The sequence below is a fragment of the Bufo bufo genome, chromosome 6 (genome assembly GCF_905171765.1).
Source record: "Bufo bufo chromosome 6, aBufBuf1.1, whole genome shotgun sequence".
In the NCBI taxonomy this organism is placed as follows: domain Eukaryota; kingdom Metazoa; phylum Chordata; class Amphibia; order Anura; family Bufonidae; genus Bufo; species Bufo bufo.
The window spans coordinates 235,502,100-235,574,188 of NC_053394.1; the positions used below are offsets into that span (position 1 = coordinate 235,502,100).

General features: G+C 44.2%; 1 protein-coding gene across 1 annotated transcript; it reads left to right on the plus strand.

The window, feature by feature from the left end:
• Positions 1 to 2,159: 2,159 nt before the first annotated feature.
• GLUD1 (glutamate dehydrogenase 1) lies at positions 2,160 to 33,603 on the plus strand. The gene is made up of 13 exons (XM_040438688.1): positions 2,160 to 2,666; positions 6,668 to 6,748; positions 11,812 to 11,867; positions 11,954 to 12,017; positions 15,016 to 15,110; positions 22,596 to 22,775; positions 22,964 to 23,101; positions 26,421 to 26,558; positions 26,640 to 26,720; positions 28,092 to 28,215; positions 28,303 to 28,394; positions 31,409 to 31,471; positions 32,441 to 33,603. Exons 1-13 carry the CDS (start codon positions 2,279 to 2,281, stop codon positions 32,558 to 32,560), a joined length of 1,620 nt encoding a protein of 539 aa, XP_040294622.1. The 5' UTR covers positions 2,160 to 2,278; the 3' UTR covers positions 32,561 to 33,603.
• The last annotated feature ends 38,486 nt before the right edge of the window (positions 33,604 to 72,089 follow it).

A 72,089-nucleotide genomic window follows, 5' to 3' on the forward strand; every position in this document is an offset into this window, starting at 1 on the left:
GGATTTTGGTGCAGATTCCACATCCAAAAACATTTGCAAATCATCTCTATTGATTTAAATGGGAAAAAGGCTTGTTAATTTAGGGTACTTTCACACTTGCGTTGTTTGATTCCGGCAGGCAGTTCCGTTGCCTGAACCACCTGCCGGATCGGGCAAACTGTATGCAAACGCATGTCATTTTTCCTGACTGATCAGGCCTTTTTCAGACTGATCAGGATCCTGATCAGTCAGAAAAATGCCTGATCAGTCAGAAAAATGCATTGCAATACCGGATCCGTTTTTCCGGTGTCATTAGGCAAAACGGATCAGGTAATTTTTTTCTTTCTCATTTTTAAAGGTCTGCGCATGCGCAGACCGGAAGGACGGATCTGGCACTAATACATTCCTATGGAAAGTCTAATACACTAATACATTCAGGCAAGTCTTTTTCGCCAGAGATAAAACCGTAGCATGCTACGGTTTTCTCTTTTGCCTGATCAGTCAAAACTACTGAACTGAAGACATCCTGAACGGATTGCTCTACATTCAGAATGCATGGGGATATGCCTGATCAGTTCTTTTCCGGTATAGAGCCCCTGTGACGGAACTCTATGCCGGAAAAGAAAAACGCTAATGTGAAAGTAGCCTTAGGGCTCTTTCACACCTGCGTTATTGTCTTCCGGCATAGAGTTCCGTCGTCGGGGCTCTATGCCGGAAGAATCCTGATCAAGATTATCCTAATGCATTCTGAATGGAGAGTAATCCGTTCAGGATGCATCAGGATGTCTTCAGTTCCGGTACGGAACGTTTGTTGGCCGGAGAAAATACCGCAGCATGCTGCGCTTTTTGCTCCGGCCAAAAATCCGGAACACTTGCCGCAAGGCCGGATCCGGAATTAATGCCCATTGGAAGGCATTGATCCGGATCCGGCCTTAAAGAGGACCTTTCATCTGAATCAAGTAAGTAAACTGAATATACAGACATGTAGAGCGGCGCCCAGGGATCCCCCTGCACTTACTGTTATCCCCGGGCGCCGCTCCGTTCTCCTGTTATAGGCTCCGGTAAAGTCACAGTTAGGCTCCACCCATTTGAACCTGCAATCTCTTTCTCCTATGTTGTAGCGCTGGCCAATCGCAGCGCTCAGCTCATAGCATGGCTAAGAGCTGAGCGCTGCGATTGGCCAGCGCTACAGCATAGGAGAAGGAGACCGCGGCAGGCTCAAATGGGTGGAGCCTAACTGTGACTTTACCGGAGCCTATAACAGGAGAACGGAGCGGCGCCCGGGGATAACAGTAAGTGCAGGGGGATCCCTGGGCGCCGCTCTACATGTCTGTATATTCAGTTTACTTACTTGATTCAGATGAAAGGTCCTCTTTAAGCGTCGTTTCGGCGCATTGCCGGAGCCGACATTTAGCTTTTTCAGAGTGGTTACCATGGCTGCCGGGACGCTAAAGTCCTGGCAGCCATGGTAAAGTGTAGTGGGGAGCAGCATACTTACCGTCCGTGCGGCTCCCGGGGCGCTCCAGAGTGACGTCAGGGCGCCCCAAGCGCATGGATCACGTGATCGCATGGATCACGTGATCCATGCGCATGGGGCACTCTGACGTCATTCTGGAGCGCCCCGGGAGCCGCACGGACTAAGTATACCGCTCCCCACTCCTACTATGGCAACCAGGACTTTAATAGCGTCCTGGGTGCCATAGTAACACTGAAAGCATTTGGAAGACGGTTCCGTCTTCAAATGCTTTCAGTACACTTGCGTTTTTCCGGATCCGGCAGGCACCTCCGGCAACGGAAGTGCATGCCGGATCCCAACAACTCAAGTGTGAAAGAGGCCTTACACAGCCTTGTCAGACTAGAAACCACATGAAAAAACAGGGGAATCCTGAAGCAGATTCCGCATGTTTTTTGTTTTTTAACACACAAATATGTGTGAACTCAAGAAAGGAAGAAGCTGGCAGAAAGGACTGTGCTCTGCTCAGGTACTAAAATGGTGGCGGTAGAAAGCTACAGAGAACTATTGCTGTGAGGAGACATGAGGCAGTTGCTCAGCAGCACATACATGTGTCTCTGTCACGGGTCGCCCTTTGCTTCCGGCTTGTAGCGGCGCTGGAAAACAAGCAGCTCGTGAGCGCGCTTTTCCCGCCTTCCGCGTTCGTCTGCGGCCGTGACCGCGCATGTCTGTAGTGACCGTTCTCCACACGCCCCTCGGCGCCGCGCTCGGGGTGTCCCTTATATAGGCGGCTGCTCGGCGCTGCAGTTCCCACCCCAGCTCCTGTCCTGTGCCAGCTCCGCAGCCATGTATCGCTATCTAGGGGAACTCGTGTCCCGAAGCAGCGGGGTCCTGGCTACCGCAGCCGACACCGCTCTGCCGGCCGCCGCTACCCCTCTCCTCCGCCGCTACAGCCAGGCCGTGGACCAGGAGGACGACCCCAACTTCTTCAAGATGGTGGAGGGGTTCTTCGACCGGGGCGCCGGCATTGTGGAGGACAAGCTGGTGGAGGACTTGCGCACCCGGGAGACGGAGGAGCAGAAGCGGAAGCGGGTGAAGGGCATCCTGCGGATCATCAAGCCCTGCAACCACGTCCTGAGCGTCAGCTTCCCCATCAAGAGGGATAACGGGGACTGGGAGGTGGTGGAGGGCTACAGGGCCCAGCACAGCCAGCACCGCACGCCCTGCAAGGGAGGTGAGTGTGGCGGGCGGCGCAGCTGCTGCAGTCTTCTTATTCCACCCCCTGTCAGTCCTATTACCGGCCACAATTCCTCAGCTGTCCCTATGATAACACTTCCGGAGATGCTCTCACATGGCAGTCACCTTGGTGTTGCCTTTGTTTGAAGGGTCTCGTCTTTGCCCCTGGGCTATTCATTGATGGCTGCTCTCCTGGGGTGGGGGGTATTTCTCTTTTGCTGAGGTTTGGCTACCAATGGGATTATTTCGGACAGATCACATGACTGACCTGCAGGGTGTATATCAATCAATGAGAGACAGCTGGTGTATTGTGTCGGGGGCATAGCCTGTAGGTTGGGAAGCGATAGTCATTGGTATAGATGGCAGACGTCAACGTGGCTCTAAATGTCACTACTGTTGAGCGAACTTGTGTTTTTAAGTTCGGCGTCTAAAGTTCGGAATTTAGAATCCATAACGCGATTCTTCGATAACCTGAACTTAAAACACTAAATGTCACCAAAAGGTTATCTACCAGATAGTATCTAATCAGTTTTTATTTCCTGATTGCAGATTATTTTAGGGTACTTTCACGCTAGCGTTTTTCTTTTCCGGCACTGAGTTCCGTCCTAGGGGCTCTATACTGGAAAAGAACTGATCAGGCATATCCCCATGCATTTTGAATGGAGAGCAATACATTCAGGATGTCTTCAGTTCAGTCACTGTACTGTTTTTGGATGGAGGGAAAATACCGCAGCGTGCTGCAGTATTTTCTCTGTCCAAAATTCTGGAACACTCGCTTAATGCATTGAAATGCATTAATGCCGGATCCGGCCCTAAGTGTTCTGGAAAAACGCATCCGGTTTTGCGGTCTACACATGTGCAGACCTTTTAAAAATGTGAAAAAAGATAAATACTGGATCAGTTTTTCTGGATGACACGGATCCAGTATTGCAATACATGTGAGACTGATCTGCATCCAGATTGATGGAACTGCCTGCCAGAATCCAGCGACGCTAGTATCAAAGTACCCTTATTCTGTTTCTGTTGTCCTATCTTTTTGTGAAACGGACGGAGTGCGGACCCTATTCAAGTAAATGGGGTCGTGGTCCGCATGCGACTGCCACACGGTTGGTGCCCGTGCATTCGTGTGCAAGAGGCCTTAGGGCGATGATCTATCACTAAAGTGTAAATCAACTTGCTTATCAAACCAGTATTGCCTCTTTCTTAAAAGGTTGTCCGATTGTAATATAAAAAATACAAATTACAGGCAGCAGTGCGTTAAATAAAGACACCTCCTGTCCAGCGCAGGAGTAATGGGGACCCATTCTTGGTCATGAGACTGTTGCAGCCGCATGTCACAAGCGGTGAAGAGACGATGGAATAATGGTGGCGGTATGGATAGGAGCAAAGGTGACTGGTTAATGAGGCTCTAGACTTCTAATAGTAAAACTCCAGATGTTGCTCCTGTGTCCTGTTCACATCTCGGCAGATTCCAAGAAAATAAGCCAACATGCCAACAACACCTTTTTGTAGCCGTTTTGCCTTGGTGTAGTTCCAGCCCAAGACTTTTGGGGTCTAGCAATGGTCCGCCTTGGGTGTCCACACCTCCTCTGGTTGCCATATGAGCCCTGTTCTTGTGACTACTGGAAGGACCCCCAGCCATCACACTTATCCTGTGGGTTCTGAAGCAGCGCAATGGGCCAGTGAATTCAGAGGCGCATGTGACCTGTCTGGAAATCCACAGGCCAGGGTCAGTGCTGGAATGGAGCGATGGCCAACAGGTGTTTATTTAGGTATAGCTTTAAAAAATCACGGAAAACAATGCACTAACACAATAGATGCAAACGTAATATACTGACTAAGGCTATTTTCACACTGGCGTTTGTGTGATCCGGCAGGCAGTTCCGTCGTTGGAGCTGCCTGCCGGATCTGCCGATCAGTGTGACAACTGACAGCATTTGCAGACGGATCCGGGTGCGGCTCCATCTACAAATGCATTGCAAGAACGGTTCCGTCTCTCTGCTTGTCATGTGGATGGATGGATCCGTCTTGCAGTCTTTTTTTACAGTTTTTCCGACCTGCACATGCGCAGACCAGAAGGACGGATCCGTCCTTCAGTTGTTTTGCAACTAAATACAAGTCAATGGGAATTTTCGGCACTAAATACAAGTCAATGGGAATTAATGCCGGATCCGGCATTCTGGCGACTAATCGGGCATTTTGGCCGGACATAATACCGCAGCAATGTCCGGCCAAAACTCCTGACAGTGACTGAACGGAAGGCAAACTGAACGGATTTCTATCCATTCAGAATGCATTGGGATATGCCTGATCAGTTCTTTTCCGGCATAGAGCCCTTTTTACGGAACGCAATGCCGGAAAAGAATAATTCTAATGTGAAAGTACCCTAAGCCCTCACTCTGAGATGATAAAATCTGACACTTTCAGCCAATATATTTTGATGAAAATACATCTGTGCCCGCCTACCTGCGCCAAGGTAGTCTTAGTCAGGCACGACCTACTCTAAACTTATCTATGCCGTTGGGCATCTATATTCAGGAGAGCAGACTCTTGCCCAAACTTAAAATGGGCATTCTGCTGCATAAGAACTTGTAAGTCCTTTTTAAAGTGGTTGTGCAGTGACATAATGGTGATATATTCAGGACAGGCCATTAGTATCAGATGGTGAGGGTCGGTTTCCTAACACCCTTGCCAATTCTGTATAAAAATGTCAGTCATAATAGTGTCCTCCATATATACCCCCTGCAGTATAATATCTTCCCTTCTACCTGTAGATACACAGCCCTCCCCTATTACTGGATGCTACATGGGGCTTTCTGCAGTAATCGGATAGCAGTGTCCTCTGCCCATCTGTGCCGGCGGATGGGGCTGAATGCTGCCCGTTCCTGCCCCGGCTCCATATATCCCATCTTCCCTTCTACCTGTAGATGCACAGCCCTCCCTTATTACTGGATGCTACATGGGGCTTTCTGCAGTAATCGGATAGCAGTGTCCTCTGCCCATCTCTGTGCCGGCGGATGGGGCTGAATGCTGCCCGTTCCTGCCCTGGCTCCATATATTGTGCTGACGTTTGTGGGCTGAAGGCATACAGGGCTTTATGAATTGCGTTGCTAGTTGCCATGTTGAATCTGTTACTGCTTTAAGTGCTGTTTAATGGCAGGAAAGCTCGGTTTGCATTCCCTACGTCAGGGAGTGGTGAGTTTTCATCCAACGACTTTCTTGGTGTTTATTCAGTGGAAAATGTGAGTGAGTTTGTAGTGAGTCATCCAGTGATTCATAGGCTCTCCGTCTTCTGAAGTGGAGGGTTAGTCTTGGTAACACTGTGCACTTCACATTGAGCGGTACAAGTTTATTTACTAAATGTACGCACGGTATTAAAGGGTGTCCCCCACTAGCAATAGTTAACCTCACTCCACAGACTACTGGATAAGTGTCTGTTCACTGGGGTCCTGATGGGACCTTTTTGATCTCAAGGTTAGTGCCCCATAAGAATGCAGTAGTGGTGCACATGAGTGACTACCATTCCCTTTACTCCTATGGCACCCCTGGAGATTCAAAGTAAATGGAGCTGTGGTCACATGTGCAACTCTCCCCTCATGGGACACTCTGGCATCTGTTCTCGTGATTGCTGAGGGTGGCAGCAGCGGGACACCAGTGATCACTTATCCAGTATTCTATGGATGGGGTTAAATATTGCCAGTGGGGAAACCCCTTTAACATTGGATTAATTAATGTATGGTGTGTGTGTATATAGGGTGTACAGTCCATAGCCTCGGTCTGTCATACTGCCCATGTTTTTATGCCGACTGGCACACAGCATGAGAGCAGGGACATACAATCCCTGGCTGTTCTGAGAGATGCCCAGGCTTTGTCTTGTCTGGTATCCCCAGTCTTCCACCGACTCCCCTGCCCAGGTGTATTGTCTCCCTCTGTTCCTGCACCAGTTCCTGGTAGTTTTGGGACATGAAATTACATAATTGTCACTTGTTTCTCTTGCAGGTATTCGTTATAGCACGGATGTCAGTGTTGATGAAGTGAAAGCTTTGGCATCTTTAATGACCTATAAGTGTGCTGTTGTAGGTAAGATGTATTCCTTTACTTAAAGGGGTTCCCACTTCAGCAAATGGCATTTATTATGTGAGCTACTTATGTAATGTGATTGTCCATATTGCCTCATTTGCTGGCTGGATTAATTTTTCCATCACATTATACACTGCCCGTTTCCATGGTTACGACCTCCCTGCAATCCATCAGTGGTGCTTGTGCTTGCACACTATATGAAAGAGCGCCGGCCTATTTGGTGGCCAGGACTGTGGGGGTGCACAAAGGCTGGTGCTTTTTCCTACAGTGTGCAAGCACGACCACCACTGATGGATTGCAGGCCGTTGTAGCCATGGAAACGAGCAATGTATAATGTGATGGGGAAAAATGAATCTAGCCAGCAAAGCAGGCAATATGGACAATAACAACAATACATTAGTAAGTGCCTTGGATTAACTTCCACTACGTAGTAAATGTAGTAACAACCTCTTTTAAGTTAATCAACTAAAGAGGACTTGATACCAATCCAAAAAAGTGAGATACTGTATTACTTTCACTTCTGACTATGCTGCCCCCCAGGGCTCCAGATGGCGACCAAAATGGTCGCCAATGCGACTTAGAATTTACAAATGGCGACAAGACTTTTTAGTCTTGTCGCCATTTGCGACTAGACCCGCCGCCGCAGCTCTGCCGTTGAATACAGCGGCGGGGCACAGGAGCTGATTCTCTGCCCCACCGCCGATGTTCTTTTCAGCAGTGGAGAAGGGCCGCCGTCTCTGTCAATAAGAGGAGAGACGGGAGGAGAAGGGGAGGGGCTGTGGCCACTGCGCCACCAATGAAGATAACTGACCTGTTAATACATATACAGGAGGCAGGTGCTGGAATCAAATAGCCCGCACCCGACCTCTGACAGGGAGCTGCGATCAGCGGCAGTTAACCCTTCAGGTGCGGCACCTGAGGGGTTAACTGCAGCGGATCGCAACTCCCTGTCATAGAAGTCGGGTGCCGGCTATTTGATTCCGGCACCCGCCTCCTGTATATGTATTAACAGGTCAGGTATCTTCATTGGTGGCGCAGTGCGCCCCCCCCCCCCACTATAATAAACATTGGTGGCGCAGTGGGAAGTGCCAATGAGGGTTAAAAAATAAATTCACTCACCTCCTCCAATTGATCGCGTAGCTGTCGGTCTCCTGTTCTTGCTTCAGGACCTGTGGTGACGTCACTGAGATCATCACATGGTCCATTACCATGGTGATGTACCATGTGATGAGCTCAGTGATGTCACCACAGGTCCTTTGACAGGTCCTGAAGAAAGAACAGGAGACCAGCTGCTACGCGATCAATTGGAGGAGGTGAGTGAATATATTTTTTAATTTTTTAACCCTCATTGGCACTGCCCACTGTGCCACCAATGTTTATTATACGGGGGGGCGCACTGCACCACCAATGTTTATTATACTGGTGTGTATATAATGTTTATTATATTGACCTTCTACTAACCATTCTGTATTAAAGAATGCTATTATTTTCCCTTATAACCATGTTATAAGGGAAAATAATACAGTGAATAGACTTTCATCCTAGCAACCATGCGTGAAAATCGCACCACATCCGCACATGCTTGCGATTTTCACGCAGCCCCATTAACTTCTATGGGGCCTGCGTTGCGTGAAAAACGCACAACATAGAGCATGCTGCGATTTTTCACGCAACGCACAAGTGATGCGTGAAAATCACCGCTCATGTGCACCGCCCCATAGAAGTGAATGGGTCCGGATTCAGTGCGTTCACCTCACGCATTGCACCCGCGCAGAAATTTCGCCCATGTGAAAGGGGCCTAAGGGTGAAAATGGGACAAGGGTTCCAGCCCCTAAGGGGGTTAATAGTAAGTAAAAAAAAACAAAAAAACACAAACACTAAGGCTACTTTCACACTTGCGGCAGTGTGATCCGGCAAGCGGTTCCGTCGTTAGGACTGACCGGCTGGATCTGCCGATCTGGATGTGACTGAAAGCATTTGTGAGACGCATCCGGATGTGGATCGTCTCACAAATGCATTGCAAGAACGAATCCATCCCTTTCGCTTGTCATGCAGACAGATGGATCCGTCTTGTATCTTTTTACACATTTTTACCGGTCTGCGCATTTTGAATACCGGATCTGGCACTAATACATTCCTTTGGGGAAAAATGCCGGATCCGGCATTCAGGCAAATCTTCCGTTTTTTTCGCCGGAGATAAAACCGTGGCATGCTACGGTTTTATCTTTTGCCTGATCAGTCAAAATGACTGCACTGAAGACTCCCTGATGCATCCTGAATGGATTTCTCTCCATTCAGAATGCATGGGGATATGCCTGATCAGTTCTTTTCTGGTATAGAGCCCCTGTGATGGAACTTTATGCCGGAAAAGAAAAATGCTAGTGTGAAAGTACCCTAAAATATTAAGTTTAAATCCCACCTTTCCCAATTTTACATATAAAATATATAAACAATAAATAAACATATTACATAGCGCTGCGTCCGAAAAGTCCAAACTATTAAATTAGAAAAAAATATCTCCTATGCGGTGAGCATTCGCAATTTTTTTAGTCACCTTGTCACCCCAAAAAATAGGATAGGACTGTTCTATTAGGCTCCATTCACACGTCCGTGGTGTGTTGTGGACCCGCAAATATGCGGATCCGCAACACACCCATCTGGCACCCCTATAGAAATGCCTATTCTTGTCCGCAAGCTGCGGACAAGAATAGGACATGTTCTATCTTTTGCGGACCTGAAGATCGGGGCCGCGCTCCGCAAATGCGGATGCTGACAGCACACTGTGTGCTGTCCACATCCATTCCGCCCCCATAGAAAATTAATGGGTCCGCACCCGTTCCGCAAAATTGCGGAACGAATGCGGACCCATTTGCGGACGTGTGAATGGAGCCTAATGGGCTCACCGTTTCATAAAATGTGAAATGCACGCGGCTTTTTTGTGCGGTATTGAGTATCGCAATACTTTTTTTTATCGTGACGAAAGCGAATCAAAATTTTGGTATCTAAACAACCCTACTCTGATCAGCGTAGCGTTGTCACGATACCAAAATTTTGATTCGATTTGGCGACTAAATTTTTCAGTTCAGGAGCCAATGGCTACTAGGTTTTTTTTTTTGTTTTTTTTTAAGTCTGGAGCACTGCCCCCTACTCTGCAGTGCTATCCCTCCAGATTTCTGGAGAGGTGCGTCTAGTCTCTAGGCTTCTCCCCACTGTGACTATCTGATGCAGCGTGATTTTGTGACTTCTCTAGAGACCATGCTGTACCATAGCTTCCGATGGGGTGGCATCTTAATCTGGTCCGAGTGAGATGTTTTCCCGTCAGAAGTGTTAGGCCTCTTTCACACGGGCGTTGCGGGAAAATGTGCAGGTGCGTTGCGGGAACACGCGCGATTTTTCCGCATGAGTGCAAAACATTGTAATGCGTTTTGCACTCTCGTGAGAAAAATCGCGCGTGTTTGGTACACAAACCCGAACTTCTTCACAGAAGTTCGGGCTTGGGATCGGTGATCTGTAGATTGTATTATTTTCCCTTATAACATGGTTATAAGGGAAAATAATAGCATTCTGAATACAGAATGCATAGTAAAATAGCGCTGGAGGGGTTAAAAAATAAATAAAAATTTAACTCGCCTTAGTCCACTTGATCGCGTAGCCCGGCATCTCCTTCTGTCTTGATCTGATCTCTGTGCAGCAACAGGACCTTTTGGTGACGTCATTACGGTCATCACATGATCCATCACCATGGTAAAAGATCATGTGATCGGAGGGACGTCACCAAAGGTCCTTTACCTGTAAAATGCTCACCACAGGTCCTGTTCAGTGAAGGAGATGCCGGGCTGCGATCAAGTGGACTAAGGTGAGTTAAATTATTTTTTTTTTAACCCCTCCAGCGATGTTTTACTATGCATTCTGTATTCAGAATGCTATTATTTTCCCTTATAACCATATTATTATAAGGGAAAATAATAATGATCGGTTCTCCATCCCGATCGTCTCCTAGCAACCGTGCGTGAAAATCGCACCGCACTTGCTTGCGGATGCTTGAGATTTTCACGCAACCCCATTCATTTCTATGGGGCCTGCGTTAAGTGAAAAACGCACAAAGAGGAGCATGCTGCGATTTTCACGCAACGCACAAGTGATGCGTGAAAATCACAGCTCATGTGAACAGCCCCATAGAAATGAATGGGTCGGTATTCAGTGCGGGTGCAATGCGTTCACCTCCCGCATCGCATCCGCGCGGAATACTTGCTCGTGTGAAAAGGGCCTTAGGAGATCACGCTGCATCAGGAGGCCTCCCCTAGCAAAAAGAGAAGTAACTAGCCAAAACTCCCAGGATGTTACTGCAAAGTGGGGGGGGCATAGTCACAAATGAAGGTGTGCCATGCCCAGGGAAGCATAGCCAGCTAGAATATAGAAAGATCTCCCTTTCTGGATTGGTGACAGGTCCTCTAAGACTTTGGATTGTATGCATTAGTTTTCACATGGACACACACAGTACGGGTAAAAGGCCTGATGCCATGTGTGTGCCAGCATTGTGCTTCCCAGTATAATACATAACGTTCTAACTGCAATTAATTGGATAGATACAGACGCAGATCCTATTTTAAGTGGAATGTCTGGCCTTTGTTTTTGAGGCTTTATTTAAAAAAACAAAAAACTTAATTGCCCCACCAATCCTCTGCTGCCTGCTAGGTCCCATGTGGTCTCTCCTTCTTGGTGCCTTTCTAGGGGTAGGTGGCAATAGAACAGAGGCATAGCCCGGTAAAGTCAGGATGCTGTAATTGGCCGTATGTTGGACCACCAATTAGACAACCTTTTATCAAAATGAAGTAACTGAGACATTGGCTCATTGCTATGTGTCTGCTTACTGTTAACCCCTGATCCCCCAACAAACTGTTAGCTGGCTGCTACAATTCTACACATTGCCCATTTCAGCTTAATTTTCACCCTAAATTCTCAGCCTGTATCCATATGGGGTGTTCAGTGTCACCAAGATGTGCTTTAAGTTTAGTTAAAGTTGTATGTAAACTAAAAGTTTCTTTATAATTGAAATTTTATAGATGTGCCTTTTGGAGGAGCCAAAGCTGGAGTGAAAATAAACACAAAAAATTATTCAGTAAGTGGTTTTATGATTTGATTTTTTTCTTTAGTGTGTGTTTTTTTCTTTTTTTGTTAATCTTTGTTACTATTTTTGTAAAATAGGATGCGGAACTTGAAAAAATAACAAGAAGATTTACTATAGAACTTGCCAAGAAAGGCTTCATTGGTAAGTTGGTACTCCAGGGTTTAAATCTAACGATTCACATAAGACTACTGAATGTGAACTTTATATGGGTTAAGACAGCCTTAAGGGGGTAACCTAATTACCTATCCTCATTCGTGGCAAACCTGCCAATAAGCTGTTCCAGCGCCCTACATGGTACAGCAGCGATGCTTGGCATTCACTTCAATGGGATGAGCTGCAACTAGGCCATGTGACATATGGTGACATCACATATCCTAGGAAGAGGCTGCGGTGCTCAGAGCTCCTGGCCTCTCCTAACAGCTGATCAGTGGGGGTCCCGGGTGTCAGACCCCTGTATCTTAAAGTGATGACCTATCCTGAGGATATAAGCACCAAAACTACTTTTCCCAATAAGGTAACATTAACCGATATACATAATTTAACAGCAAAACCAATACAGATTAGGTTAGATGGTAAATATTATAATCACACAAAAGACTTGATTAAATGTTATATTAACAAAATACTACTGAACTATCCTCAGGATAGATCATCAGTATAAGTTCCAGGATAACCCCTTTAATACCTGCAGATAATCTGGACCCTAATGTTTTCCAATACAGACATTTATTGTATGGTAACCCCCTGTTAAGGCCTCTTGCACATGACAGTCTGGCTTTTTCAGTGTTTTGCGGTCCGTTTTTCACGGATCCGTGATTTCGTTTTTCCGTATACTATATACAGTAATTACATAGAAAAAATTGGGCTGGGCATAAAATTTTCAATAGATGGTTCCGCAAAAACGGAACGGATACGGAAGACATATGGATGCATTTCCGTATGTGTTTTGTTTTTCCCTGAACCATTGAAATAAATAGTTCTGTATATGGACCTAATACAGAACGCAAAAAATGGCCCGTAAACGGAAAAAAAAAACGGTCGTGTGAAAGAGGCCTAATAAATTAGTGGGGATCTGGGTGCGAAATAGAGGCAGGTGCAGTGCTCTTCAGCGGTAATCAGTTCTGCGTGGCACTATTCAGAAGATGAAATCATTTAACCCGGTGAGATCGAATACTGCTAAACCCGTCTGCCTGAGCCGCTTACAGCGGAATGCTTCTCCGCACTCACACCTCCACCAATACAAATGTTACTATGACCTGGCCATGCATAGTTTCTAGAAAGAAAAAAACTAGCCATATTTGGTTTAGTTGAAGCTGTAAGAAAGAAATGAAAGCTGAGGAATGATATGAATACACAAGGAGATTTTCCATCCGTCTCTGTAAGGTTCCCGTAGCCGACAGAAGTGGCAGTGAGGTACCTTTTTCTCAACTGTAAAGATAATTGCGGCAGATGACCCTTTCCTATACAAGGGGCTACCACAGAAAATGTCTCTGCTCAGCGAAGAAATCCTATGAGTCATTGTCGCAGGGTTCGTTTGCTTCTCATGCAATCTACAGCAAGTGATGCAGCGACAGCCCAAATGTTTATTGCGGCTGTAATAACAAATGCCCGACCAGCACTGGAGAGGGAGAAGAGATTGTGGAATCCATCAAATACTAAGGTGCAGTTTGCAACCCATAATGGTGCCAATGAAAGCTACAATTTGTCCTCATGCTGTCCCCTACTCTGTGTACTCTAGTAATGTAGCGACATTTTAATTTTTAAAGTGTTTTACTCTGCAAAGGTATTTGAAAATTGTAAATATTTGGTATAATTACCAGCCCTCTGAACTAGGGATCGACCGATATAGATTTTTTTTTAGGGCTGATACCGATAATTTGTGAACTTTCAGGCCGATAGCCGATAATTTATACCGATATTCTGGGAATTTTCATTTTTGAGTTTCCTACACAAATCTGCTGAAAATTAATGTTTATTGTTAATGTGTATTATTTTTTTATTTTTTTTTTATTTTTTTTACTAACTTTTAGCCCCCTTAGGGACTAGAACCCTTATCCCATTCACCCTGATAGATCTCTATCAGGGTGAATAGGAGCTCGCACTGTCCCTGCTGCTCTGTGCTCTGTGCACACAGCAGCATGGAGCTGAACATGGCAGCCACGGCTTCAATAGCGTCCTGGCTGCCATGGTAACCGATCGGAGCCCCAGGCTTACATTGCTGGGGCTCCGATCGGAGGAGCAGGGGAGAGGGGATCCTGTGATTAATACTGGGGGGGGGGGCACTGCGCCACCAATGTTTTTACTATTGGGATGGGGGTGGGGGGTGCACTGCGCCACCAATGATTAATATGAGGGGGGGGCGCATTGCGCCACCAATGTTTTTACTATGGGGGGGCACACTGCGCCACTAATGATTAATACTGGCGGGGGGGGCGCGCACTGCGCCACCAATGATTAATATTGGGGGGGGTGCATTGCGCCACCAATGTTTTTACTATTGGGACGGGGGTGGGGGTGCACTGCGCCACTAATGATTAATACTGGGGGGGGGGGGCGTACTGCGCCACCAATGAAGATAAGTCTCTCAATCATTCATATACAGGAGGCGGGAGCTGGCTGCAGAATCGCATAGCCGGCTCCCGACCTCTGAGCGGTAGCTGCGATCCGCGGCACCTGAGGGGTTAACTACCGCGGATCGCAGCTATTGCTCATAGAGGTCGGGAGCCGGCTATGTGATTCTGCAGCCAGCTCCCGCCTCCTGTATATGAATGATTGAGAGACTTATCTCATTGGTGGAGCGGTGGCCACAGCCCCTCCCCTCTTATCTTCTCTCCTCTCCACTCATTGGCGGCAGAAGCAGCACAGGGGGATGGAGACACTGCTTCCTTCTCCCCTGTGCTGCGGAGGGAACACAGAGAGCGCTGAGAGCAGCGTGTTCTGTGTTCCCCATACGTTATCGGTATATCGGCAAAATAGATGCCGATAACGTTCAAAATCCTGAATATCGGCCGATAATATCGGTCAAACCGATAATCGGTCGATCCCTACTCTGAACTTATTTTTCTCTTTTGGACATTGGTTGTACTTTGTGTATATTGACTGTTCTGTAACATGTTTTTTTTTTTTCTCCTCTCTATAGGGCCTGGTATTGATGTGCCTGCCCCTGATATGAGTACTGGGGAGAGGGAAATGTCATGGATTGCAGACACCTATGCCAACACAATTGGGCACACAGTGAGTTTATTTTGCTCCTAATTATATTTTCTCATCCTTGTTGTTGGGGGACACATGATGGATAATGGGTATAGCTGCTGCCACTGGGAGGTGGACATTAGGCATAAGTGCTTGATCCTCCCGCCATACACCCTTCCCACAGGGACTAAGCTAAATCAGTTTTAGCTTATTGTTTTGCAGGTCTTCAACTCCTTTCCTCTCTGAGAGGGTGTAGACCAGCGAGTTACCAAGCCCACTCCTTTTCCCGCCTCCGGCATAAGAGGTTCGGCAGCAACCCTAATCAGCCATTTTCCTGCCAGCCTGAAAGTTACCTTGGAATGTCTGCACCCCAATCTTTCAAATGCTGCTGCCCTTCCCTGAGATAATTATACTTTGCTGGATCTGGAGCTCTAGGTGGACCCTCCCAGTGATGGATAGTTAAGTATCGTGCCACCAGGTCCCATCTCGCTGAGCCCCTCTTCTCTATTTGTGTTCATTGGTCACTGTGTCCCAAACTGGCTCTTTAACTAGTGCAACCATGTGCTGTGTCCCGACCCCCTTCTTTCTTGGCCCAAGGGGGGGAGAGTTCCTTGTTAGCTCTCTTTACGTCTGCTTCCTGCAACCCTTTTGATGGTCCTTGCGTTCAGCTTGGCCTCACAGTGGCATCCATTATGCCCCTCCTGACATTTCATACAGCTAATTTAGGCCTTGGCTTGAGCAGTAACTAGGTTGCACTTTCTGGGCTAGGGTGTTTTAATTCAGAGCAGACTCTGGATCACCCACCTCTTCTGTGCTTATAGCCTCTGCCTTCTCGTTGTTTGCAATACTCCTTGTCAACCAGGCAGAATACTGTTCCTCCTCCATCAGCTGACCCCATTCAGTGCTTCTGATAGGGCTCTATCTCTTAGACTAATTTCAGACGAGTGTGTCCACTGTGGGGAAACGTGCTTCATGACTTCCTGTTATGAACACTGCTCCTGTGACATGAGCGGCTCACATTATAATTTATGCTGTGTGTTTCTGCCTGACCTCGCGGTAACTTGTAACTACTGCATTATGGGAGTACAAATAATTAGTGGTGGTTGGGCAGAGTCGCACAGCTTTGTCATTATAATGATGTGCTCATGTCACAGGCACAGTGTCCATAACAGGCAATAACGCTCCTACACAGCATTTTTTCCCAACAGTGGACATGCTCTTCTGGAATTAGTCAGTCTTTGTGGACACCAACACAGACTGGGTAAGATCTGCTCTTGCTGGCTTCACCCCTTCACACCCCAAAACAGAGCACCTCAAAAAGGCATTGACCTCGGTCGCTTATTTTGCATGCTCTTCTTGCCAAACTAGGTTCTGACTGCACTAGAATTTATCTTCCTCCTACCTGCATTCACCAGCCACTGAACCAGATTTCCGTTGACTTGGACTGAAAGCACTCGTTTCTGAAATGATGCAAAACTTCTCCTTCACTACCCTTTATCTGTGTCCCAGTAGGTACACCCTAAGAAGTAACACAGATTCTCCCTTATGGCCATCTTCACCACCTAGAGGGCATTAGTCTGAGGCATCCTCTCCAGAAAGAGATTGCTCACATTTCAACTGTAGTTGACTTTACAGGTTACTAAAACCACTTCCACCCAAGAAGTGTATCTTCCCAGACCAGAGTTCTGCTATGCCTAAACACTTGAACCCTCTTTTATTCCTTCCACCCATTGTGGATCCACCTGGCCAGACATGGTCAGGTCCAAAAATATTGGGACATCAACACAATTCTAACATTTTTGGCTCTATACACCACCACAATGGATTTGAAATGAAACCAACAAGTGCTTTAACTGCAGAATGTCAGCTTTAATTTGAGGGTATTTACATCCAAATCAGTTGAACGGTGTAGGAATTACAACAGTTTGCATATGTGCCTCCCACTTGTTAAGGGGCCAAAAGTAATGGGACAATTGGCTTCTCAGCTGTTACATGGCCAGGTGTGTTATTCCCTCATTATCCCAATTACAATGAGCAGATAAAAGGTCCCGCGTTCATTTTAAGTCTGCTATTTGCATTTGGAATCTGTTGCTGTCAACTCTCAAGATGAGATCCAAAGAGCTGTCACTATCAGTGAAGCAAGCCATCATTAGGCTGAAAAAACAAAACAAAAACATTAGGCGTGGCCTAAACAACTGTTTGAAACATTCTTAAAAAGGAACGCATCGGTGAGCTCAGCAACACCGGAAGACCACGGAAAACTGTGGTGGAAGACAGAAGAATTCTTTCCCTGGTGAAGAAAACACCCTTCAACAGTTGGCCAGATCAAGAACACTCTCCAGGAGGTAGGTGTATGTGTGTCAAAGTCAACCATCAAGAGAAGACTTCACCAGAGTGAATACAGAGGGTTCACCACAAGATGTAAACCATTGGTGAGCCTCCAAAAAACAGGAAGGCCAGACTAGAGTTTGCTAAACGACATCTAAGGCCTCTTTCACACTTGCGTTGTCCGGATCCGGCGTGCACTCCACTTGCCGGAATTACACCCCAGATCCGGAAAAACGCAAGTGTACTGAAAGCATATGAAGACGGATCCGTCTTCAAAATGCTTTGTGTTACTATGGCAGCCAGGACGCTATTAAAGTCCTGGTTGCCATAGTAGGAGCGGGGGAGCGGTATACTTACAGTCCGTGCGGCTCCCCGGGGCGCTCCAGAATGACGTCAGAGCGCCCCATGCGCATGGATGACGTGCCATGTGATCACGTGATCCATGCGCTTGGGGCGCCCTGACGTCACTCTGGAGTGCCCCGGGAGCCGCACGGACGGTAAGTATGCTGCTCCCCCGCTACACTTTACCATGGCTGCCAGGACTTTAGCGTCCCGGCAGCCATGGTAACCATTCAGAAAAAGCTAAACATCGGATCCGCTAATGCGCCGAAACGACGTTTAGCTTAAGGCCGGATCCGGATCAATGCCTTTCAATGGGCATTAATTCTGGATCCGGCCTTGCGGCAAGTCTTCAGGATTTTTGGCCGGAGCAAAAAGCGCAGCATGCTGTGGTATTTTCTCCGGCCAAAAAACGTTCCGTTCCGGAACTGAAGACATCCTGATGCATCCTGAACGGATTTCACTCCATTCAGAATGCATTAGGATAAAACTGATCAGGATTCTTCCGGCATAGAGCCCCGACGACGGAACTCTATGCCGGAAGAAAAGAACGCAGGTGTGAAAGAGCCCTAAAAAAGCCTTTTACAGTTCTGGAACAACATCCTATGGACAGATGAGACCAAGATCAACTTGTAGTGTGCGATCACATTTGCATTTTCCGTTTATATATGTATTTCGCCATAGTGATCTGCACCTACAGGCAGGTTGTGCTGACCCAACCCCTTATTTTTTTCTTTGTAGTATATATTGGAGGCGTGGCGATCTCCTTGGAGTCATTGCACACCTGACCAGTTAATCTGTCCTTGAGGCTGGTTTTAAAGTCAGTATAAAACTGAGTCTGCTTGTATAGAACCTACCATTAGCCATCTGGCTCCAGGAGAAGTGTATGGTAGGTTCAGCATGCATGTTGGTACTTGCATCCCTGGATCCGATGAAAGCTGTAATGGCACCGGACGGGGTTACAAGCAAAGTGTACTTGGCTTGCATGCTGACCTGCATTCCCTGGATTTTATGTGGCTGTCATGGCCCATGAACAGGTAGGAACAAGAGTTAGGGACCACTCATGAGACAGCCTTGACGCGGTGAGTGGCTTACTATGCTTTGGCCAAAATATAAACCAATGTCTCATCCAGCATGGAGGGCAGAGTGCTGGATGTAGTGTGCGATCACATTTGCATTTTCCAAGATCAACTTGTACCAGAGTGATGGGAAGAGAAGAGTATGGAGAAGGAAAGGAACTGCTCATGATCCTAAGCATACCACCATCAGTGAAGCATGGTGGTTGGTAGTGTCATGGCGTGGGCATGTATGGCTGCCAATGGAACTGATGTGACTGCTGACAAAAGCAGCAGGATGAATTCTGAAGTGTTTCGGGCAATATTATCTGCTCCTATTCAGCCAAATGCTTCAGAACTCATTGGACAGTGCTTCACAGTGCAGATGGACAATGACCCAAAGCATACTGCAAAAGCAACCAAAGACTTTTTTAAGGGAAAGAAGTGGAATGTTATGCAATGGCCTAGTCAATAACCTGACCTGAATCCGATTGAGCATGCATTTCACTTGCTGAAGACAAAACAAGGGAAAATGCCCCAAGAACAAGCAGGAACCGAAGACCGTTGCAGTAGAGGCCTGGCAGAACATCACCAGGGATAAAACCCAGCATCTGGTGATGTCTATGCGTTCCAGACTTCAGGCTGTAATTGACTGCAAAGGATTTGCAACCAAGTATTAAAAAGTGAAAGTTTGATTATTCTGTCCAATTACTTTTGGTCTCTTAACAAGTGGGAGGCACATATGCAAACTGTTGTAATTCCTACATCGTTCACCTGATTTGGATGTAAATACCCTCAAATTAAAGCTGACAGTCTGCAGTTAAAGCACATCTTGTTTGTTTCATTTCAAATCCATTGTGATGGTGTATAGAGCCAAAAATGTTAGAATTGTGTCGCTGTCCCAATATTTATGGACCTGACTGTACCACCCTCCCAATGGTGGTAGCAGCCTCCTCCAACCAAAAGATTAGGTAGCCAGAGTCTGTCTCCAAATCCTAAGATTAGTTGACGGAAAAATCCCTGGAGGAGCTAGCAGCTATCTCCCTGCAGATTTTCTATGCCAGGGATGCCCAACCTGTGGCCCTCCAGCTGTTGTAAAACTACAACTCCCCAGCATGCCCAGACAGCCTACAGCTATCAGTCTACAGCAGGGCATGATGGGAGTTGTAGTTTTACAACAGCTGGAGGGCTGCAGGTTGAGCACCCCTGTTCTATGTCATCTCCTATACCTGTAAAGCCTCCCTGTGTGCTGCCAGATTAATTAGTTCATCAGCACTGATCTTGGCTATCTGTTTAACCCTGTGGCTTTTTGTGTTGGTGGCAGACAACGTTTCTAAGAGTCCTCACAGCCCTCCCATTCTCTGGTGCCTGCCTCTTTAAGGAACAAGACAAAATCCTCTCGAGAGCGCACACCTGCCAGAAAACAGATCAGCTCACACTAACCGCTCCAAGAGATCCAGATGTTACTTTTGTCCTTTTTGGTGCTGTCCAAGCCTGAGTGGCTTGATCTAAAGCCCCTCGGGACCAAAAAAAGGAATCTCCTGTGAAAGACCTCTTCCTTTGCATTAATCGAGGCCCCAATCTGAGCCTGATCAGATTGGGGGGGGGGGGGATACATTAGTTTCAGGAGGTCTGGCTTTTCCATGTTTCAGATGTGCTTGGGTACAAAAGCTCATATAGGATAGGTACAAAATAGAATTCTCCTTCACTCCTCCTTCCATTCCCATTGAATATCCAGAAATCCAACCTGTTTCTCTACCAATGAATCTTCTTCCTCAGGATTTGTCCTCATCTGTTACCAATTCTCCTATTGCATGCAAGTCCTCTGGCTCATGGTGGCTGCTATGGAAACAGTCAATATGCTCAGTTGCACTCTTCATCTTGCGTTCCTGTCCAAATGGAGAAAGTCTGACTTCCCTGGGCAATTTTATCCGAATGCCATTGGAACATGAAGACCGGCAGCCATGACTGAACCTTCTGATATTAAAATGGGCAGAAATTCACATACCCCATTCAGAGGCTTGTACCTCTGGATTGCAGATTGGGCACTAAAACCTCAAGTCTTTGAGGAGATATGCTGGACGTGGATCTTGTGGCATCCTGCCTTAGTCAAATATGTTACTCTCTGATGGTGAACACACTGGTCATTCTGTTCAGACAGGGAAACCCCTTTCCAGGTTACCATGCATTCCACCTGGTTGTCTCTAGGCACATTTACAAAATGATGCAGGGTCTTGGAGGCTGCTGTCCGCTGATCACTTCTTGCTCTTTCCACCATAAGGACTGCATTGGAACGTCCCATGGTCTATCCTGGGTCCCCCAATAATATGGATGTGTTGTATTTTCTGTGACTTGCTGTTCATTGGAGGACACAGCTCCCAGCCAGTTTTTGGTTCTGTGTTTTATCTGAGTCTGACCTGCTCTGGAGGCTCCCATTCCTGTTCTCCTCGCCCCATTGGAAGGGTATAGCTGGTGCAAGGATTGAACAGGTTTTTTTTTATGCTTGGCGTCTGCCTTCTATGGGTAGCAGCTACACCAATGGTCTATCCTGTGTTCGTCGTGTGGAAGAGAAAGGGATTTTACAGCAAGTAACGAAAATCCTGCTGATATGTGGATGAATAATGTGATCATATTTAATTCTGTCTGGCGCTTTCAAATGCCGTTGCAGTACAGTTTATCTGCGATGTTGGAAGGGATGGTGTTTGTTTCCTATATACCAACAGCAATTTTTAACATCCGTTTCTAAGGATCAAATTCAAATAGTACAACCATAGATTTTGCGCTTCCTATTGAAATGGCTGCCACAACAATGCCAGTGCTAAGTGACTTCCATTAGAAGCGGTGCTTACCTCCCTAATTCCACTGTAAGCCCTTCCTGGCTTGTCATGTGCATTTTGCATGTGGGCAGTTCCCGCTCACTACAGTACATATAGCAGAGCAGTGGCACAGGCTCGTTAGTTGAGCGCCTGCCATCAGCAGCTGGTGTCTGAGATATATTACAGCTGACACTCTGCAGCCCTGCCATCCATGTGGAATATTGAGGACCGGTTCTTCCTCTGTACCCCATTGTCCCCTGCAAGACATGGTCTCAGAGTGGTGATAGGTGTTATGGTCCGCCTCTGCAGTATGCTTATTACAGCATTATACAAGCAATCAATTACATGTTAAAACATAATTAAAAAGATAAAATAAGAATAAACTTAAAATCTATTTTGCTCCTTTTTAATAATAGAGCGAGAAAAAAAGAACCTCACAATTTAGTTTTGCTGCAATCCTACCAAAACTGCATTTGACTGTATTTAGGCCAAAGTTAATATTCATGTGAACACCAAAAAATGGTACTAGTGTAAAATGCAGCTCATTCCGCAAAAAAGCTTTTTACACAGCTCCATAGAAAAAATAAAAATCTTAGTGGTCTTTGAATGTGACAACCATTGACTGCACAACGAATGCCTGGGGAGGGGAGAATTACCCCCCCACCAATCCCCTTCCTAAATTAGTGACTGAAAACTTTAACTTTATCCCACAGAACAAGCTCTTGTATGGCTCCGATGAGAGAAAAATAAAATTTATGGGTTTCCAAAGGCGGGGAACGATTGCCAGGTCATAAAGGCAAAAATTTCCTGTGGTTGCAAACAGTTTAAACTAGATCTCGCCTTTGGCCAGTCGAGTGCAGGATAAACTGATTGTATGCTGTGGATGAAGAACTTGGCCCTGTGTAGCACGGATGTATGTTGATGATTATCTGTTAGTAGCTCTTCCTTACAGTGACGGATTCACTCATTTATTCTCTTCATTCTTTCAGGATATCAATGCACATGCTTGTGTCACTGGAAAACCCATCAGCCAAGGAGGCATTCATGGGCGTGTGTCTGCCACAGGTCGAGGTGTCTTCCATGGCATTGAGAACTTCATCAATGAGGCCTCATATATGAGCCAGCTGGGAATGACCCCAGGTTTTGGTGATAAAACATTTGTTATTCAGGTGAATATTTGAACTAGTAGGTAACTTGTCAATGCATGATATTAAATAGAATTGTGCTTTATGGGGTGATTAATATTTGTATTTTGAGGTTTGATATACAATCAACTGACTTTCTAAATGATTTGGTCTTTCCTGTGTTTTTTCGATCGGCAAATGCAGTATGTAATGCTGATTTTAATATTTTGCAGGGGTTTGGTAATGTAGGTCTACATTCTATGCGTTATCTTCATCGTTTTGGTGCCAAATGCGTTGGCATTGGGGAAATAGATGGAACGATCTGGAATCCAAATGGCATTGACCCCAAAGAGCTTGAAGACTACAAACTGGTTAGTGTCATCTTGTCAAATGGTAAACCCTGTTATTTGTGTAGTTTTGTGTATTAACCCCTAGTCAACAGTCTGTAGCTGTACATTCTAGCGTGGCAGACCTAATCGGCCAGAGGTAACATGGGGTGATCAGCTCCCAGTCAAATTATGCATTGCACCTTTTTTCAGGGATGCTGGCAGTCAGACAGCGGGGGCCTGATATTCAGCTGCCGCTTGTGTATGCAGCTAAAACCTATGCCCTAAATATACTAGGTGCGGGCTTTAGGAAATTGACCAATTCTTTAAACTTTTCAGTTAAAAGGCTGTTCTGACCTATTACCAGGAAATGAATTGGAGTTACAGAATCTCTCAAAGCCTGGATGTGGAGGCCAGTGGGACAGTGCTGACGGCCCCCGTTTCTAGAAGATGCATTTATCATAAAGTAACAATTGGGGATTATCACTATCTGTGTTGTGCCATTCCTGTTATTCCTACTAGAAGATTATGAATGGATTGGCAAGACTGTAATATTCTCAGCTGGGAGTTACCAGTTGGTAGTTTTTCCTTCACTGATTGGATAGTGTTAGCCTGTGCAGGGACTTCCACCCAATGTTGGCAATTTGTTCATAAACTTCTAGTAAGAATAATAGAGAAATGGCAAAACCTAGTTCTGTGAAATGATTTTTCTGAATTGTTAGTGTGGGGAATGCAAACAGTTACAAAAACACATACTGTAAGTCAGGAGAGGTGACGGTAGGGTTAGGTGATATAAAATATATTCCCATGATAACTATAAAGAAATTTATTGTGATCACGATATATTATGATAAATACACATTTAGAAGAAAATAAAACACTTGGGGCAACAAGGAGACATTATGCTATAATAGGGGCTACAACTTGTAGCCACCATACAGTATAGTGTCTCCTTGGTGCCCCCCGTAGTATGGGGCCACAAGGAAACCTTATACTCTATAGGGTTTATACAGTAAAATGTATGGGGGCAACACCAAGACCTTATAGTAATGTCTCCCATTTGGCCCCACTTTCCCACACTGCCTGGACATACAGATTTAGAAATGAATGGGTTTGCATTCGATCCACAAAAAAATGCTTAAATCTTCTCCATTCAGAGATCAGACCGACATGATGCCTTTTCAGCCGCTCTCATCTCTGCTGAGTTTCACAGACCTTTTTAAATTCCTCCCCCTCCTGGTGCCCCAACATTGTCATCCTACTATCTCCAGTACTGTGCCTGCTGTGCTCCCAAATGCCCCCACATACTATACTACAGAAATAAGAGCCAGAAGATAATCTTCCCATAGTAATAGTGCACCCTACAGTACCCACTATATTAATAATGCTCCTATATATACTGCCAATCCCCATAAGCGTGCTCCTATATATACTGCCAATCCCCATAAGCGTGCGTGAACTCGCTAAAATACAGTGGTAATTAAGAAATGGCAACTCCATTTCTTAATGCCGTGGTATGTCCCACATGCCAGTATATTGCCCAATACTAGGTGACAGGTCCTCTTTATCCCTAGCTCCAAGTCTCCATGTTATGCCCACATTTAAACAGGACCTTTTATGGTTTTGTATTAATTGAGATAAATACCTTTTTACTTGCGGGGGCCCGCCACCCTGCCAGGGAGAAAGGGAAAAAAAAAGCTCATCTTCTCCCTGGCTGTGATGCTCTCCGCTGTGATTGGATCGCAGCACAGCCAGGGAAAAATACGCCCATTGAGAAACCCTGGCGTCTCCTCCTCCCTGTACTAATGCTCAGTATTTACATACCGCGCGGGAAAACTACGGGGGAACACAGCGGGGCGCAGGAGCGATATTAAAAGATCAGGCAGGGTGGCAGCATCAGGTATTAATCAATTAATAAAAACCATGAAAACTTGAAAAGTCCTCTTTATAAATCTCTGTATAGGAATTCTTTAAGCACTTAAAGGGGTATTCTGGTTGGTACAAGTTATAACTGTAAAGGTGTTGTCCGGGCTTTTAATATTGATGACCTATCCTCATGCAGCTGATCAGCTGTGACCCACACCAATCAAGAGAATGGGGCCTCCCCTGAAAAGACCGGAGCGGGCAGTCTCACATGTGTGCATGCGCTCCATTCATTTCTATGGGAGCTCTGGAGATGGACGAGTACATTGCACGCTTATCTCCGGAATTCCTAAAGAAATGGAGTGGCAGCGCGCATGTGCAACAGGCCGCTCCCATCATTTTAAGGGGGTACAGGCCCCCATTCTTGTGGTCGATTGGGGTCAGTGGTAGGAACTTGCCCCTGATCTTAATTATCCCCTATTATGTGAATAAGTGATGATTTGTACCAACCGGAATACTGTTCTGTGTGTTTTTCTATATATTTTTATTTTTTTTGCGGACCGTATGTGGGACCATTTATTTCAATGGGTCCACAAAAAAAAAATCGAAGTTACGCCATGTGCATTCTGTTTCCGTTTTTCCATTCCGCAAAAAACAGTACTATCCTTGTCTGTAATGCGGATAATAAGACATGTTCTGTTAGGGGCCAGCTGTTCTGTTCTGCAAAATACGGGATGCACACGGACGTCATCTGTAATTTTTGGGGATCCGTTTTTGCGGACCGCAAAAAACATACGGTCGTGTGCATGAGGCCTAACCCACATATTGCCAAAGTCGTGCTAAAACAGATGTCTGAGAGTAAAGTCCTGTATGTAAAAATTACGATACCACATTACTTCCAAACAGGGTTATATTAATGGGGTTATCCAATTTCTCAAACAGCCCCATGTGCCGGGACCCTCACAGGTAAAATACTTACCCTGCTCCCTGCTGTTTGAGAAATTGGATAACCACTTTAATGTTGTGTTAAATAAATTATGTTCTCAATATGGTGTTATGAGGCTTGATCTACATTACCACACACTTTACTTAGACTTGTATTTATCAGGTCAAGGGAAGAAGCATTGTCATTCCTACAGGCATAAAACCTTACTGTAAAAAGTTTAAACTAAGTGTTGCCACAAGGTGGCAGTGTTATTTAGTATTTGGACTACTGCTGAAAAAAGCGTAATGTGTTCTAAATGTTTACTCGACAACCCTCTTTAAGAATGCAGTCAGGTTGCTGCTGGAGGCAGGGCAGAATGCTGGATGCAGAGTGCGATCACATTTGTATTTTCAGGTTCAGGGATAGGTGCAAAACTGTAGTATTGCATGTAGTAGCATATTATATACCATGTTCCAATTGGGGGATGTCTGAATCCGGTCTTCCACTGCAGGACCCAGATGAATAAATTGGTGCTTTTTTTTTACACTCTAAAATATATTTTTTTTGTTCCAACAGCAACATGGAACAATTGTTGGGTTCCCTAAGGCCCAGCCGTATGATGGAAACATCCTAGAAGCAGACTGTGATATCCTTATCCCAGCAGCCAGTGAGAAGCAGCTGACGAGATCTAATGCATACAAAATTAAAGCCAAGGTACAGTTGAGTTAATGCATTTGACTTGTTATGGCTAGTGGAGATCTTGCCTTTACTTAAGGTTTTTTTTTTTTTTTTTAGATTATTGCAGAGGGGGCTAATGGACCAACAACGCCTGAAGCTGATAAAATATTTCTGGAGAGAAATATCATGGTGATTCCAGTAAGTATTCAATGTTGTTCTTCATTACGAATAGAGTATATACAGTAAGATACTGGGGCAGATTTACAAATCCTGTAGATGGCGTAAACTTGGACTGGCTGTTTAGACCTGCACCAGGTTTATCACAGTGGCTCAGGAAGGACAATTGTATAGTTCTGTACCAGCTTTTGGTTGGCTTGCTTTAGTGTGCACAAAACACTGCAGCTTGGACCATGCCCTTGTAACCTACCTGCAAAGCCATGCATTCTTTTGAGGTAGTCAGATATGTGCTCTAAAGCTAGTTGTGCCAAATGCTGCTACGTTCTGGTACAGTTTAAGCCAACATATAGGTGAACTTAACTAGCTTGAATGGGGCTAAGCTGCACCAAGGCCACATGATCAATGTTTATGACGTCACTGACCAGATGCTAATGAACGATCCTCTGATTAGTGGTCATTAGTTCCGAATAATTGGATAACTTGAAGTTCTTATTCCAGGAATAGTAATTCATGAGCTGATAAATTTTAAGATTATTTAAATTTTCCTTCTGGTTGAAGGGTTCGTAGAAGTAACCAGCCTAGCGGATTAATGTATCAAAAGTAGGAGTTTATAAATATTGAGGGACACTTAAAAAGGCAGAAGCCCTTTAATATTTTTATTTATTTTTGGATAGATCATCAGCATCTGATCGGCTGGGATCCGGCATCCGGTACCTCCGCCAATCAGCTGTTTGAGAAGGCGGCAGCACTGGCAGTTGTGCCACGGCCTTCTCCCTGTTTTCTGCAGGCTCGGAGAGCTCAAGACTAGTATCACTGGCCTGGGTGCAGTTAAACCCCATCCACTTCAATGGCACCCAGGCCAGTGATACTAGTCATGATGTCACTGGGCCTGAGGTAAACGGCAAGATTGCTACGGTGCTCCTGCCAGTGCCGCTGCCTTCTCAAACAGCTGATCAGCGGGGTTCCCAGGTGTCAGACCCCCGCTGATCAGATGCTGCTGATCTGTCCAGAGGGTAGATCTTCTGTAACAATAAATAAATTTGCATCTCCTTTTAAAGAGTTTACACCACAATTGTGGTGTAAAAGTTTCACATTGTGGTGTGCACCATAATTTGCGACTTTTTAGGCTTCTTGCCACTTTGGAAAAGGGGCCAGGCTTAGCGATCGGCTGATGAAAGTTATAGCTGGAGTAGAATGAAGTTTCTGCTCCAGGACAGATGCACCTAATTAAGAGGCATCTGCCTCTTAATAAATTAGGTGCATCTCGCTTCAGTGCAGGGAGATCAAGACTGGCCAGTCTTGAAAATCTCCCCCATTGTGTTCTATCAATAAGAAACTGTTGACTTCTAAAGGTATCTTCTTACAATACATATTTCATTTGTTTTTGTTTAGGACTTATATTTGAATGCTGGTGGTGTTACAGTGTCTTACTTTGAGTGGCTGAAGAATCTTAATCATGTAAGCTATGGAAGACTGACCTTCAAATATGAACGAGATTCCAACTACCACTTACTGAGTATGTATTCGCTACTTGTAATCCTCATGTCATAACTACAAGAGGGAAACAAAAACGTCACCAACACATTTTCTGTTTAATTTTCAGTGTCTGTCCAGGAAAGCTTGGAAAGAAAGTTTGGCAAACATGGTGGAGCCATTCCTGTGGTGCCTACTGCTGAGTTCCAGGCTAGAATATCTGTGAGTGCTTCTATGAGCTGTTATCTTCATGTGTCAAAACTGGACGTTACTGTCAGTACATAGAATGTCCATAGAGAAGCTCCAGCATATCTGATAACTCCACCTTAAGGCCCCTTTCACACGGGCATTGGGGATGGGTGCGTTCAGGGAAAATGGTGCGCTTTTGACACTAAAACAAAAGTTTTCACTGCGATTGCGTTCCATGTTTGCGTTTTTTTTCCACGCGGGTGCAAAACATTGTAATGCGTTTTGCACGCGCGTGAGAAAAATCTGCATGTCTGGTACCCAGACCCGAACCTGGACTTCTTTACAGAAGTTTGGGTTAGGTGTTGTGTAGATTTTATTTTCCATTATAACATTGTAACATGGTTATAAGGTAAATTGCATTCTTAATACCGTATGCTTAGTACAATAGTGCTGGAGGGGTTAAAAAAAAAATATATAACTCCCCTTAATCCACTTGATCGCGCAGCCGGCATCTCTTCCGGCTGTCGTCTTTGCTGTGCACAGGAAAAGGACCTGTGATAAGCGCAGTGACATCATCAAATGATCTTTTACCATGGTAATGGCTCATGTTGAGCGCAGTGACGTCATCAAAGGTCCTTTTCCTGTGCACAGCAAAAATGAAGACAGAAGAGAAGCCGGGCTGCACGATCAAGTGGAATATATATATATCTATCTCTCCCCTCCAGCCCTATTGTACTATGCATTCTGTATTCAGAATGCTATTATTTTCCCTTTTTATAACCATGTTATAAGGGAAAATAATGATCGGGTCCCCATCCTGATCGTCTCCTAGCAACCGTGCGTGAAAATCGCACCGCATCCGCACTTGCGATTTTCACGCAGCCCCATTCACTTTTATGGGGCATGCGTTGTGTGAAAATCGCAGCATGTTCTATATTCTGCGTTTTTCACGCACCGCTCGTGTGCACTAGAGTTGTTGCGATACCAATTTTTTGATTCTGTTTCGATACCATGAAAAAGTATTGCGATATTCGATACCATGCGAAAAAAAATGAACCAAAAAAGCCACGTGCATTCCGCATTTTAAAAAGTGGCGAATCGCATTTTTTTTTTTTTTTCTGTTCCGGCGTTCACCGCATAGATTTTTTTAAAATATTTTAATAGTTTGGACTTTTCTCACGTGGCGATATGTAATATGTTTATTTATACATTTTATATCTGGAATTGGGAAAAGGGGGTGATTCATACTTTTGGGAAAAGGTTTTTTTGTTTTTTTTTTTCATTTTTGTTTTTTAACACTTTTTTGTTTTTATTTAACTTTCATCCCTTGTCCTATTCCCCCTGATAGATCTCTATCAGGGTGAATAGGACTTCACACTGTCCCTGCTGCTCTGTGCTTTGTTCACACAGCATCAGGGATGTTGCCAGGGCTTCAGTAGCGTCCTGGCTGCCATGGTAACCCATCGGAGCCCCAGGATTACACAGCTGGGGCTCCGATCAGAAGCTGCCACTGCACCACCAATGAGGGAGAGGGGCCGGCACACTGCCACCAATGATTTTAATGGGTTGGGGGGGGGCGCACTGCGCCACCAATGAGAATTACCCCTTAATACAGGAGGCGGGTACTGGCAAATCAGCGGCACTTGAGGGGTTAACTGCCGCTGATCGCAGCTTCCTGTCAGGAGCAGGGTGCCGGCAATGCGATTCTGCTGCCGGCACCCGCCTCCTGTTTTATGGGTTAGTCTACTTTTCCTGAGTCCAGACTAAGTATTAGACTACACAGAGCGGCCCCCAGCGATGTCCCAGCACTCACCATTATTCCTGGGTGAAGCTCCGTTTGCCTGCTGTGCCCCATTACTGTCTCCTGCTCCACATGCTGATTACTATCGGAGCGATGGGGAGGAGACATCAGCTTTACTAGTGGGCGTTCCTTCTCCCTGGCTGTAGCGCTGTCCAATCGCAGCGCAGGGAGAAGGAACACCCACTAGTGAAGCTGATGTCTCCTCCCCATCGCTCCGATAATAATCAGCATGTGGCGCAGGAGAGGAGACAGTAATATGGCACAGCAGGCGAACGGAGCGGCGCCCAGGACTAATGGTGAGTGCTGGGACATCGCTGGGCGCCGCTCTGTGTAGGAAAAGTCCCATCATTGGTGGTGCAGTGCGCCCACCCCTCCTCCGCCCCTCTCTTCTCATTGGTAGCGGCGGCAGCACAGGGGGAGGGAGGACAGCTTCCTTCTCCCCTGTGCTGCTGAGAACATGAGCGCGCTGATAGCAGCGCGCTCATGTTCAGAGATACTAGACTGCGCAGAAACGCAGCCCAGTATCGAAAAAATGGAAATCCCAGTATCGTATCGATACCGGGACAAAAGTATCGATTGGGTATCGAAATTTCGATAACCGCAACAACCCTAGTGTGCACAGCCCCCTAGAAATCAATGGGTCCGGATTCAGTGCGGGTGCATTGCTCCCACGCGGAAAACTCGCTCGTGTGAAAGGGGCCTAAGTATATATTCCTAGTTTAAAGAGGACCTTTCGTCAGTTTAGCCCTAGTTTTTTTTTTTTTGCCTTAGACATCGTTTTTGTTGCTTTTGAGACTGTACTTTTTGCCTTTGGTTCAAAAGCAAATAAGGCTGTATAGCATAATGGTAAGGAATTTTTTTTCGGTTTTCAGTCTAAAGAATCTATTTGCACTGGCTAGCTTATATTTTTACAGCCTTACTAACTTATCTGGTAACAGACAATGACATATCAAGTTTGCAGCCAGTGTTAATAGAGCTTTCTGGGATGGCTTTAATTATATGCTTTTACATGAGTTGAAGTGCTATAAAGAATCCTCTGGAAAAGCATGCCACTCAATAACCCAAAAATAAACCAAACTGGAAAAAAAAGCCACAAAAATGCTCTAGTTGACTTAAAGCTATCATACCAGTAGTATGAAAAAAATAGCAAAGGCACTGAGGGAAAATGGTTTTGTATTTGGACTATAACTTTAAGACTAATCTAAAATGTGAACCTTTAAATTTAACAACTTTTTTTCCCCTACAGGGTGCTTCTGAAAAGGATATTGTCCATTCTGGCTTGGCATATACCATGGAAAGATCTGCAAGAGTAAGTTGACCATATAATTCAGAAATGGTGGGGGGGCGGCTCAATTTTGTTTGTGAAGCAGGGAATTCAGCATTAAGACTGAATGCAGCCTTGAGTGCAGTCTGTTTTCTAATGAATTAAGTACTGACTAGTTTCTTTAGGCTGTAACTGCCATTAACAAACAGCATCCAGTGAGCACTTATTTCATTAGCAAACCTGCTTTTTGCCTGGTTACATGGGCCACCATTCCTGGCGTCTTCACGTATGTAGATCATGTGTCCATTATTTTTTATTTTTTTGCCCCATACTTCTTGCTTACATGCCAATTGTACAGTAGTAAGGGGAGGACAAATAGGGTGTACGAATCTAGGATTGGTTGAAGAGCATATGATTGTAGGATTAGTTGGCTCTGAGGCGGTCTTCCTTAAAGACTTGGGTGCTGATGTCCAGTAATTTTAATATGACTAGCTTCCTGATGCTGTGCTCAAAAAATGGCTGCTGATCAGTGGTCCTGTCCATCAGTGGTCTCCATTTACTTAAGAGACTGACCTGTGTGCATGGTTGCCACTGAATGGGACACTCGCTAAGCAGCAGTTTACGGGCAGCATGGAAACGTACGCTAGTCGTATTAAACTATTGATCATTGGCGCTGATGGTTTAACAATGCTTATTAGCTGCATGCATGTGCTGTTCCCAAATCATGTGCAGCTAGTAGGTGGCCAACCCCTTTAATGATCAGGATACCTGAAGCTGCTAAGGCTCCTGTGCTTGTTCAGGTTTTCAGATGCCGTTTTAAGGGAGAGAGAGGGAAGATTCCGTTTCTCTTTCAATACACACCTTGGTTCAGCTTCAAAGCTGCATCAGAAAATTAGAATAAAACATGAACGTGTGTGGGCAAGCTAAAAGAATTTCATGTTAAGTTGTGATTTGTCATGTAACCGTTTGATGACTTTGCTTATTCTTTGCATAATCTCTCCAACTTTCTTTTAGCAAATCATGCGCACTGCAATGAAGTACAACCTGGGTTTGGACCTCAGAACTGCTGCCTACGTGAATGCCATTGAGAAAGTATTCAAGGTGTACAATGAGGCTGGTCTGACCTTCACATAGATAAGGAAGTCGGTTGGATAGTCTTTTAACCCTCCATATCAGAAAGATATCATAAGTTTACATATAATCACAAGACTTCATTTGTTTTCCTCCTCCCTCATCATAGAGGATGCAACTTCTGAATGCTTCCGTCCATAACTTTTAGTTTTTTGTATGCCCTACACCACTGGTGTAGACCTGAAAGATGACCATAGAAAAGATCTTGCAGACCTTGAATAGTATTACCATGGCCAGTGGTTTTGAGTTACATTGGGTTCTCTTTCATTATTGGAGCCTTTGGGGGGGGGGGGGGGGTACATAACAGCCTTTAGACTTCTACTGTTAAATTACTTTGGCAGTCATAGATTGGGTTCAGTTAGCGGTTAACTTTAATTTAATCAGGTCATTGACAGATATTAAATACACAAAGAGAATCTGTATCAAGTGGGACTGCATGTGATATATAATTAGCTTTTTTATACTGCAAAAGCCTTAAACCAGTGCCCTGGTTAAGAAAGTGGGAAAGGCCCTGGGTAGAGTGTTTAAGGGGGAGTCTTTCAGTGACTTATTTGCACATTAATCTCTGCTGGCCTCCTTTGACCTATTGCTGCTGAAATATTATCTTTTTTTCTTTTTTTATCATGGGGATATCCTCCTGTAAATAGTCACTTGCGCTAAACACTTTATTTTTTATTTTTAAAGCATTCTGTCTGTATTTGGTTCATCTTGCCCCTGTGTGATAATGATTGTTTTTAACAGTCGGAAACTTTTATATTGCCATTTACCATTTTAATGGATTTTCTTTTTGCACTGAGCAGTCTTGTATTGCAATAAGTAGCAGATAGTGGCTTAGTCTTACTATTCCATCAATGTTAGATCCCTCTGCCCCAGTAATGAAACTGTATTTGCCCAAATATTTTCTAGCGCTCAAAGGCCTTGCATTAACCTAATGGTTTTTATGAGAAACTGCCAATGTAGATCCAAAGATATTTGTCACAAAATATAGAACTTTGTAACAGCATGACAAATGATCAAATACTATAATAAAAGTCTTTACAAAATAATTTTTTTGTGGTTTAACGTTTTCATTAACGTCTTAAAATCAAGGGAACAATACGTAAATGATGCCAAATCACACAATGGGCGACTTTTATCAAAACTGGCTCATCCATATGCCAGTCTTGATCTCCCTGCACTGGCGTGAGATGTGCCTAAATTTATTAAGAGGAAAATACCTCTTAAAGAGAACCTTTCATCGGTCCAAACATTGTAAGATAATTATCAGGCTGTGTAGAGCGGCGCCCCGGGATCTCACTGCACTTACTATTATTCCGGGCGCCGCTCTGTTCTCCCACTGAATTGGTTATACTGGGAGGAGTCTGCCCGGTATCTCCCTGGGCGTTCCTCTTCTCCCTGGCTGTAGCGCTGTCCAATCGCAGCACAGAGCTCACAGCCTGGGTGTTTTTTTTGTTTGTTTTTTCTCCCAGGCTGTGGGCTCTGTGCTGCGATTGGACAGCGCTTCAGCCAGGGAGAAGAGGAACGCCCAGGGAGATACCGGGCAGACTCCTCCCAGTATAACCAATTCAGTGGGAGAACAGAGCGGCGCCCCGGAATAATAGGTGCAGTGAGATCCCGGGGCGCCGCTCTACACAGCCTGATAATTATCTTACAATGTTTGGACCGATGAAAGGTCCTCTTTAACAAATCAGGTGCATCTCTGCCTGCTGTGTGCCAGAAACTGAAGTCTACGCCAGCTACAGGCTGGCGTACACTTTGGCTAGAACTTCCTCCACTTTCTGGCGAAAGATTTAGGATACTTTCACACTAGCGGCAGGACGGATCTGACAGGCTGTTCACCCTGTCTGATCCGTCCTGCCGCTATTTCGCCAGACTGCCCCTCTGTCCCTATTGACTATAATGGGGGCGGAGCTCCGGCGCAGTTTGCGGTGAGAGGCTGCCGGACTAAAGTCGGACATGCAGTACTTTAGTCCGACGGCCTTTCGCTGTGCTGCGCAGGAGCTCCGCCCCCGTCCCTATTATAGTCAATGGGGACGGAGCGGCGGCAGGACGGATCCAACAGGGTGAACAGCCTTCGTCCTGCCGCTAGTGTGAAAGTAGCCTTATCGTAAATGCATTGGTTGCCCCTTTCCGCTGAGCCTCGGCACTTCGGAAAAGCAGTGAGAAGCTTAAAAGGTTGCAAATTATGGTGCACATACGGCGTGCGACTTTTTTACACCACAATAGTGGCATAGAGGCTTTAATGTCAGTCAATTACTTTAAAAACGTGTAACTGATTTTTTATATTGTATAAGGACAGGGGATTAAACATTTTTGTAATATACTTTTATTAGGGAAAGATTCTTTGTACTGGAGAACGAGGTGTAAGGAGTTGTCTTGGCAGAGCTGAGTTTTGCTAAGGAGAGTCTGGCATCGGTATTTAGCGTTTTACTGGGCACTGGAGACACCTGTGAGTAACAGGCTTCCAGGATTTCTCCAGTTCAATAGAACATTGAAGTCACTCTCCTTGGCAACGGCTTTAAAGGGGTTGTACGGGTTCAGAGCTGAACCCGGACATGCCCATAATTTCACCCAGGCAGCCCCCCTGATGTTAGCATCGGAGCATTTTATGCTCCAATGCGCTCCCTTGCCCTGCACTGGATCGCACAGGGCAAGGGCTCGTTTATTTACAATAAAACACTGCCCACCAGTGTGTTTGAAGTCACCGGCTCTGATGGGCAGGCTTTAGCGCTGCCCTAGCCGTTTTACAGGCTAGGGCAGCACTAAAGCCCACCCATCAGTGCCGGTGATGTCACCAGGCTCACTGCTGGGTGGAATTTTCCGCCTGGCAGCCCTATGGAGAGCCCGGTTCGTCACAGGAACTCCAGAAAATGCCTTTGCCCTGCACGATTTAGCGCAGGGCAAAGGAGAGCATCGGAGCATGAACTGCTCCGATGCTCAAGTCAGGGGGGCTGCGAGGGTAAAAATGGGGATATGTCTGGGTTCAGAGCTGGACAACCCCTTTAAGACTCTTTACACCCCCTTTTCTAGTACAATGCAACATCATTTTCCTAATAGTATATTACAAAAATTTCAAACAACTGTACCTACACAATATTAAAAATTAACTTAGCAGTTAGACTTCAAGTACTGTATCCACTGTCACTTTTAGCATGATTGGTCCAATTTTAAGGGATTTGGTGTGACATAAACCAACATAACATAATATCCTTGTCATTTGCTCTTGTTTCGTTAGATATCCCAATTGCAGACATGAAAAATACAATAGAAAAGTGGTGCGTTCTTGGGCTGTAGCCATGTCATCTCAATCTCCAATGTTGGTACACGTGGGCCAGGAAGTATAGGAGGAGGGCTGAGTTTAGTCTGGTTAATGCTTGTCTACACAGCAAGAGTGGCCATTTTGTTGGAAGGAATAATCATGTTAGTAATAAATAGTTTTGGTTACAACCTTGTGGAACTGTGATGGTCTACAGCAGGGATCAGCAACCTCCAGCACTCCAGCTGTTCTGAAACTACAACTCCCAGAATGCTGCATTCACTACTATGGGAGTTAGAAGAACAGTAGAGCATGTTGTATGCTTGGAGTTGTAGTTTCACTGCAGCTGGAGTGCTTAAGGTTGCTGGTCCCTGGTCTACAGAATACTAAATCTACCAAGAGAAATCCCACTCCCCATTAAATCGTACTAAAGCAAATTTGCCTCTTGGGTTCCTTGGAAAGTTGAGTTACGAACATATGAAACTGCAGAATACTAAATCTACCAAGAAAATGCGACCCTCCCCCACTCAAATATATACAGATGTTTCCCAGACAACAGTTTGTGATAGTCAGTGAGAGAAAATGCCTGTTTTGTTAGAAACCTTCCCAATCTGCCTGAAATCTATTAGATCTTCCTCTAGTGCCAGTCATTGCTACTCATGCATGTAAGGCTACTTTCACACTTGTGGCAGAGTGATCCGGCAAGCAGTTCCATTGCCGGAACTGCCTGCCGGATCCAGCAATCTGCATGCAAACTGATTCGGCATTCAGGCAAGTGTTCAGTTTTTTTTGGCCGGAGATAATACCGCAACATGTTGCGGTATTATCTCCGTCCTGAACAGTCAAAAAGTCTGAACTGAAGAAATCCTGAACGTATTTCTCCATTCAGAATGCATGGGGATAAAACTGATCAGTTCTTTTCCGTTATAGAGCCCCTAGGATGGAACTCGATGCCAGAAAGGAAAACCCGCTAGTGTGAAAGTACCCTATGGCTGTTATGTGGCATTAGTGGACAGTACATGGAGAGGGGTATAAGAGGAAGGAACTACAACTCCCATTTCTATGATGTTGGCTGTTAGGACATTACAGAGTTAGTATAAGGAAAGAACAACGTTTCCTGGTAACTAACAACTTATAGAGGGGAAACTCTTTACCTCTCGCACATGAGCTTGACCCACATGACCTCACACAGGTCCTTCATCACTTCTCTGCACTTCAAAGCTCTATCTCAGTGGGTAAATGGGTTGAAATGATATTGGCTGGTGTAGAATGAGCAAGTTGAAAAGGCTGAGACAGATGAACTAGGAATGGGAGAGAAAGTGGTTGTGGGGACCAAGGGCAGGGATTGCTGTAATGCCTCATTCACACATCAGTATTTGGTCCGTGATTTCCATCAGTGATTGTGAGCCTACACAGAGAAGTTTTAAGGTGAAGATCTGCACCTGTTCTGTGTTTAGAGCTGCACCTGGTTTTGGCTTGAAATCGCTGACGTGTGAGCCATCTGCTTGTATTTCTATGTGGAATGTTGAACTCTTACATAAGAACATACAGTATATTACTAATTTATCACCAATATTCTAGCAGTATTTGTTACACCCTGACTTGGTTGCATTCATACATTTTTGATCTTTTCATTGTGGGAACCTGGTCATGTGATCTCGCGTCTTGCTCTATGTCAACGGGAACTTGTTCTCTCCCTTGTGGCTGTCTTCCTGTGAATTACAGGATGACCTCACCAATAAAATCCCTCCTGGCAGTTCTCAGGCCTCTCCCCTCATTCCATGTTAAGCCCCTTTCACACGAGCGAGTTTTCCTGTGCGATGCGTGACATGAACGCACCCGCACTGAATTCTGACCCATTTATTTCAATGGGTCTGTGTACATGAGCGTTTTCTCTTTTTCATGCATTAGTTCCGTGTTGCGTGAAAAACCCAGCATGTTCTATATTCTGTGTTTTTCATGCAGCCCTGGCCCCATAGAAGTGAATGGGGCTTCAGAGAAAAACTCATTGCATCCGCAAGCATGTGTAGATGCAACGCGTTTTTCACAGATGGTTGCGAAGAAATGTTTGTAAACCTTTATTTTTTTTTTTTTTTTTTATCACGCGTGAAAAATGCATTGCACCCGCGCAGAATAAAACTGAACGCAATTGCAGACAAAACTGACTGAACTTGCTTGCAAAATGGTGCGAGTTTCACTGAATGCATCTGGAGCCAATCCGCTACGCTTGTGTGAAAGATGCCTTACTCTGTATATTCCTGTAATTCTGTTCAAAATATGTCTTCCCCCTTTAACCAGCTCCCGACCACCTAATGCAGGAATGCGTTCTGCGGGCGGCTGGGTTATTCCTCCTGGACGCATCGGCGCGTCCTCTCGCGAGACGACGTGAGATTTCCTGTGAGTGCGCGCACACAGGAGCGTGCGTTCACAGGATCGGAAGGTAAACTAGTTCATTTACAGCCTGCCAGAGGTTATCATTCGCTGGCAGACTAGATGCGATATTTTTTTTTGTTTTTTTTCTCCCTTTTAACCTCAAATGTATATCAGACGCTTTTAACAGCGTCTGATATACCTGCTACCTGGTCCTCTGGTGGTCCCTTTTGCTTGGATCGACCACCCAGAGGACACAGGCAGCTCTGTAAAGTAGCACCAATAACCACACTACACTACACCTCCCCCCCCCGTCACTTATTAACCCCCCTGTAAGGCTCCATTTAGACGTCCGTATGTGTTTTGCGGATTCGCAAAACACGGACACCGACAATGTGCTTTCCGCATTTTACGGATCTGCACATTGCCAGAACTATATAGAAAATGCCTTTTCTTCTCCGCAATTGCGGACAAGAATAGGACATGTTCTATAGGCTCTACAAAAAACGCAGTGTTCGCCTGATCTTGTGCGAACACTTGCGTTCAGTCCGCCCCACCGCAGTGACAGAATTTTTTTATTTTTTCTGATCACTGCAAAAACACCGTAAAATCGCTGCAGCACTATAAAGATCACTTTTATCACTTTTGAGGGGCATGTTCATAGGTTGTTTTTTTTTGGCACAAGTTAGCGGAAATTTATATATTTTTTTTTTTCATATTCCACTAACTTGACAAAAAATAAAATCTCATATGAACTCACCATACCCCTCACTTAATCCAAATGCGTAAATTTTTAGACCTTTATATTCCAGACTTCTTCTCACGCTTTAGGTCCCCTGAAATGCCAGGGCAGTATAAATACCCCACATGTGACCCCATTTTGGAAAGAAGACACCCCAAGGTATTCCGTGAGGGGCATGGCGAGTTCATGTAAAAAAAAAAAAAAATTGTCACAAGTTAGGCTACTTTCACACGTTTGAAGGCTCTCACAAGCGGCCCCGAACGGATCCGTACGGCCCCAATGCATTGAGTGGATGCGGATCCGCTCCGAATGCCTCAGTCTGGCACCGTTTGACCTCCGTTCCGCTCAGCAGGCGGACACCCGAACGCAGCTTGCAGCGTTCGGGTGGCCGTGCGGAGCCAAACGGATCCATCCAGACTTACAATGTAAGTCAATGGGGACGGATCCGTTTGAAGTTGACACAATATGGTGCAATTTCGAACTGATCCGTCCCCCATTGACTTTTAATGCAAAGTCTGGACGGATCCGTCTGACTAACTTTCAGACTTAGAATTTTTTCTGAAAGATAATGCAGACTGATCCGTTCTGAACGGATCCCATCGTTTGCTTTATAGGAGCGGGTCCGTCTGTGCAGACACCAGACGGATCCGCTCCGAACGCAAGTGTTAAAGTAGCCTTAGTGGAATATGAGACTTTGTAAGAGAAAAATAACAAATCATTTTCCGCTAACTTGTGGGGTATTTATACTGTCCTGGCATTTTAGGGGACCTAAAGGGTGAGAAGTAGTTTGGAATCCAAATGCGTAAAAAATGCCCTGTGAAATCTTAGATTCTCATTGGAATTTGGGCCCCTTTGCGCACCTAGGCTGCAAAAAAGTGTCACATGTGGTATCGCCGTACTCAGAAGTAAGGCAGTGTGTTTTGGGGTGTATTTTTACATATACCCATACTGTGTGAGATAAATATCTCTGTAAAATGACAACTTTGTATAAAAAAAATGGGAAAATTTGTCTTTTACAGAGATATTTCTCTCACCCAGCATGGGTATATGTAAAAATACACCTCAAAACACATTGCCCTACTTCTTCTGAGTACGGCAATACCACATGTGTGACACTTTTTTTGCAGCCTAGGTGTGCAAAGGGGCCCAAATTCCAATGAGAATCTTTACGATTTCACAGGGCATTTTTGACTCTTGCTTTAGGGCCCCTAAAATGCAAGGGCAGTATAAATACCCCACAAGTGACCCCATTTTAGAAAGAAGACACCCCAAGTGCAGCGTTCGGGTGGCCACCTGGCCGTGCGGAGCCAAACTGATCCGTCCAGACTTACAATGTAAGTCATAGGGGACGGATCCGTTTGAAGTTGACACAATATGGTGCAATTTCAAACGGATCCGTCCCCCATTTACTTTCAATGCAAAGTCTGGACGGATCTGTTTGACTAACTTTCAGACTTTGCATTGTCTTTCAGAAAAAGTTCTGACTGATCCATTCTGAACGGATCCCATCATTTGCATTATAGGAGCGCATCCGTCTGTGCAGACACCAGACGGATCCGCTCCGAACGCAAGTGTGAAAGTAGCCTAAGAAGAAAAAAAAATAATAATAATTTCTGCTAACTTGTGACAAAAAATAAAAACTTCCATGAACTCACTATGCCCATCAGCGAATACCTTAGGGTGTCTACTTTCCAAAATGGGGTCATTTGTGGCGTGTTTCTACTGTCTGGGCATTGTAGAACCTCAGGAAACATGACAGGTGCCCAGAAAGTCAAAGTGCGTAAATTCACATTTTTGTACCATAGTTTGTAAACGCTATAACTTTTACCCAAACCAATAAATATACACTTATTGCATTTTTTTTTATCAGACATGTAGAACAATAAATTTAGAGAAGTTTATATAGAAATGTAGTTATATTTGAAAATTTTTACAACAAAAAGTGAAAAATATTTTTTTTGCAAAAATTTCGGTCAATTTCGATTAATATCAAAAAAAGTAAAAATGTCAGCAGCAATGAAATGCCACCAAATGAAAGCTCTATTAGTGAGAAGAAAAGGAGGTAAAATTCATTTGGGTGGTAAGTTGTATGACCGAGCAATAAACTGTGAAAATAGTGTAGTGCAGAATTGCAAAAAGTGGTCTGGTCATTAAGGGTGTTTAAGCTAGGGGAGCTGAGGTGGTTAAATGACCAGCAGGGCAGATATGTAGTAAGGGAGTGTATACAGTGATTAGCTACAGGAAGTACTCATTCACACGAGTGCCTGTATTGCAGCCTACAAATTGCGGTTCACAATACACGGTCACTGGCTGTGTGAACTCTGTGCGGCGGATGCTGACCAAATGACTTGAATCGCTCTGCAATCCACAAAAGATAGGACATGTCCTATCACTGCTCGGAAGGGCTTCTGTGAGCTTTCGGGTGCGTGCCTCTGCACTGCAAAAGTTATGACCTGGCCTTTTTTGTTGCTGAAATTTTGCGGATAGCGGACCCATTCAAGTCAATGGAACCGTACAGGATTCACACAGCTGGTGCCCGTGTATTGCGGACAGCTATTTGCAGTCCACAACATGGGCATGGCGACCATATAGTTGTGTGAATGAGCCCTTATGTAAACATCATGACTCCCGTCTACCATCTGTAAAGTGTCCAGTGTAGTTCTAGGAGATGTAGCACATGCTGATCTCCCTGCCTCCTGCTTGTAAAAATGAATGAACCTAAACAAAGAAATACCATACAAAGGCTGCACCTCCAAGAATAAAACACAATTTATTGAGACATATAGATTAAAATCAGCGTAACGTGGGGCAGACCCCAGGGATGGGAAAATGCATGTGTAACATGATAGAGTACCACAGAATAAACAATCATGAAACAGATTGGGAATGGAATCCCTAGAAAATCATAGATACTATATTAATTACAAGACATAATGGTAACACATGAGGCATACAAAACCCATCCAAGAGGAGAGCAAAAAGCCCTAACGCGTAGCGCTAGTGCAAAGACTATCTTCCTCAGAGGTCCATGTAACACTGAGTCATGAAATCAAATCCTTTATAGTCAGCAAGGTTTAATTAATCAATCAATACATAGAGGTGTGGTCATACCTGTCACAGAGACAATAGAGAGGGAGCCAGGGAAAAGCTCTATCAGGTGTCAAACTAGATATCACCCGGTGCATGGTCCATGCGCAAAGCAGAAGTGCCAGTGAATTCTGGCGTGTTGACTGAACAGTTGCGCATGCGCAAAATGTCGCCCGGACCGGAAGCAAGCGCCGCGATGCGTTCCATAAAGCGGAAGCACAGCCTGGCTGCAAACGTCACACCTGGGCACCACATCGCACAAATATATCCAAGTGGAACGCAAGAAGTAACCAGAGACAGGCGCTGCTAATTCAAATATTGGATCAGATGTTCATGTACCGACCGAACAGAGTTTTTCTCAAAGTAATAAGATTAAAGACATGATTTAACTAACAAAAATATATATAATTGAGGCTACATGATTACTGCACATCATTTACATAGAATTAATAAAATTAAGATTAACATGATTCAACTGATAAGATAATAAAACCAATCACATGGTGTCCATATACAAATTTATATAAATATGTGACATAGACCAGTATCAAGTAAATATAATATAGTTTAAACACTAAGTGCATGGTGAGCAGATAGTACCCTATTATCCTGAACATATAAATGAGGAGAATAAGGTGGTAAAGAATATTGATAAAATCGGTGTGTATAATCATTATTACTCTGATTGTTGTTATTATTTTCTCTCTCTCTCTCTCTATATATATATATATATATATATATATGGTGTAGTAAGCCCTAATACATCTGAACCACAGGTACAGCAGGTTATACAACAATGTGTACATAAATATGCAGATTAGTAACCAATATCCTTCATTATAAAATTTATGCATTTCCTCAATATATGGCATAAGACCACTATTCGCACAGCGTGTCAACAGCGCCTAGTAAACCCTGCAATAGTAATGCTAAATTAGAGTAAAGTTAAAATTAAGTATAACGGGTAGCTGGAAGAAGAACAATGCACCTGTCCTGGAATACATATGTTGCAAACCAAAGGATGTGGACCATACACCGGGACGGGGGAGACCGAAAAGGCAAGCGCAAGGAAGGGAGCAGCAGCAGCAAAATATACATATAAGTAAATAGTGAATGCACATTTAATTAATAAATAAATAAGCAAATGGACAAAGCAGACATCAAATACATGTCATAAATCCATATATTAAATCACACAAATACAGCGAGTACATACAAGGGATATGCCAATTATTAATTCAAAGTGCCCCATTTGAGGGAGTGGTCAATAGAGGAAGTCATGTGAGTTCTCTTGACCCGAGGTCATTGGAGTTACATGAGTTGTAGGACCCATATAACGTCCAATGGCCCAAGGTCATTAAAGTGCTTGAGTGCTGTTACTTATCCATTTCGGTGTATATTAAATAATGATAAAAGGGAAGAACAGGAGGAGAAGATCCGCCATTCGGTAAGTCCTGCATCCCAATAACACCGGTCTTGTGATCCCAAAGGGTGAAACATTGTATATAATAGGTGTATACTATTGTGAAGAAATAAACGTGACAATAACAAAGGGGAGTGAGGAAAAAAGAAAAATCACCATAATACATAGGTCCACTAACTAAAGAATGGGCCTATATATAAAAACCAGTGCATGTGAGTTCCTCATTTAGACCCCCTGGGGATGCTTGTAAAAATGGACAGGGAAGACAAGTTCCATAACATAGGAATATATAGAGAGACTATAGTATGAGGGAACAGTAGCTGTCGCTAATCTATCATGGCTGCCCCCAGAGGCCCCTGAGCCGTGCAGTGTGGTGAGACTCTGCCCCCTTTGTCTTTGCAAAGCCAGGCATCATGGGAAATGTAGGATTCATTAGGAAAACCATATCTGAAGGAATCAAGATGGCTGCCAACCAACAAATTACACATCACATATACACAAGCATCTATCTTATTCTTTACTAATGGCCTATCCTACACTATGTAGGCAGCCTCTCCAATCCAGCCCATCTCCTGAACTTCTTGTTCAGTGTGTGTGGTGTCAAGCATGTTCACCTAGTACAGTCATGGCCAACCTGCGGCTTTCCAGCTGGTGTAAAACTACAATTCCCTCCATGCCCTGCTGTAGTCTGATACCTGTAGGCAGTCTGGGAATGCTGGGAGTTGTAGTTTTGTAACAGCTGGAGAGTTTCAGGTTGGCCATCCCTGACCTAGTAGATCTATTGCTGAAAATGGAACATGGTCTTGGAAAGAAAGTTCTTTGCAAGATCTCTTCTAAGCTGCTCATGATAGCTGCTTGGGGAACATCTTGTAGACCTAGCTCTGTGTGGACTACAGATTAAATGTTTTTTATTTATATTTTTTTCTGGTTTAGTTCCTCTTTAAGGCTTTATCTAATGCTGACAGAAGAGCTCTGTGGGTGGTGGATAACTTCTTTAAGTGCAATCAGTTTGTTTAAATGGAATGTGTGCGCTCCGAAACACCCTGCAAACTAGAGTAAGTGGTATTTAGTGTAATTTTTGTCATACACTGCTTACGATGCTGTGTTTCAACAAACCAACAGTAAAATGCATTGGGGACTCCTGCACTCACACACATAATGGATAAGAATCAGAGGAGCCCTTTCAAAGCATTTTAATGCTGGTTTGTGGGAGCACAGAGTTGGAATGCAAGTAATTTTGAAAATAAAAATTAGATAATCCGACTCAGTATCAATTACACTATACACCACTTACTCTAGTTTGGTGGGTGTTTTGGAGCTGATTCCCTTTCCTCGCTGTTGAGGAAGGGTTGAGATGTGTATTATATTTTATTTATATTTTATTTAATCCTATCCTCCTGGCACTCTGGAAGTTGTCGCTTGGAGTCGGGTTCCCACCCCTTTTAGTAATGAAATAGAAAAACTCCAACTCTGTGCGTCAAATGATATTCTGTTTATTTGAGGTGCGGCGTCAAAAATGTGACGTTTCGGCCCGAACGGCCTTTATCAAACTGTATGACAATACAATTGAAAGAGTGACAATTATAATCGTGTAAAAGTATATATACCAACACATGGTGTAAATAATAAGCTTTATATCCATAGGACAATTTTGCATACACCAGTCACATAGTACATGGGTATTAATTGCAACAAAGTTCTTTGAACAAAAGGATACTTAGAATAAACATCAAAAACAAGGGAAAATTGGAGAAAGGAGAAAATAATCGATATACTTTTACACGATTATAATTGTCACTCTTTCAATTGTCATACAGTTTGATAAAGGCCGTTCGGCCCGAAACGTCACATTTTTCACACCGCACCTCAAATAAACAGAATATCATTTGACGCACAGAGCTGGAGTTTTTCATATATATATATATATATATATATATATATATATATATATATATATAATGGCGGCGGCACCGAAAAAAAAAAAGCAATATGGGTGCTAGGTCCAGGGACGTAGCTGCTTACCCCATACGAATAATGATGAAAGACGGACAGCACTCCAGGTAAAAAGCAATGGTGTTTATTCACCCATGTGGATGGCAACGTTTCAGCCTTTTTCAAGCAATGAACACAGTGTATGATGGGGTATATGTAGTCCAACCCCTATTACATCACAGTACAATAAATTAACAACAATATATAAAAATAAAGTGCAAATAGTGCATAAACAATGTCAAAGTGCATAGACACATGTGCATTACTCATCAGTGGAAAACCGCACCAATATATCAAAATTACAGTATGAGGTATATACATTATACCATAAAAGTGCAATGATTAATAAGTGAATGCAGGTGTACAAATTGTGGGTGGAGAAAGAGAAGATGATGCTGCACAGGGGAGGGGAAAGCGGTGACATACCCAAGCGTTGTTCCGTGTGCCACACATGTCGCATACCGCCGATTCCGGCGTTCCGATGGAGACACTGCGCAGGCACCAAGTAGCGTAGAGACCACGGCATGACATCATCACATGTCATTGCGGGAGCATGCGCATAACGGCCATTTTACAAAAGGTAAAAGCCTCCCAACACTGTGTGTGCACATGTCCATGTAGAAGTAGACAGGACAGCGCGGCACGGAACTCATACCATGTTCTATGGTGTGGACCCATGGGAGACAAGGGAGAGGCTGCATCTCAACAAAGATACAGACCCACATCTCATGTGGGCATAACATAATGGCGACCACGACGGGCTACGCCGCGGTCATCATATGTGAAGCACACCAAATCTCTCCAGGGGCCATCACCAATTTACGACGCACATTGTGGAGTCAAAGGCTAATAAGTAGAACAAGTGTATTACTGGCACAGTTTGAAGATAGAGCAAAGATAAAACCAATCATATAGACTAAATAAGGACATGTAGGCACAATGTAGACACACAGGGTACGTCCCACTTTTCGATCCCGCAGCATCATTCTTATCTGTGAAGATAAATTAAAAAGAAGGAAATTAGAAAAAAGGCTTAATGGTGTTCATAGTACACTATGCATCACCAGAGGAAAGTCGCATATCACATATAAAACAATGTAGGGCAAACTGCTTATCTAAAAATACATCCCCGGATTGTAATCCACATTGAGCCCATTAGGTTTCAGACTGTTCAGAGTGTAGATCCAAAAGAGCTCCCTCTTTTTAAGGATCAACACCCTGTTGCCCCCACGTCTAGGCATGGGTACATGGTCAATGGCCCAACATTTGAGATCTTTCTCAGAGTGTTTAAAGGGAGTCTGTCACCACATTTCAGCATATTAGACCGATCAAATAGGGTTATATGATCCACCCAGAACTTAAAAATTGTACCTTTGTTGTAGAAAACGGACTTTTCTTTTAGCCGAAAATGAACTTATAAGGTTATGTTAATGAGCCCTCTCAAGTGCCCAGGGCGGTCTCTCTGGAGGTGCTGCCTGGGGCTCCGAGGATTGAGAGACCGCCCTGGGCACTTGAGAGGGGTCATTAACATAACCTTATAAGTTCATTTTCGGCTAAAAGAAAAGTCAGTTTTCTACAACAAAGGTACAGTTTTTAAGTTCTGGGTGGATCATATAACCCTATTTGATCGGTCTAATATGCTGAAATGTGGTGACAGACTCCCTTCAAATTCCATAAAATGTTTGGCAACAGGGAGATCCTTTCTTTTTTTACGTATGGATAATCTGTGGTTGTTTAACCGCGTCTTAAGATCAGTCGATGTTTTACCCACATATAGTAACTTACATGGACAGATCAAAACATAAATTACGTAATTGGAGTTACATGTAAGGTGGAAACGGATCGAGTGCGAAACTCCAGTGGTGGGATGGACAAAAACTCTGCCTTTGCCCATATATTTGCAATCAATACAGCAAAGGCAGGGAAAACTACCCTTGCCATGTGTGATCAAAGAAGTTTGTGTTGACTTAGACCTGGGGCCAATGTCTGCTCTGACAAGTTGATCACGCAAGTTTCTGGACCTGCAGTATGAAAAGAGGGGAGGGGATCTAAATTCTTGGATCTCACTATGGCAACCTCCCAAAATCCCCCAATGTCGCTTAATAATGCGATTGATCTCCTCGCTTTGTTCCATGTATTTGGAGATAAAGGGGATCCGGGACTGTGACCTACTGGACGTCCTCCTCTCCAAAATACTACTTCTGTCCAAACTATTAACCTTGTTTATATGGGAATCGAGTAATTGGGCAGGATACCCCCTCTTTTGAAATTTGCTAGCCATATTGTTCAAAGATACATCAACCTTCTCAGGTTCAGAGACTATGCGTTTGACCCTAAGGAATTGTGAAAAGGGTAAATGCTTGAGCATATTACGTGGGTGGCCACTGTTAAAACAGTTGTGTGTGTAACTTGCCCTTGTTGAATGTGACTGTAGTGTCCAGAAACTGTAATTCAGTCTCCGAGTGGACCAAGGTAAATTGAAGATCTTTGTTGACACTGTTTAGGAACATATGAAACTCTGTCAGCTGGGCAACACTACCAGTCCATATGAGGAAGATGTCGTCGATGTATCTCCACCACCGCAGCAAATGGCTGCGGTGGTGTGACACATGGACGACATCCTCCTCAAAGCACCTCATGAAGATGTTCGCGTAGGTAGGTGCTACATTAGACCCCATCGCCACACCTCGTTTTTGCTCGAAAAAAGTATCCTGAAACAGGAAATAATGACATCTTAAAATTATCTGCAATAGATCAATGATAAATTTCCTAGCAGCTGTAGTATAAGATGAAAAACCAAGCATACGTTCAATTGCAACAATACCTAAATCGTGGTCAATCGAAGTATACAAGGAAGTGACATCAAACGATGCCAAATGGACCTCATGGACACCAGTAAAATCAATCATATTCAACTTACATAGGAAGTCAGTCGTATCTTGTATATACGACTCAGCCCCCACTGCAAAATCATGCAAAACCTTATCAAGAAAGATTGCAATGCAACTCAAAATAGAATCTGAGCCGGCAACAATTGGGCGTCCGGGAGGATCAATGAGAGACTTGTGCACTTTAGGAAGTATATATATAGAACCGGCATAACCGGATGGTCTACAGTAAGGAATGTGCACAAGTCCTCGTCGATAGTGCCTGCCATAATAGCATCAGCCGAACATTTCCTGATAAGTTTTGCTATCTCAAATTTTCGGTCAGTCTGAAGAACAGAATAAACATCAGTGTCATCCAGCTGACGTTGGATCTCAGCCACATATTTACTGGTGTCCATGATGACCACTGCACCACCCTTATCCGCAGGTTTAACTTTTAACGAAGGGTCTTTCCTTAATTGGTCTAGTGCCTCAATTTCCAAACTAGAAAGGTTTGGATGTTTGAGAACACCATTGTTGCATCTCAACTTGTATGCAGATATATGTGACTTGACAGCAGTAATAAATGCATCAACAGAGGCCTCATTAACATATGGGGTAAAATGGCTCTTCAGGGACAGATCAAGGCGTCTCAGGGAGAACTCGCTAGCCTGAGGCGCCGCGATCTGTGTCCTGGTGTTGAACCACACTTTCAGCTTGATTCTACGAAAGAATGCATATAGGTCAGCGTCCAGATTAAACCAGTTGGAAGAAGACATGGGACAAAACGAAAGTGACACATGGAACAACGCTTGGGTATGTCACCGCTTTCCCCTCCCCTGTGCAGCATCATCTTCTCTTTCTCCACCCACAATTTGTACACCTGCATTCACTTATTAATCATTGCACTTTTATGGTATAATATACATACCTCATACTGTAATTTTGATATAATATTGGTGCGGTTTTCCGCTGATGAGTAATGCACATGTGTCTATGCACTTTGACATTGTTTATGCACTATTTGCACTTTATTTTTATATATTGTTGTTAATTGATTGTACTGTGATGTAATAGGGGTTGGACTATATATACCCCATCATACACTGTGTTCATTGCTTGAAAAAGGTTCTTGTATGAGCTGAAACGTTGCCATCCACATGGGTGAATAAACACCATTGCTTTTTACCTGGAGTGCTGTCCGTCTTTCATCATTATATATAGATAGATATACACACAATTATATGTATGCATTAACAGCCACATTATAGGATGATGTGATGTGTGTAGATGTGCCCAGCATCTGCGCACTTCTGCCCTAAGTGGCCCACAGGGGCTTATTGTGGCCCCTGTGGGAAATATGTGCCCCCTTATATGTGTCTCATATATCCTCCATATACATAGGACATGTACCTGAAACCAGGTGCATCGGTGTGAATGTGCCCCCAAGCATTCACACTGATGCAATCTGGTTGATTGCATCAGAATGACCGGATGACCTGATCCTGATGACTACAAAGAACTTAGATTCAACAGAATCTGAGTCCTTTGTTTTAATTCTCTCCAGCGCTGCTGGAGATAATTATGCATGATAGAAAGAAAGGAGAAACCTCCCCTCCTTCTACAGGGAGTGCAGAATTATTAGGCAAGTTGTATTTTTGAGGATTAATTTTATTATTGAACAACAACCATGTTCTCAATGAACCCAAAAAACTCATTAATATCAAAGCTGAATATTTTTGGAAGTAGTTTTTAGTTTGTTTTTAGTTTTAGCTATTTTAGGGGGATATCTGTGTGTGCAGGTGACTATTACTGTGCATAATTATTAGGCAACTTAACAAAAAACAAATATATACCCATTTCAATTATTTATTTTTACCAGTGAAACCAATATAACATCTCAACATTCACAAATATACATTTCTGACATTCAAAAACAAAACAAAAACAAATCGGTGACCAATATAGCCACCTTTCTTTGCAAGGACACTCAAAAGCCTGCCATCCATGGATTCTGTCAGTGTTTTGATCTGTTCACCATCAACATTGCGTGCAGCAGCAACCACAGCCTCCCAGACACTGTTCAGAGAGGTGTACTGTTTTCCCTCCTTGTAAATCTCACATTTGATGATGGACCACAGGTTCTCAATGGGGTTCAGATCAGGTGAACAAGGAGGCCATGTCATTAGATTTTCTTCTTTTATACCCTTTCTTGCCAGCCACGCTGTGGAGTACTTGGACGCGTGTGATGGAGCATTGTCCTGCATGAAAATCATGTTTTTCTTGAAGGATGCAGACTTCTTCCTGTACCACTGCTTGAAGAAGGTGTCTTCCAGAAACTGGCAGTAGGACTGGGACTTGAGCTTGACTCCATCCTCAACCCGAAAAGGCCCCACAAGCTCATCTTTGATGATACCAGCCCAAACCAGTACTCCACCTCCACCTTGCTGGCGTCCGAGTCGGACTGGAGCTCTCTGCCCTTTACCAATCCAGCCACGGGCCCATCTATCTGGCCCATCAAGACTCACTCTCATTTCATCAGTCCATAAAACCTTAGAAAAATCAGTCTTGAGATATTTCTTGGCCCAGTCTTGACGTTTCAGCTTGTGTGTCTTGTTCAGTGGTGGTCGTCTTTCAGCCTTTCTTGCCTTGGCCATGTCTCTGAGTATTGCACACCTTGTGCTTTTGGGCACTCCAGTGATGTTGCAGCTCTGAAATATGGCCAAACTGGTGGCAAGTGGCATCTTGGCAGCTGCACGCTTGACTTTTCTCAGTTCATGGGCAGTTATTTTGCGCCTTGGTTTTTCCACACGCTTCTTGCGACCCTGTTGACTATTTTGAATGAAACGCTTGATTGTTCGATGATCACGCTTCAGAAGCTTTGCAATTTTAAGAGTGCTGCATCCCTCTGCAAGATATCTCACTATTTTTGACTTTTCTGAGCCTGTCAAGTCCTTCTTTTGACCCATTTTGCCAAAGGAAAGGAAGTTGCCTAATAATTATGCACACCTAATATAGGGTGTTGATGTCATTAGACCACACCCCTTCTCATTACAGAGATGCACATCACCTAATATGCTTAATTGGAAGTAGGCTTTCGAGCCTATACAGCTTGGAGTAAGACAACATGCATAAAGAGGATGATGTGGTCAAAATACTCATTTGCCTAATAATTCTGCACGCAGTGTATTATGCGCGTTCTGGCAACGCGATTCCCATCGCGCTGCCCGGATTTCAAAGTGCTACAGGCGGTAGATCAAAGGCTCGGGGACGCGCGGGCTAGCACAGTGATGTCATATCGCTGCACGGCCCACGTGTCCCTGATGGGGGTGCGCGGTACAGTGTGGGCAGTGCGGGCCGGCGGACAACGAGCGCAGAGTTGTCCGCCCCCTGGACAACGAGCACCCCCTGGACAACGAGCGCAGAGTATCATTACCATTAACCCCTATACCACCAACGATATCCTTGTATTAACCCCTACCTACCCTATACCTACCCTATCCCACCAACGAATACCCCCTGACTTACCCTATCCCACCAACGTATTCCCCTGATTAACCCCTACCACTATCCCACCTACGACCCTTATACCCATACCTGCCCATATTCCCATCACCCTCACATACCCTAATTCCCCTGTACCCCAGCATTCACCTGCAGGGTATTAACCCTTGCATTGCTCACCCCTAATCCCCTACCCTAACCCTGCAGGAGCATCCCTGCTCCCTATTCTGTACCCCTAACTGTATTTCTGTGTCTGTGGCCTGCATTCACCCCTGCAGCGCCACTGTTAACCCTCGTTGTTCCCTTAGGGATAGGATTAGAACCTGGTGAGGTGGGCTGCTAATATATATGTGTGTGTGTACTGTATTAGATAGCTTTGTGGGTGGAATTTGGGAACCGTGTAGTTTAGTGCTGTATTTATAGTACTGTATTGTTAGTGTATTGCGTGCGTAGTGTACTGTAGGTATTAATAAATATCTTGTTTTATTTGTAACTATCTGTGTAATGTGTGGTTATTAGCGATAGTTCAGTAAGGCGCATGCAGCTAGTTTAGTGATTGGCGTAAGGCAAAGTAGCGTATTATTATTATAAAGGTATAAATAGGCAGAGTCATCGATAGACGGCTCCTCCTATTTATAAATATTAATTATTGATATTTACATAAATATTGGTAATTAATATTCCCCCTTTACACTCGCCCATATACATTGGGGGACACAGAGACCGTGGGTATAGCTATGTCCTCTAGGAGGCGTTGACACTAGTAAAAGCTGTTAGCTCCTCCCCTGGCAGCTATACCCCCTCCAGCCTGGAGAGAGAGCTTCAGTTTTTTCTAGTGTCAATAGGAGGCAAGACCTCCCTGCTCTGCAGGGATCTCCTGAAGATTTTTTTATTTTAGTTTATTTTTTTCCTTCTTTCAGATGGGACAACAGTGGTCGCCTCCCCTCCCTGTTCTCCCGGGGTCGAGTTGCGCCAGTGCCGGTCACCCGCACTGCTGCTGCCTCCCCCACAGAATGTGTATAAATATATAGATAAATAAAATAATGATATTTAAAATATACACTGCTCAAAAAAATAAAGGGAACACAAAAATAACACATCCTAGATCTGAATTAATTAAATATTCTTCTGGAATACTTTGTTCTTTACATAGTTGAATGTGCTGACAACAAAATCACACAAAAATTAAAAAATGGAAATCAAATTTTTCAACCCATGGAGGTCTGGATTTGGAGTCACACTCTAAATTAAAGTGGAAAAACACACTACAGGCTGATCCAACTTTGATGTAATGTCCTTAAAACAAGTCAAAATGAGGCTCAGTAGTGTGTGTGGCCTCCACGTGCCTGTATGACCTCCCTACAACGCCTGTGCATGCTCCTGATGAGGTGGCGGACGATCTCCTGAGGGATCTCCTCCCAGACCTGGACTAAAGCATCTGCCAACTCCTGGGTGCAATAGTGGATAGAGCGAGACATGATGTCCCAGATGTACTCAATTGGATTCAGGTCTGGGGAACGGGCGGGCCAGTCCATAGCATCAATGCCTTCGTCTTGAAGGAACTGCTGACACACACCAGCCACATGAGGTCTAGCATTGTCTTGCATTAGGAGAAACCCAGGGCCAACCGCACCAGCATATGGTCTCACAAGGGGTCTGAGGATCTCATCTCGGTACCTAATGGCAGTCAGGCTACCTCTGGCGAGCACATGGAGGGCTGTGCGGCCCTCCAAAGAAACGCCACCCCACACCATTACTGACCCAATGCCAAACCGGTCATGCTGGAGGATGTTGCAGGCAGCAGAACGTTCTCCACGGCGTCTCCAGACTCTGTCACGTCTGTCACATGTGCTCAGTGTGAACCTGTTTTCATCTGTGAAGCGCACAGGGCGCCAGTGGCGAATTTGCCAATCTTGGTGTTCTCTGGCAAATGCCAAACATTCTGCACGGTGTTGGGTTGTAAGCACAACCCCCACCTGTGGACGTCGGGCCCTCATATCACCCTCATGGAGTCTGTTTCTGACCGTTTGAGCAGACACGTGCACATTTGTGGCCTGCTGGAGGTCATTTTGCAGGGCTCTGGCAGTGCTCCTCCTGTTCCTCCTTGCACAAAGGCGGAGGTAGCGGTCCTGCTGCTGGGTTGTTGCCCTCCCACGGCCTCCTCCACGTCTCCTGATGTACTGGCCTGTCTCCTGGTAGCGCCTCCATGCTCTGGACACTACGCTGACAGACACAGCAAACCTTCTTGCCACAGCTCGCATTGATGTGCCATCCTGGATAAGCTGCACTACCTGAGCCACTTGTGTGGGTTGTAGACTCCGTCTCATGCTACCACTAGAGTGAAAGCACCGCCAGCATTCAAAAGTGACCAAAACATCAGCTAGGAAGCATAGGAACTGAGAAGTGGTCTGTGGTTACCACCTGCAGAACCACTCCTTTATTGGGGGTGTCTTGCTAATTGCCTATAATTTCCACCTGTTGTCTATCCCATTTGCACAACAGCATGTGAAATTGATTGTCACTCAGTGTTGCTTCCTAAGTGGACAGTTTGATTTCACAGAAGTGTAATTGACTTGGAGTTACATTGTGTTGTTTAAGTGTTCCCTTTATTTTTCTGAGCAGTGTATATATATATATCTATAAAAGGAATGGTAGGAACAATTCAGAAATGGATGATCATAGGTACATAGGGTCTCGAATGCCTAAGAGACCGTTTTCTGTAGTGTCATACACGTCAAAGTGTGGTATAATTTGGCGAGTGAGTTGTAACAGATAAGTAAAATCTGTTTAAAAGGATACAAGTAAATATGATAAAAATACTGGAGAATCGTATACTTATTTACTCACTTCACGAGGGGGGTGGTTTACTAGGATAAGCATAATACACCTGTAAACCAAACACCCCCCAAGCCTGGATCACTTCTAGAATCTTCTAGAATCTAGAATCTTAACAAGATGAAGGCAGCCAATCAGACGGGTGCTTCTGTTCACTTGTCTTTATTGGAATATATGTATAAATCCGGCTCAACGCGTTTCGGGACAGGCACGTCCCTTCATCAGGAGCAATATTTCATTTGTGTGGAATGGCAGGGTATTTATACCCTTTGTCTATAGTTAGAATGGCGCCAAAAAACATGGAGGGACCGCCCACAGGAGGAAGAAACACCGCCAAACCCGTTTTTTTGTCCGGCCGCGACATTGCGCATGACCGGAAGTTGATGCGTGTCAGGCTGGAACGCATCGCGGCATCCGGCCGTGTTTGTTTCGTTCCGGAGCGGCTGGTAGTCTTTTCGATTAAAACCTCATCATTGGGTCAATTAATTGTTTTGTGTGGGACATAAAAAATTGATATTGAGATGTATTTGGTACAGGGAGGAGCATGCGTGCGGACACACGCAGGTGACGTGCGCACCCCCGCCCCCGGCGCGATGCGATCCCGCTCTGACCCTGCTTTGACCATTGCCTTTAGGCTGCTTGGCTACTCGACCAGAGACCGCTCCGGCAGAGTCGAGACGCACTGACACATCGGGGCCGTCTTGAATATGGCCCGGGAGCTGTTACCGGATCTACCTGGACCATAAGGTAGTTATTTTCGGCTCTCGGCTGTTCATTGCCATGCCGTCCGCGCTACTGCTTGCTGCCAGCTGATTTCTTCTCCCGCCGTGTGTGGCGAAAGCGTGCAGAGTGATCCCTGCCTTCCGAAATTGAGAGCCGCATAGGAGACCCAGGGGCAACCGTGGGAGACCCGGATCGACGGTCATATGCGATCTTTCCTCTGCCCCCTCCTCCGGTAACGTGGTGAGAAAATAGATATCCTTTTCTACTACCTCTGGCTATCCTTGGAAAAAAGTGGTCATAACTGCAAGTGAGGGTGCGGACTGGGGAGTTAGAGGGGGCCACGATAGCAGGTCCTAAAACATACAGGAGGGATCTGAGTGGTCCCCCCACCCCTTTTATACATAATAGGCACCCTGAATTTAGATTACGGTAGAGGAGGAGGTACGCCATTGATTGTGGGCTCCGCGCTATAAGAATTTAAAGCGGCGGCTACAGGGGGCAGGGGGAGTCCGCGATGGTGGGACGAACTTGAATTGACTTTGCTGATTTTGTATAAGGCGTAACAGGAAAAACTGGTGATACATCAAGAGAGCACAGCAGAGAGAGCAATGTTATACAAGATATAGTAGAGTACTGACAAATAATGTACTAATATGAACTAACACGAACTAACCCAAATATTCATCTCTGGGGACTGCCAGTGACCTATTGGCTGCTGACCTTTTGAAATAAGGGGTCAGATAGGCTGCTGTAAAGGAGGCACTGTTAATTTGCTCCGGGGTCTAATTGTCCAGGGTCAGGACGGGAAGGACCCTGAAACCAGTACAGCATGCCAGCACTACTAGTCTAATGTAACTATATGAGAAATTATACAAATAACACAAATAACCAAGAGACTGTTTTTGTTAATCCCTGTGAACTAACAACTGGGAATTGCCGTCGCTACTAACAGAAGAACTCCTGGGCTCCTAACTGCACTGTACTATTAATAAGTAAAGGTGGACTGCTAATGTATAACTGGTTGTGGATACATAAAAAGTTGTGGATTTAGCATATACTGTAGAGCTATCGTTACACTACGGCTGTGGGGGGAGCGGTAGGGCAATGGCGAGACAGGGTACAGGGAAAAAGGCAAAGGGGCAACTGGAGTTGAATACTACGGTTTCCCCAGTACCTAAAAGTAATGAGAAATCTAAACAGTAATTACTGACTGGTATGCGTGGACATAGTCCTGTAAAGAAAAAAAAAAAAGAGGATGAGATACTAGATCAGGAGGGACAGCTCTTAGTGGGAAACTCGGAATTGGGGTTGGCGGGGGAAGGACCCCAGTCTTTGGAACAGGCTCCTAGCCTGCAAGATATATTTCAGGAAATAAAAAAATGTAACATGGCGATACGGGACCTCTCTCTCCAGACTGGTAATATCAGGGAATCGGTTGGACTCCTTAGAGTGGTTCTACAGGAATACAAAGATAGACTGATAGAAGTGGAGAAAAGAACATCAGAAATGGAGGATATTGTGCAGACAGTGGTTAAGGAGAAGAATAGGTTAATGGCAGAAAACAAGGAAATAAAATCTAAACTAATACAGCTGGAAAATAAGGTCAGGAGGTCAACCTTGAGATGTCTGGGGATCCCTGAGGGGGTAGAAGGGCAAGACCCCCGCCTTTTTATACAAGACTGGCTGAAGGAACAACTGGGTCAGGATATTTCGGAATATAAAAGCTTTGTGGAGTGTGCTTATAGAGTACCGGCAAAGATCCCCTCTCCAGGTACCAGACCGAGGGTAATGATTTTGAATCTGCTCTCGGTCAGGGACAGGGATGAGATATTGCGCAGTGTAAGGCTACTTTCACACTAGCGTTCGGGGCTCCGCTTGTGAGCTCCGTTTGAAGGGTCTCACAAGCGGCCCCGAACGCATCCGTACTGCCCCAATGCATTCTGAGTGGATGCGGATCCGCTCAGAATGCATCAGTCTGGCAGCGTTCAGCCTCCGCTCAGCAAGCCGTGCGGAGGCAAACGGATCCGTCCAGACTTACAATGTAAGTCAATGGGGACGGATCCGTTTGAAGTTGACACAATATGGCTCAATTTTCAAACGGATCCGCCCCCCATTGACTTTCAATGTAAAGTCTGGACGGATCCGTCTGAACTACTTTCACACTTAGAATTTTTTTTAAACTATAATGCAGACGGATCCGTTCTGAACGGATACAAACGTCTGCATTATAGGAGCGGATCCGTCTGTGCAGACACCAGACGGACCCGCTCTGAACGCTAGTGTGAAAATAGCCTAAGAAGGAAAGGGAGGCTGAATTATGCGGGCACAACAGTTATGATATTCCCTGACTATGCAAAAGAAACGGTAAATGAAAGAAGTCGGTTTATGGATGTGAAAAGAATATTGCGGTCAAAGAATGTTAAATATTCAATGATGTTTCTGGCCAAGTTGAGAATTGAATGAAAAAGTAAATCATGTTTTTTTGAGACAGCAGAGGCGGCGGGGGAATGGGTTAAGGAAAAGATTAAGGGCTGAGCGGAGGGTTGGGATGTGGGGGGTGCTGTAGGGGGGAATGCTAGTTTAGAGAACCAGGACTTAGGTTTCCTGGATCATTTGTGAGGGATGGGTAAGGTTTGCTGGTTGCTTTTTTTTTTTTTCTTCTCCGTTCCCCACTGTCCCTCTCCCTCCCCGTTGTGCCATCTCCCTGTTTTCCCAGCTTCAATATTTTTTCGATTCTCTTATAATAAAGAGGGCTCTCCATACCCAGGCCATGGATAGGATTATGAACAAAAAACATCAGAATTATCTCATGGAACATTAGGGGGCTGAGTAGGGGTTCCAAGAGAGTAGCGGTCTTTGATGCAATACATAGATCTCTCCCCGCAATAGTCTGTCTGCAGGAAACACACCTGACAAAGGAGACTAGGGATGGGATAGGTAGACCATGGATGCAACATGCTTTCCACTCAGTGTACTCAGCATACGCGAGAGGAGTAAGCATACTAATACATCGGGATATAGATATAAAAATAGTGAAAGCTACTGTAGATAAGGAGGGTTGCTATGTCCTGCTGGACTGTGTATTGGAAGGTAGAGCGTGGCTAATAGCAAGTGTGTATATACCGCCTCCCTTTAAAATTGACGCCCTATTAAAAATTTACAATATTGCACTTAAGGCAGGGGATAAGTCACTGTTGGTGGTTGGGGACTTCAATAATGTTATGGATGCAAGAGTAGATAGATGTAAATTGGGGAATAAACAGGGTCCCTGCATGGTATCCAAACTAAAAAATATCACTAAAGAAATTGGATGGATTGACACTTGGAGGGTTATGCACCCTAATTCACGGAAATACTCGTGTTTTTCAAAGACTCATAGGAGTCTATCACGGATAGATTTAGTTTTCACAAATGAGAAAGGTTTACTGGAAATTGAAGGGGTGAAATATGGACAACGTGGTGTTTCGGATCATAACACAATTAATATAAATATTAAAACACAAAAAAAAAAAAAAAGAGGAATGAATATAAGTATAGGATGGATAAATATGATGGATACACACGATAAGATCTTGCGAGAGATAGGAGAGTTCTTTGAGATAAACGACAGATCAACGACAGTCAATATAATATGGGAGGCAGCCAAGGCCTTTATCAGAGGGATTATTATAAAGTATACAGGGTTATACAAGAAAGGAATAAGGGAGAAAATAACAAAATTTAGAAGGCGAGGCAGAAAAAGAGGAAAAAAATTATATTGCAAATCCTACAGATCAAAACTATACTTCTTGAATAGAGAAGGCCTCGATACTAAAGGATGAATTGTTCCTATTGGCAGAACAACAAAAAGAAAACGATGTAAGGGATAATTATATCCATGCACATATCCCCGGGAAAAAACTAACAGCCTTGGTAGCAACCCAAATAAAAAAGAATAAGTATATCCATTGTATAATGGATGAAATGGGACATAAAAATACTGAGCAAACAGCTAAAATAGAGCTTCTCCAAAAATATTTGCCGATATATACAGAAGTAAGTTAAAACAAAACTCAGAGCAAATACAACAGTTTCTGGATCAAATTATTATCCCGAGGTTAACAACTGACCAATGTAAGTCTCTGGAAGCTCCCTTAACCCTTCTAGAGGTGTACGAGATGTTAAATGGGATAGTAAAGAACAAGACTCCCAGCATAGATGGCATTCCGTTTGAGGTGTATGCTCAATATAAAGAAATATTAATTCCGAAACTGCTTATAGTTTGGGAGTCTGCGAAGCAGGTGGGGAAATTGCCAGATTCTATGCGGGAGGCCTTGATCACACTTATCCTAAAGACAGGGAAGGACCCGGCCCTGATGGATTCGTACCATCCCATTTCACTGATCACTACAGATAATAAAATACTAGCTAAGGTCTTGTCAAATAGACTTAGGAAGGTGATTTCGGTGCTTGTGCATGAGGATCAGGCGGGATTCATGTTGGGCAGGACTACCACAGAGAATATTATGAGATATTTTGTGAACACCCAGTTTGAACCCACAAATTGCGGAGAACGGCTGATTGTAACTATAGATGCCTCAAAGGCTTTTGACACGATAGAATGGCCCTTCCTATTTAACACAATGAAAAAAATGGGATTTGGGGACTGCTTTGTCACATGGGTAAAACTGTTGTATACGGAAATCTCTGCAAGGGTGATTGTAAATGGAGAACATTCAGACAACGTAACAATCGGCAGGGGGGTTAGACAGGGATGTCCCGTGTCCCCTCTGCTCTTTGCCATAGCTATTGAACCACTTGCAGATATGATTAGACAGGATCCGGGAATTGTGGGGTTCAGATATGGCACCCACGAGGACAAAATTGTCATCATGCTGTTTGTGGGTTCACATGGATCATTAAACAGGATATTTCAGGTATTCGAACAATTTGGTAGACATGCAGTATAAACTGGTCCAAATCGGCATGCATTCCGATTGACCCTTTGAAGAACTTTAGACCGGGCCAGTTGGAAATTAAGATGATGAATGAACCCTTTAAATATTTGGGAATTCAGATCACTTCGGATCCCAATGATTATGTTAGACTAAATGTGATCCCGAAAATTCAGGAAATAAAGAAGAAAATAGGGATATGGAAAATATTGTACAGTCGTGGCCAAAAGTTTTGAGAATGACACAAATATTAGTTTTCACAAAGTTTGCTGCTAAACTGCTTTTAGATCTTTGTTTCAGTTGTTTCTGTGATGTAGTGAAATATAATTACACGCACTTCATACGTTTCAAAGGCTTTTATCGACAATTACATGACATTTATGCAAAGAGTCAGTATTTGCAGTGTTGGTCCTTCTTTTTCAGGACCTCTGCAATTCGACTGGGCATGCTCTCAATCAACTTCTGGGCCAATTCCTGACTGATAGCAACCCATTCTTTCATAATCACTTCTTGGAGTTTGTCAGAATTAGTGGGTTTTTGTTTGTCAACCCGCCTCTTGAGGATTGACCACAAGTTCTCAATGGGATTAAGATCTGGGGAGTTTCCAGGCCATGGACCCAAAATGTCAACGTTTTGGTCCCCGAGCCACTTAGTTATCACTTTTGCCTTATGGCACGGTGCTCCATCATGCTGGAAAATGCATTGTTCTTCACCAAACTGTTGTTGGATTGTTGGAAGAAGTTGCTGTTGGAGGGTGTTTTGATACCATTCTTTATTCATGGCTGTGTTTTTGGGCAAAATTGTGAGTGAGCCCACTCCCTTGGATGAGAAGAAACCCCACACATGAATGGTCTCAGGATGCTTTACTGTTGGCATGACACAGGACTGATGGTAGCGCTCACCTTTTCTTCTCCGGACAAGCCTTTTTCCAGATGCCCCAAACAATCGGAAAGAGGCTTCATCGGAGAATATGACTTTGCCCCAGTCCTCAGCAGTCCATTCACCATACTTTCTGCAGAAGATCAATTTGTCCCTGATTTTTTTTTGGAGAGAAGTGGCTTCTTTGCTGCCCTTCTTGACACCAGGCCATCTTCCAAAAGTCTTCGCCTCACTGTGCGTGCAGATGGGCTCACACCTGCCTGCTGCCATTTCTGAGCAAGCTCTGCACTGGTGGCACTCCGATCGCGCAGCTGAATCCTCTTTAGGAGTCGATCCTGGCGCTTGCTGGACTTTCTTGGACGCCCTGAAGCCTTCTTAACAAGAATTGAACCTCTTTCCTTGAAGTTCTTGATGATCCTATAACTTGTTGATCGAGGTGCAATCTTAGTAGCCACAATATCCTTGCCTGTGAAGCCATTTTTATGCAACGCAATGATGGCTGCACGCGTTTCTTTGCAGGTCACCATGGTTAACAATGGAAGAACAATGATTTCAAGCATCACCCTCCTTTTAACATGTCAAGTCTGCCATTTTAACCCAATCAGCCTGACATAATGATCCCCAGCCTTGTGCTCGTCAACATTCTCACCTGAGTTAACAAGATGATTACTGAAATGATCTCAGCAGGTCCTTTAATGACAGCAATGAAATGCAGTGGAAAGTTTTTTTTGGGATTAAGTTAATTTTCATGGCAAAGAAGGACTATGCAATTCATCTGATCACTCTTCATAACATTCTGGAGTATATGCAAATTGCTATTATAAAAACTTAAGCAGCAACTTTTCCAATTTCCAATATTTATGTAATTCTCAAAACTTTTGGCCACGACTGTACATGTCGATGGCGGGATGCATCTCACTGGTCAAGATGTGTGTACTGCCCTCCCTAAATTACATTCTGTGGAATACACCTGCGATAATTCCTAAAAGATACTTTAAAACAATAGCTAGCTTAGGCTACTTTCACACTAGCGTTCGGGTGTCCGCTCGTGCGCACCGTTTGAAGGGGCTCACGAGCGGCCCCGAACGCATCCGTCTGGCCCCAATGCATTCTCAGTGGAGGCGGATCCGCTGAGAATGCATCCGCCTGCCAGCGTTCAGCCTCCGCTCCGCTCAGTGAGCGGACACCTGAACGCTGCTTGCAGCGTTCGGGTGTCCGCCTGGCCGTGCGGAGGCGAGCGGATCCGTCCACACTTACAATGTAAGTCAATGGGGACGGATCCGCTTGAAGATGACACAATATGGCTTAATCTTCAAGCGGATCCGTTCCCCATTGACTTTCAATGTAAAGTCTGAACGGATCCGCTCAGACAACTTTCACACTTAGAAAATTTTCTAAGTTTTAATGCAGACGCATCCGTTCTGAACGGATGCGAACGCCTGCATTATCGGAGCGGATCCGTCTGATGAAACATCAGACGGATCCGCTCCGAATGCTAGTGTGAAAGTAGCCTGAGTGACTGATTTAATATGGCGAGGAAAAAAAACTAGGATAAAGGCACAGATACTGACTATTCCGGAGAGGGAGGGTGGACTGTCTGTACCAGATTTGGAGCTCTTCTTTAGGGCAGGGATTATAAAAAAAATGATAACATGGAGCAACTCGCAAAATTACAAAAATTTAATAGCAGGGATAAACAAAAGAATGGAGAAATATAATATTTTTCAAGTTATAGAAACGGGTATTCTTGCCCAACAGGGAGGCAAATATAGACCTTTGACTCTCTTGATGGCCAAGAGCTGGAAGATGGTAAAGGAACTATGGTCCCAAACCGGGTTACATGTAGACACCATACTATGGGACAATACTAGCCTCACAGAGTTAGAATTAATCAAGCAGAAAATCTGGTGGAAATATGGGATATATAAACTGGGACAGGTATGGGAGGCAGGGGATATAATATCTTATGAAGATTTAAAAAGGAAATACCAACTGAGAGATATAGGGTTGGGACTCTATTACTTAAAACTAAAACATGCATTCTATAAGATTATAGGGAGGGGCACACAAATAGGCACCTTGCCACAGCCTTTGGAAAATATTATTGAGTTAAGACCTGGCAAGAAAATGATCTCAAGAATATACCAATGGCTGTCGCTTTAAAAAAAATAATAGAAGAGCAACTGACAATCTTACTCATAAATGGCAGGGTACTTTGGGACCTGTACGGGAAGACTTTTGGGACTCAGCTATATAGGCAAAAACTAAGGTTTCAAGGAATTTCTCTTATAGAATAATCCAATTTAATATAATATATCACCTCTACTACTCTCCTAAAAAGCTAATGAAGTACTATAGCACTAAAGTTTTTTCTGTCAAAAGTGCGGAGAGATAGGAGTGGACGATATACATATATTATGGTCATGTATAAAAATTCAAAACTACTGGGTAAAAATAATTGAAAAAATAGAGGAATACCATCAGTTTATAGTGCCTAGACATTTTTGAGGAATGCATCCTAAGGGTGCTCGATGGTGTGGAAGGGTCTCAACATAGGGAGATTGCAACCAAACTACTGTTCCAAGCCAGGAAATGTATAGTTGGGCACTGGGGGGGGAGTGAGGCCCCCACGGTTAAAGAATGGGAAAACCGCACAAGGATGTCGATAGCCAGTGAGGAGCTCTGCATGACCGGACTGAAGAAAAAACACAGATTTGCCAGGCTATGGCGGAGATGGCTAAATAAAAATTGAGGGATGGGGGAGGTGAGGGGCAGTGGAGGGAGGACGGAAATATTAGAATTTTTTTTTTTTTTTCGACAACCGCCTAACTATGGGTGGGCAGGGGGGGAAGTATGCATATGTAATTATGTAGGTACAAGATGTTGTGTAAAAACTAACTTGTGTAACTAACCTATGTAAATATGTATGTTTTGCGAAAATTTTGTAAGAATTAAAAAAAAAAAAAAGATGTATTTGGTAAAACATCATATTGTTGAGTTCAGTTGTTTTCGGGGTATGTTTATTTGGGCATGAGGGGGCCAAAAAGTTTTTTAGGGTTTTGGCTCTTCGGAAGGTGAACATATAGATAAAAAAAACACTAGAATTCAAGGGATCCTCCAAATGTGGCACAAAAAAATGCAAATGTTGCCGAATGATAAAAATGGCAGAAAGAGAGATTGACATCCCACACCCCATAGGGAAACTATCATTTCAACAACAAATGACATGTGCAAGCAGAAACGTTATTTACCTACTCCAATGCCCCTGTAATATCTACCATGTAGGCCGCACCACACAAACGCTGAGAGAGCGGATGAATGAACATACAGTCGTGGCCAAAAGTTTTGAGAATGACACGAATATTAGTTTTCACAAAGTTTGCTGCTAAACTGCTTTTAGATCTTTGTTTCAGTTGTTTCCGTGATGTAGTGAAATATAATTACACGCACTTCATACGTTTCAAAGGCTTTTATCGACAATTACATGGCATTTATGCAAAGAGTCAGTATTTGCAGTATTGGCCCTTCTTTTTTAGGACCTCTGCAATTCGACTGGGCATGCTCTCAATCAACTTCTGGGCCAATTCCTGACTGATAGCAACCCATTCTTTCATAATCACTTCTTGGAGTTTGTCAGAATTAGTGGGTTTTTGTTTGTCCACCCGCCTCTCGAGGATTGACCACAAGTACTCAATGGGATTAAGATCTGGGGAGTTTCCAGGCCATAAACCCAAAATGTCAACGTTTTGGTCCCCGAGCCACTTAGTTATCACTTTTGCCTTATGGCACGGTGCTCCATCGTGCTGGAAAACGCATTGTTCTTCACCAAACTGTTGTTGGATTGTTGGAAGAAGTTGCTGTTGGACGGTGTTTTGGTACCATTCTTTATTCATGGCTGTGTTTTTGGGCAAAATTGTGAGTGAGCCCACTCCCTTGGATGAGAAGAAACCCCACACATGAATGGTCTCAGGATGCTTTACTGTTGGCATGACACAGGACTGATGGTAGCGCTCACCTTTTCTTCTCCGGACAAGCCTTTTTCCAGATGCCCCAAACAATCGGAAAGAGGCTTAATTGGAGAATATGACTTTGCCCCAGTCCTCAGCAGTCCATTCACCAAACTTTCTGCAGAAGATCAATCTGTCCCTGATTTTTTTTTGGGAGAGAAGTGGCTTCTTTGCTGCCCTTCTTGACACCAGGCCATCTTCCAAAAGTCTTCACCTCACTGTGCGTGCAGATGCGCTCACACCTGCCTGCTGCCATTCCTGAGCAAGCTCTGCACTGGTGGCACTCCGATCCCGCAGCTGAATCCTCTTTAGGAGTCGATCCTGGCGCTTGCTGGACTTTCTTGGACGCCCTGAAGCCTTCTTAACAAGAATTGAACCTCTTTCCTTGAAGTTCTTGATGATCCTATAAATTGTTGATTGAGGTGCAATCTTAGTAGCCACAATATCCTTGCCTGTGAAGCCACTTTTTTGCAACGCAATGATGGCTGCACGCGTTTCTTTGCAGGTCACCATGGTTAACAATGGAAGAACAATGATTTCAAGCATCACCCTCCTTTTAACAGGTCAAGTCTGCCATTTTAACCCAATCAGCCTGACATAATGATCTCCAGCCTTGTGCTCGTCAACATTCTCACCTGAGTTAACAAGACGATTACTGAAATGATCTCAGCAGGTCCTTTAATGACAGCAATGAAATGCAGTGGAAAGTTTTTTTGGGGATTAAGTTAATTTTCATGGCAAAGAAGGACTATGCAATTCATCTGATCACTCTTCATAACATTCTGGAGTATATGCAAATTGCTATTATAAAAACTTAAGCAGCAACTTTTCCAATTTCCAATATTTATCTAATTCTCAAAACTTTTGGCCACGACTGTAGATCAAACATAAAAAGAAAAATTCTAACACACAGCGTATCGCTTCATTTCTCATTACTACATGAGGGCAATCCCCTTGATCTGAAAGTGATCCTATTAGAACAAGCCCCTTCCTTCCAACAACTCTGTAGGAAGGAAATGTTCTGGATTTTCAAACTCAACACCCTCACTCCGTTCGGTCTAAATGAAACACTAGAACACGCCAACTACTAATTACCACTAGTCACAAGAAAAAACCCAAAAAATCCAGATCTCATTGAGAAACGACCCCCCCATCCCACCCCCTAAAATACCCGCCAAAACCCACCCCCCAGATAAGAAACATCCCTCACAAGAATGTATTAAAGCCCATATACACATAATCACAAATAAACTAATTCACAGACAAACCAACATCACTCGAAAGACCCGCCTAATCGCTATAACTTCAGATATATGTACCAAGAAATTGATCCAGCCCCATATTATCAGATTAATGTACGTATCCTGTTTAAATCCCTTGACCCATCATCACCACACCATATCTTCATTTACACCTACATCAAAAAGCTACCCTAAAAATAAGACAGGAACAACAGAAAAACGTTTACCGATATAATTAAATAAATAAATAGCGAGACAAATAAGGAGATCTAGCCCCATATTATTTATTAATTTTTTTCATATATTTTTTTTAATGGATTTTATCTCTTAGATATATTTTTTTTCCCTGGATTTTATCTGTAATAAGGTATTTCGAGTACACACCCTCATCACTACCTCCAATCTTTATTCTTTATATTTTATATGAATACATGAACTACATATACCTCAATCCGCACATGTAACATCGCATCTAAATACCCAATTCATGTATAACCTGATATTGATGTATAATATATAACCCCCCTATTGATCTTCCTAGTCAATAGTCATTTCATGTATATCAATGTCCAGACACCCCTAGGATGTTTTACCGAATACATCTCAATATCTATTTTTTATGTCCCACACAAAACAATGAATTGACCCAATGATGATGTTTTAATCGAAAAGACTACCACGAAGATGCTCTTATATGGCCCTTTTATGCCTCCGAACTAACATGACCGCAAGCAGCATAAAGATATCCTGGAGAAAAACAGAGAAGATCGCACCAGCCGGAAGAACATCATGCGTTCCAGCTTGCAACGCTACACCTCGGAAGCCCATTTCCTGGACATGCGCACAAGCCGCCCAGCCACTCCGGAACGAAACAAACACCGCCGGATGCCGCGATGCGTTCCAGCCTGACACGCATCGACTTCCGGTCATGCGCAATGTCGCAGCCGGACACTTCCGCTTTTCGGCCAGCCGGAAAAAAAACGGGTTTGGCGGTGTTTTCTCCTCCTGTGGGCGGTCCCTCCATGTTTTTTGGCGCCCTTTTGCTAATTTGGCGCCATTCTAACTATAGACAAAGGGTATAAATACCCTGCCATTCCACACAAATGAAATATTGCTACTGATGAAGGGACGTGCCTGTCCCGAAACGCGTTGAGCCGGATTTATACATATATTGCAATAAAGACAAGTGAACAGAACCACCCGTGTGATTGGTTCTAGAAGCGATCCAGGCTGGGGGGGGGGGGGGGGGGTGTTTGGTTTACAGGTGTATTATGCTTATCCTAGTAAACCAACCCCCTCGGGAAGTGAGTAAATAAGTATACGATACTCTAGTATTTTTATCATATTTACTTGTATCCTTTTAAACAGATTTTACTTATTTGTTACAACTCACTCGCCGAATTATACCACACTTTGACGTGTATGGCACTACAGAAAACGGTCTCTTAGGCACTTGAGACCCAATGTAGTGTACCTATGCTCATCCATTTCTGAATTGTTCCTACCATTCCTTTTATAGATATATATATTTTAAATATCATTATTTTATTTATCTATATATTTATACACATTTTATTACACTTTTTAGAATTTTTTGTATATTTGAAACCCACTTTACCCAAAAATATTTCTACACTGACCTACCACTATTGGCGCTGAATAGAGGTTTTCCAAGAATAGGCGAGATTGAGGTGTTATCAACACCCATCAGTCCCCCCAGTTCGGTATACTCCCATATCTTTTACAGGCAGACACTCTAGTCGGCCTGACAAACCCTGAGCAGCCTTTAGCCTTTACCACTCCGTTTCTTCCACTCCACTCCTACAAACCCTTGGCGCCTCAAGTTTTTCAGATCCAGTGGAATCCCTTCCAACAGATCTGTCTGACCCTCAAACTCTCTCTCTCCCTTTATCCCCACAGAAGACAAGGTGGACCAGGGCAGCCTCGCTCCCCTGCTCCCGCCAGCCAAAGGGTCACCTAGGTCCGCCAAGGAGAAGACCCTCCCGCCATATCAGACTCCTGCCACTCCGGTGCCAGCTGCTGAGGAGGTGACCCTGCTGGAAAAGGTACCATTATGGGCCCACTTAGGGAGGGTGAAGAGAAGAGGAGGAAGATGAGGTGAGTAAAGGGTTCTACGGAAAAGGCTCCCTCTTTGACCAGACACGGGCTTCATTTATCACTAGCCCAGCTTCCAACAGGCTTCCTTCCCTCCCCCTCTGTGCTGTCGATATTCGGGCACATAAGAGGTTAATGGCCAGGTCCCCGCAGGCACTATTATATTAAACAGCAGGCGACTGTGCGCACCGCTTTGGTCGGGTGTGGAGAACGGATGCAGAGTGCCTGCACAACTAACGCTGACCTCACACAGGGGTCGTTTGGTTGATAACTTCTGCTCCCCAGTGATATTTATCCCCTGGAAGTGGGCGCCTAAGTGCGCACCGCTCCAGGAAGCTAACGCCAGCACTGGGTCCGGACACCATATAATCTGGCCCCGCCTTCACTCTGGCCCGCGCTCCCGATATGCGTGCGCATTTCTCTGCGGTCTGGCGCCATTCACTTACAGCTGGTGTGTGGTACGCCCTGGACCTTTCCAATCACCTGCGCAATCCGATTCGGCCGGCCGCGGTCATACACTGTTGTCCCCGCAGCCCTCGGTGCCCCGGCCGTACAGTCGGCCGGGTCCCATAACTTTAAGCCCTGGCTTGCGGCCTACTAGCCCGCAATTCATCCCCAGGGAGGGGGGCGGTCTGGCGCGAATTCTTCCCGCCTTGCCTTCCCCTCCCCTTGCAGCTCGCAGAGCCCCGCCCTCGGTCCTCAGGCAGTTAACCCTTCCTGGTCAGCCTTCTCTTGAAGCTGGCACAGGATTATATGGGGTTCTTGCTGAGGGGCTTTACTGTTGAGGGACTTATCTGCTCTGCCTCTTGCCCAATTGAGGTGAGCATCCCAGTTTTTTTTATAAAAAATAAATAAAATAAAATTAAATTAAGTAACGCCAAGAAATGACTGGGACATAACCATACCAGGGTACTCTTTATACAGAAGAGACAGAGAAGGCAAGAAAGGAGGAGGAGTGGCCCTGTATGTGAAAGATAGCATTAAATATAACCTAATACAAGTTGGTGAGGCCAACATAGAGTCAGTTTGGGTTACGTTGCAGTTTGCTAACCATGCAGTAACTCGTGTAGGTGTGATATATAGACCACCTGGTCAAGTTAAAGAACTAGATGATCTACTAGTTGAAGAAATAGCTAAAATGACAATGAAAGGAGAAGTTATCATTATGGGAGATTTCAATCTTCCAGATATAAACTGGAAAACCAAAATAGCAAGTTCTACCAGGAGTACAGATATTCTAAATTCCCTACTGGGGTTATCTCTACAACAAGTGGTTGAGGAGCCAACCCGGAGGGAGGCCATTTTGGATTTGGTATTCACAAATGGGGATTCGGTATATGATGTCATTGTAGGCGAAACCTTGGGATCTAGTGATCACCAGTCAGTGTGGTTTAATATAAGAACTGTGAAAGAGTCCCACCACACAAAAACAAAAGTTTTAGATTTTAGAAAAACAGACTTTTCAAAAATGAAATTAGTCATAAATGAGTCCTTATCAGACTGGAACGGATTACATGGAGTCCAGGAGAAATGGGACTACTTAAAAGGTGCATTATTGAAGGCAACAGAAAATTGCATTAGACTTGTCAGTAAAAGCAAAAAAAGGAGGAGACCACTGTGGTACTCAGCAGAAGTGGCCCAAATCATTAAAAATAAAAAGCTAGCATTTTGTAATTATAAAAAAACCCAGAGCAATGAAGATAAGGAAATCTACAAGATTAGGCAGAGAGAGGCCAAGCAAGTTATAAGAACTTCTAAAGCGCAGGCAGAAGAAAAACTAGCTCAGTCTATGAAAAAAGGGGATAAGACATTCTTCAGATATATAAATGAAAAAAGGAAATTAAAACAAGGAATAACTAAATTAAAAACAAAGGACGGAAGGTATGTAGAAGAGAATAAAGGGCTAGCCGACTGCCTTAATGAATACTTCTGTTCAGTTTTTACAAAAGAAAAAGGAGAAGGACCTCCACTAGAAAGAATGACTAATAAATCGTTTGATGCATGTATCTTTACAGAGGAAGATGTTCTAAGTTTGCTGTCTAAGGTGAAGACAAATAAGTCACAGGGGCCTGATGAGATACACCCAAAATTATTAAAAGAGCTTAGTGGTGAGCTGGCAAAACCGTTAACACATTTATTTAACCAATCATTAGTAACAGGAGTCGTCCCGGAAGATTGGAAATTGGCAAATGTCGTGCCCATTCACAAGAAAGGTAGTAGGGAGGAATCGAGCAACTATAGACCAGTGAGTCTGACATCAATAGTAGGCAAATTAATGGAAACCCTATTAAAGGATAGGATTGTGGAACATCTAAAATCCCATGGATTGCAAGATGAAAAACAACATGGGTTTACTTCAGGGAGATCATGTCAAACAAATCTTATAGATTTTTTTGACTGGGTGAATAAAATAATAGACGGTGGAGGTGCAGTAGACATCGCATATCTAGATTTTAGTAAGGCTTTTGACACTGTCCCACATAGAAGACTTATCAATAAACTGCAGTCATTGAGCATGGACTCCCATATTGTTGAGTGGATTAGGCAGTGGCTGAGTGACAGACAACAGAGGGTTGTAGTCAATGGAGAACATTCAAAACAAGGTCATGTTACCAGTGGGGTTCCACAGGGATCTGTACTGGGACCAATTTTGTTTAATATCTTCATAAGTGATATTGCAAAAGGCCTCGATGGTAAGGTTTGTCTTTTTGCTGATGACACAAAGATATGTAACAGGGTTGATGTTCCTGGAGGGAAACGCCAAATGGAAAAGGATTTAGGAAAACTAGAAGAATGGTCAGAACTCTGGAAACTGAAATTTAATGTGGATAAGTGCAAGATAATGCACCTGGGGCGTAAAAACCCAAGGGCAGAATATAGAATACTTGACACAGTCCTGACCTCAGTATCTGAGGAAAGGGATTTAGGAGTAATTATTTCAGAAGACTTAAAGGTGGGAAGACAATGTAATAGAGCAGCACGAAATGCCAGCAGAATGCTTGGATGTATAGGGAGAGGTATAAGCAGTAGAAAGAGTGAAGTGCTTATGCCGCTGTACAGAACACTGGTGAGACCTCACTTGGAGTATTGTGCGCAGTACTGGAGGCCATATCTCCAGAAGGATATAGATACTCTAGAGAGAGTTCAGAGAAGAGCTACTAAACTAGTACATGGATTGCAGGATAAAACTTACCAGGAAAGGTTAAAGGACCTTAATATGTATAGCTTGGAAGAAAGAAGAGACAGAGGGGATATGATAGAAACTTTTAAATACATAAAGGGAATCAACTCGGTAAAGGAGGAGAGCATATTTAAAAGAAGAAAAACTACCACAAGAGGACACAGTTTTAAATTAGAGGGGCAAAGGTTTAAAAGTAATATAAGGAAGTATTACTTTACTAAGAGAGTAGTGGATGCATGGAATAGCCTTCCTGCAGAAGTAGTAGCTGCAAATACAGTGAAGGGGTTTAAGCATGCATGGGATAGGCATAAGGCCATCCTTCATATAAGATAAGGGCCGGGGGCTATCCATAGTATTCAGTATATTGGGCAGACTA

Bases quoted from the DNA above. Each gene is read 5' to 3' on its own strand.
- GLUD1 (XM_040438688.1), top strand. From the start codon at position 2,279: ATGTATCGCTATCTAGGGGAACTCGTGTCCCGAAGCAGCGGGGTCCTG. The intron at 12,018-15,015 runs GTAAGTTGGTAC...TCCTCTCTATAG, and splicing joins TGCCAAGAAAGGCTTCATTG to GGCCTGGTATTGATGTGCCT. The intron at 23,102-26,420 runs GTTAGTGTCATC...TTGTTCCAACAG, and splicing joins AGCTTGAAGACTACAAACTG to CAACATGGAACAATTGTTGG.